Below are 72,089 nucleotides of genomic sequence, written 5' to 3' on the forward strand. Positions count from 1 at the left end.
AATTTTTGATTTGATAGGAAATAATTTGCAAAGTCAAGTCATGACATATCTATGGTTCGGAATTAGGATGAAACACTTACCTGTGCGAGATTGATACACTTTGAGTGATTTTCTTCTATTTTTGTCGAACCCAGTGTTTCCTCTAAATGGTCATTTAGAAACGAAATGCTAACATCCAAAATCTCATTTATGGTTATGAGAAAATTTCATCAGCATACTCTCCTTCCCCAGTAGACGCATTGTTTTTCACTCAAAAAGGCATATGCTGCTCTAATCAGTTGGAATATTTGTCTCTTTGCTAAAGCATGTTTGCGTTTTAGTGGAGAAAACACTGAGACTTTTTCAAGTCTCACAAGTTATCCAGAACTACGTAGGTCTGAGTTCCTCATTGGAGGATACGTAGGAGCAAGAGCCTCGCTTTTGTCGACCACACCGCCTTTTGTCGCCATGACTCAAGAGCTGGTAGCCCGCGGAGACACCTTACGGTTATCCGCACCTCGTCATTCAGTGACCCCAAGTGTGATTCACGAGCAGAGACCAATATGGTCATCTGCGCCCTTTTCGGAGATGTCAGCATTTTCCGATGGAGACTTTCCAAGTCTCACAAGTTATCCAGAACTACGTAGGTCTGAGTTCCTCATTGGAGGATACGTAGGAGCAAGAGCTTTGCTTTTGTCGGCCGCCCCATAATCTTTGTCATACTGACCCTGAGGTCATGTGACGCGCACCCTTTTGTCATCCAGAGGCGGCGGGCCCGATGACAAGCAGAGACCAAGTTTGGTCATTCTGCACCCATGATACGCGGAGATACCTTATGGTTATTCGCACCCTTTTGTCATCCAGAGGCGGCGGGCCCGATGACAAGCAGAGACCAAGTTTGGTCATTCTGCACCCATGATACGCGGAGATACCTTACGGTTATCCGCACCCTTTTGTCATCCAGAGGCGGCGGGCCCGATGACAAGCAGAGACCAAGTTTGGTCATTCTGCACCCATGATACGCGGAGATACCTTATGGTTATTCGCACCCTTTTGTCATCCAGAGGCGGCGGGCCCGATGACAAGCAGAGACCAAGTTTGGTCATTCTGCACCCATGATACGCGGAGATACCTTATGGTTATTCGCACCCTTTTGTCATCCAGAGGCGGCGGGCCCGATGACAAGCAGAGACCAAGTTTGGTCATTCTGCACCCATGATACGCGGAGATACCTTACGGTTATCCGCACCCTTTTGTCATCCAGAGGCGGCGGGCCCGATGACAAGCAGAGACCAAGTTTGGTCATTCTGCACCCATGATACGCGGAGATACCTTATGGTTATTCGCACCCTTTTGTCATCCAGAGGCGGCGGGCCTGATGACAAGCAGAGACCAAGTTTGGTCATTCTGCACCCATGATACGCGGAGATACCTTATGGTTATTCGCACCCATTCTTTTGCTATCTGTAAGACAGAACGCTTGATAGCATGCAGGGGCTGACACAGTCTTCTGCACCTTTTGTTCCTCCGGGAACAACAAAGTCATTTACATGCGGAAATTTCATGGTCGCCCGCGACTCTCGTCAACCGAGAGGAGCGAAATTAGTGTCATACACTGATTTTCGGGGACCTTTGCTTGATGACATGTGACCATTCTTTGGTCCTTGTGAGGTGCTTGGCACCCATCATTAGGCAATTTGTGAAATCCTAGGAACGACAAGTCACGGTCACCCGCGACTCTCGTCAACCGAGAGGAGCGAAATTAGTGTCATACACTGATTTTCGGGGACCTTTGCTTGATGACATGCGACCATTCTTTGGTCCTTGTGAGGTGCTTGGCACCCATCATTAGGCAATTTGTGAAATTCTGGGAACAACAAGTCATTTGCATGTGGAGATTTTATGGTCACCCGCGACTCTCGTCAAATCGAGAGGGACGAAATTAGTGTCTTATCTTTACTTTTCTTTTATCTCCAATAAAAGACAAGTAAAGAGGGGCAACTGTCATACCCTAATTTCGTCCGGGGACCTTTGCTTGATGACATGCGACCATTCTTTGGTCCTTGTGAGGTGCTTGGCACCCATCATTAGGCAATTTATGAAATTCCAGGACATGCCGAAAAACCAAAAAAATGTTGATTCACAATCCGTAAGTTTCCGTGACACATCGGAAATCAAATGGAAGCATCGTTGCATAATTAAGTGAGGTTCCGTAACATTCCGTAAGTCAAAAAGGGGATGATTATGTAATCCGCAAGGTTCCGTAACATTACGGAAAGAAAACAAGTATCGTTACGAAATTCGTAAGTTTCCGTAACTTTACGAAAAAAGAATTACCAAAAAACAGCAGAGGGGGGTGTACTTAGTAAAAATGGGGGTGCAAATAGCACCCAGGCCCATTTGGGCCCTCCAGAAGATTCCTCCAGAAGGCGGTTGCTTCTGGAGGAAGCAACCCTGCTCGCCTGGGCGAGCTGAGCTCGCCTGGGCGAGCTGGGCGGCAACCACCTCCCCTATTTTGCTATAAATAGGGGAGGAAATGAAGAAGGAAGGGGTCCAGCCCCTTAGGCACTTCTCTCTCTTTCGAATTTGCTTGGAAAAATTGTTTCCGTGAAGAAAATCTAAGCCGAGGCGCTTCCGAAACGTTCCGTAACGTTTTCCGTGAGGAATCTCGCAAAGGTTTGAACCGTTCTTCGACGTTCTTCATTCGTTCTTCATCGTTCTTCGATCTTCAACGGGTAAGTACCTCGAACCAAGCTTTTCGATTCATTCTATGCACCCGTAGTGGTCCACATTGTGTTTCGTGCATTTTTATTCTCATTTTGTTTACTTTTTATACCCCCTGTTGACGTGCTTAAGCCATTTTACTTAAGTCATTTCTCGCTTAACTTAAAAATAAAATAAATTTCCACCGAACGTTTGAATTATATTATCCGTTAACTTCGGTTAAAATCAATTCCGACCGTTCGGCCGTGCCGTAACCACGTTGGAAATCAAAAAGAGGTAAAAAATAATATAATAATCAAAAAATATCTTTTTAGTAAAATAAAGCGGAAAATCAATCGGACGTTTTCTCTTTGGGATTTCTCATTCTTAATTGAATTGATTAATAACTAAAGTGAAATTAAGGCTAAAATCAACTCGCCTAGTCAAGCTCGTCCACAAAAATAGGCTTTTGAAGTTTGTCATTTCAATTTCTCACTAAGTAAAATGGATCATTTTTAAGGTCCAACGCCTTAAAATGATCACCACTTAAGTAAAAAAGAATCATTTGATAAGAAAGAACTACGTAGGTCTGAGTTCCTCATTGAGGATACGTAGGAGCAAAAGCCCCGCTTTTGTCGACCACCCCAAGAGATCGTTAATGGTCCAATGCCTTAACGTTTCTCTCCTTTCAAAAACAAGAGATCGTTAATGGTCCAATGCCTTAACGTTTCTCTCCTTTCAAAAACAAGAGATCGTTAATGGTCCAATGCCTTAACGTTTCTCCCCTTTCAAAATCAAAAAACCGTTTAATGGTCCAACACCTTAAAAGACCTTTTGTTCAATAAAAACATATTTTGCAAAAAAGACAAAAACAACTTAACCAAACACTTTGTTCCGAAAGAACTACGTAGGTCTGATTTTCTCATCCCAAATTGAGGAATACGTAGGAGCAAAGGGAAACACCCTTGTCGACCACAAAAAAGAAAAATATAAAAAGGGTATAAAGGATATAAAGAGCATAAAAGGGAACATAAAAATCAAAGTCATGTTTGCACATTCGATTAAAGGCTGCCGTCCCTTGGGACGGGCGTGTGGGGTGCTAATACCTTCCCCGTGCGTAAATACAGCTCCCGAACCTTTCACTAAAAAGTTCGTAGATCGCGTCTTTTCCGGTTTTTCCGACGTTTTCCTCAAATAAACGTTGGTGGCGACTCCGCGCGTATTCCTTTCGTGGAACACGCATCCCGCGAGTCTCGCGTCGCCCTCCCGCCGAAGGGTAGGTTGCGACACACATACTAACACAATACTAACAATTAAACATAAAACACGAAAGGATTAAACACACAACACTAGCTAGCTATTATGAACCTTTGGACACTGCTCCCCGGCAACGGCGCCAAATTTGATCGAGGCCGTACCCGAATCAAATAAACATGAAAATGCAGTAACTAGGAAGTGATCCTAGGTCGTTTCCCAACGAGCAGTGACAAGCCAAATGTTCATAATATACTTGCAGTAACAGTAACGATGGGGGGGGGGGGGTTTGGTTGTTTGGTAATTAAAGAGCAGAACAAATAAAATGGAATACGAAACTACTAATATTAAAAACAGGTTGTTTCCTCTGATTCAGAAGCCACTCTCTTATCCTGGGTTATGGAGAATTCGTCCCTAACAGTCAACCACTTAATCCAACCCTATTTCAATTTACTAAGCGAGAATCAACTTAGGGTTTTCAATACGTGATTAGGCACCACATACACCAGTTAGCCCTTCGTCCATTAAGCATGAACGCAAGTTAGGCTCAGAGGCAATTAATCGAACACGAAGCGTGCACTGATTAATACGAAATTTGGGATAACTGGTAAAGGGAAAACTGCCAGAAAACCACATTACAAACGAAACCTCAAAGAGAGTTCGGCTTCGTCCTCAAAAGGAAACAACACCAGAAAATCTAGCCTTCCATGGATTTAAACAGAAAACGCAAATGAAACATGAAGCAGAAACGTAAATGAACAGAAACGTAAATGAAAGTAGAAGAAGAAGCAAGAATGAACTCGTAATTAGAAACAGAAAACGGAAATTTGCATTAAGAACGAAAACTGTAACAAGGGAACAAAAAAACGTGAAAACCTAAAACCAAAGCTCTGAATAATGAAAATAGCATAGCAGAATAGAATCCCCCTGCACGAATCCCAAGGCAGCTATTTAAAAAGAGTCACTCAAAGTCACTGGGCCCTATTACAATACTCTGGCCCAAAACGAAATAAACACTGAACAACATAAAATAAAATTGCGAAATTTCCTAATTAGAAATTAACTAAGGTAAGCGCTGCTTTATTTGCCCTCTTCAAGTCCACAACCAAAATCCGGATTAAGCCCAATGTTTCATTAATTCCTGAAATTAGATTAAAAACATCAAATTAGCTAAATGAGCCCAAATAATAAAACTGCCTAATTAATTGACAATTAAGACCAATCAATAATTAAAATGGTGCAAAAAGGGTTTAGAAAATAGAAGAAAATGATGGCACATCAAATGTCGTCAGCTTCTTCTTCTCTGATGATGTTAGAAGTCATTTGTGTGGACAAAGGACTAACATAAGTATCCATGTATGAATCATCATCTTCTACATTAACACCAATTGTTTTCCCGTGTAGAACCACGGACCACCTTTCATCACAAGGGTCTTTCACATAAAATACTTGCTTAGCTTGTTCTGCCATGATGAAAGGGTCATTCTGGTAAGCTAGTTTCTTTAGGTCTACCAACGTAAATCCTACATCATCAGTCCGTACACCGGTGTTGCTGTCAACCCACTTACATTTGAAAACACAAACAATAAATTTGACATAGTTAAGCTCCCATATTTCATCAATGAACCCAAAGTAAGGGATGGAAGCTACACAGGGATTGTCATCATGTACACTTGCAAAGTGTTAAGATTCAGCCATTAGGGTGACCCGCTGTTTTGCATTGTACTTTTGTCGTCTTGTCCTTTTGTGTAAAAGGAAAACTTGTTTATGTCGTATCCTTGCCAAGTTATAAAATTTCTTTTAGGCCCATCAGCTAGCTTTCTTAATGTTTCAGAAGCATTTTCATCAGCAAAGATTGTATCTTTAAACCAATTAGAGAAAGTCTTGTTATGTTTTTTCAAGACCCAGTTCTTTGACATTTTTGGATTACTTTGTTTGACTAAACCTTCATGCTGAAGTATGTATGGAAAAACTTCATTACTGTTGTTCAACATATACAAGTGATCTTGTAACAAATCTTCTACACTTGGAGTGATAACATGCAGTCCTCTTGAACCCTTACCGCCCACTCTGTCGTTTCAATGTACTCTGAAAGCCCAACAGGTTTAGCCATTTCAATGTACTTTGAACAAAATTCAATGGCTTCTTTTGCGATGTACCTTTCAACAATAGATGCTTCTGGACGATGTAGATTCTTGGTATACCCTTTTAAGATCTTCATGTAGCGCTCAACCGGGTACATCCAGCGCAGATAAACAGGACCACGACATTTGATTTCTCTGACCAGGTGATCAATTAAGTGGACCATGATGTCAAAGAAAGCAGGAGGAAAATACATCTCCAACTGGCATAATATAATTGCAGCCTCATTTTCCAGGTCATCAAAGTTGACAGGGTCAAGGACTTTGCTACATATGGCATTGAAGTAAAAGCACAGACGAGTTATGGCTAACCTGACTTTGTTAGGAAAAATGTCTCGTATGGCCACAGCTAACAATTGTTGCATCAACACGTGACAATCATGAGACTTTAACCCCACCAGCTTAAGCTCCTTCAACTGCACAAGGCTCTTAATATTTGAAGAGTATCCTTGTGGGACATTAACCCGACGCAGACACTGGCAAAAATTGATCTTCTCCTTTCTGGACAAAGTATGACAAGCTGGAGGCAAGTATATTTTTTTACCATCAGACCTTGGATGCAACTGGGATCGTATGCCCATGTCAGCTAGATCTTGACAGGTATTTAGACCATATTTCGTCTTGCCTTGAATTTTAAGGAGTGTCCCAATGACACTTTCACATACATTTTTCTCTACATGCATAACATCAATACAATGTCTAACAATTAGATCAGACCAGTAAGGAAGATCAAAGAAAATGGACCTCTTCTTCCATATGCAACTCTTACTTTTATCCTTCTTTCGGGTCTTTCCAAATATAGTATTCAGGTGTTCAATCCGCTGGAAGACCTGCTCACCAGTTAACGGTATTCGCGCAGTTTCGTGCTCTTGACTTCCATTAAAAGCTCTTTTCAATCGTCTGTAAGGGTGATGAGATTTTAGAAAATGGCGATGCCTAGTGTACACTGTTTTTCTACCATGTTTCAGTTGTATGTAGCTTGTGTCTTCTTCATAGATGGGGCACGCATGATGACCCTTAACATTGTAACCGCTGAGATTCCCATATGTTGGAAAGTCATTAATGGTACAAAAAAGCATTGCACGCATTTGAAAAGTCTCCTTGCGAAACCCATCAAACACTAAAACCCCTTCGTCCCACAACTTTCTCAGGTCTTCAATCAACGGACTTAGATAAACATCAATGTCATTTCCTGGTTTTCTTGGGCCCGATATCATCATAGACAACATCATGTATTTTTGCTTCATGCACAACCAAGGAGGCAAATTGTAAATTACTAGTAGAATTGGCCATGAACTATGTTGAGTGCTTAAATTTCCATATGGATTCATTCCATCACTGGCTAGTCCAAGCCTAAGATTTCTTGCCTCTTTGCCGAAATCCGGATACAAACTATCAATCTTCTTCCACTGGGAGTAATCAGCCAGATGACGGACCATTCCATCAGAGTTTCTCCCATTTGCATGCCAGGTAAGATCTTTTGCGTCGTCCTCATTAGCAAATAGATGCTTAAACCTTGGAATGATGGGAAGATACCACAACACCTTCCCTAGAGGGCCCTTCTTTGAGTTTTCATCAAAACTGCAGTCCTCATCATCCTTCACCTTGTACCGTGACGCCCCACACCTAGGGCATTTGGACATTTCTTCAAATTCATGTCTGTACAGTATGCAATCATTAGGGCAAGCATGAATCTTCTGATACTTCATACCCATCGGACACAGTGTTTTCTTGGCCTAATAGTAGCTTTTAGGCAACGTGTTATCCTCTGGAAGTAGATCGTGCACTACTTGAAGCAGTGAAGTAAAGCTTTTGTCACTCCACCCATATTTGGCCTTGACATTAACCAGACTTAACACCGCCAACAACAACGTCAAGGAATTGTTGCACCCCGGATACAAAGGCTTCTTTGAGTCACTCTGCAATCCTTCATACACAGGGGCATGTGCTTGCTGGAAAGACTCTTGTCCAAGGTCACGAATCATATCCTCCAAGCGATCTCCCATTTCTACATCAAACGGTTTGGATTGGTGCCCACTCTGCATGTCTGTCATTTCACCATGCCATATCCACGTCGTATAATTCCTCTTAATTCCATCACACAACAGATGCTCTCGTATGTCATCCAGTATTTGTCGTCTTCCATTCAAATAATTGATGCAAGGACAATAATATTTTTCATCTTCATCTGGTCGACCTCTTTTTGAAGCAAATTGTAAGAACTGCTTGACGCCTTCCTCATATTCTGGGCTGATGCGACTTTCATTCATCCAACTTTAATCCATCTAAGTAATAACTCGGTCATACTCTCAAAGTTATTTGATGCATGAAAATCTCACTTTTTTATTATAGGTGTGGCCTTATCCCATTCGGGAAGACCGTCTTTTATGGTAGCTTCATACATTAGGGTTAATTCTATTTTGTTAAATTTGACAAAATTTTGGCAGCATTTCGCATTGGTCCCCAAGTACACGACATGAAATCAGTGAAATTAATTTCCCGATAATCAAGTATGGGAATTTTGATCAACATTCGATAAAGTTATTGAAAATGTTTGTCCAAATAAAACCGTCCAAGCGTTAGGTAAAATGAGTAATTCAAGAAAAAAAAAGGTAAGGCCACTCAATATTGATTAATCACACGTTGGTTCATTGAACCATTAACGCGCATGTATTTCCAGCAAAGTGGGAGTAGCAATTAATAAGAATAAAGAATCAAAGACAGCCTATACAAAAACAACATCCAAAACAATGAATGCCAAACAGCTTGCTAGCAACTATTTACTGTAGGTTCTTGGTTTTTGGCCATGCGCAACTATTAATGTATAGAGGTCAATAGTATACTCTAGCATTAACAATGGTGGAAAAGAGAATAAACGAATCTAGTATATATGGTGTTTGTAATTTATCACAAGCTTTGAATAAATTAGCAAACATGAGAAGTTACCGGAATGAGGCATAGCATCACGCAAAATATACAAATGATAGAGACTGTTACCATTGATTATGAATGGAACTTTACCCCACCCCAACGCATAATCCGATCTCAGCTTGCAACACATAATTCCTTAATTATCTTCTTCACGAGTATATGCAACTCAATTTGCTAAGTTCAGGCCATGCTATGGATCAAGCCTCCAAGATCGAATAAAGTGAAGCACTCATACTTTTCTCCTTAATCTTTCGTCATTCCCACGATTTAAATTTTATCATGTCCTTTATCGAACCAGCACAACAAGTCTCTAGGCGAAAGGATATTATATTCTGATGACTCCACAATGCCCAGATGACTGCTATCCAGATAACCCACCAGTTAAAAATGGTTTCCTTTTCCCCTGGACCTACCTGGTGTTGCCAAAAGTGTGGTCTACAATCCCCAGGTGGTACTCTGACCTCTTCACCTATCCAAGCGAAGTTCTCCTCCAGATCTCCATGGCCATGTTGCAAGAAACATAATATGAGATGTCATTTCTTGTTGAGAATTACAAAAAACATAGTTAATGTTCATCCTTAGTGTAATAATCCTTCTTCTCACAAGGTTGTCTTTCGTCTGAAGTCTATTATGGGCATGCTTCTAGCATAGACCTTTGACCTTTGATGGAACTCTAATTTTCCAAATCTTTTCAAAGAAGTTGGAGTCCTCAATGAAGACCTCGCCTAACAAGTCGTAAATCTCTCTCACTACATAACCTTTACACTAGATTCTCCCTACAATCAACCATCCCGATGCCCCCCTGGTTGGTTTTTTCGCACCAATCACATCCCACAACTCATTAACTATTTCTATCTCCCATGAAGACCAAACTCTTCTCCGCACTAAGTTCCAACTCCATTCATCTTCCACCAATTAACCCATTAACTAACTGAGCATAGTTTTTGCTCTGGTTAGAAAGAAGTCTCCCAAATTCATTTGCAAGGGAGTGCTGACTCGCCCATATGTCATGCCAGAAACATACCCTGTCCCATCCCCCAACGATCTCGTCACATTATTTGAGAACCATTCCTTATTTTGACACCCCAACTCACATGCCCTCATCACCTCACTCCACCACTGAGATCATCCCCTACCCTCGCTCACAGATATAGAACCTTCCAACTCTAATGGTCCGTATTTTTCCACCACAACCTTCCTCCAAAGACATTCTTCCCCAGTTAGAAGCCACCAAGCCCATTTTCCTAACATAGTTGTATTGAACCTTTCCAAATCTTTTACTCCTAACCCCTCTTTACCTTTTGCCATACACATTTTGTCCCAAGCTACCCAACTCATTTTTTTTTTCTCTTCTTAACTAGCCCCCATAAAAGTCCTTTTGAATTTCATTCAAAACCCACTACTAAAAAACTTATTTTTTATGACACATTCTAAGACGGTTATTGAGAACCGTCTTAGAAAGTGACACGGTAATAATTTTGTAATTAGAGAGAATGAAAATTAAGATGGTTTTATCTAAAATCGTCTTAGTTTTCATTCCCTCTACTTACAAAATTGTCATTGCCTAACCTTTTAAAATCCCTAACTCACCCTGTTGGCCTTCTTTTCCACAAACCCTACCGTCTTTGCATCTTGTTATCCATCTTCTCTCTTTCTCCTTCGCTTCTTCTTCCTCTATACCCTTCTCCTTGGCCTCCTCTTCCTCTCCCGCACCCGCATTCTGCACCACTGGTTCTTCAATTTTCGATGCCGCAACGACGTCGTTTGGGGCTTCTTTATCTTCCACAATGACGATGCCGTTTGGGGCAGCAATGTCCTCCGCCGTGTTGCTGTTTGGTGCAACGCTCTCAGTGTACAGTGAAAGAAGGGAAAATGCCAAGAGTGTACCAGTGGTGTGTTCTCCGTCCATGGTTTTCTGCATGACTCTGTTTAAGTAATTATTGCATTACGCCTCTTTAAGCCCTGGCTGCTAATTTTTCCCTAGAAGGACAGGTTGTAGAAGAAGTGCTCACTTCTCTCACCATGTGTTTATTTGTATCTAGGCACTTTCTTTTACTTAACACTAATTATTATTTTTTGGGTTTTAATTTAGGAAGCTTCACGCTCTCACCAAGTGGGGCGGAACAATGTGCTTTCTGATTCAAACTTTTTCGGATATTGATTATGCAGTAACGTAATATTTTTGTTTTCATGAATTATAATTTCACAAAATTATATTTGAAATTCAGATTTTTGGGACTGAGTAGTTCTTCACAAATGAATCTCCTTATGCTCTGTAAGAGTGACCGTGTTTGTTTGTGTATGCTTCATTTTATTAGAATATACTATTACTTTATTGGTTAGTAAGCTCATATCACAAACTCACAATGATTATTTATACTTTACTAGTAAATCTTGAATGGGTATGTTTGGACCATTTTCATTTATTCTTTTACTTGAGATTTATTTTAATTTGGGAACCCATTAGTAAAAAAATAACGTTAGATTCTGATTTTAATGAATATTCAAATCTTCCTAATTAGAAATCTTGATGGTAGTTGATAGATTCATATGTCTTTGATAAAACACATGAGTCTGCATGAAAGGTTCGTTAAGAAAATGGTTGAAGTTTAGAGATTAATTGAGATAACTCAAAGTTCATGATGATATTTTACAAAGGATCCAAAGTTTGATTGAATTGAATACACTTTTCCCTTTAGAATACTATTGATTTCATTGCACATTGTTAGCTGTTTCTTGAAATGTTTTGAGCTTATAATTGTTATTATTATTTTAATAAATTTCCTTTCCTTCATTGTCAATAAAGAAAGTCATCATGTCATATACATATTGGTTTGAGTTAGGTTCGTGAATTCCTTACTCCTCATTTCTTTTGTTTGACGAGACAAACAACAAATATTTTTGTATTGTGTATGCAGGCTGTGCTACCGTAATCATTAATCACATTCACCAGCTTTGAAATGATACACCATTTTTTATTTCAGTTTCTCCTTTTGACCCACAACCACATATTTGGTTTCTATATTTTTTATCCTTTAACTACATATTATAAGTTTATAACTGTTTTTATTTTTTTCATTTTCTATTCAATATTTATTCTGTCTTTTTCTTTCAATGAAAATTGCAAGCATAGAGAGTCTTTCTTTCACTTGCAAAGTGCCTTTCTTTACATTTCATGCTTCTAGGATCCCGGAATCTTGAATGCATCAATCAACTCATCTGTTAGAGTTAAACTTCTGCATCATATATATAGGAAGTGTTGGACATTTTAGTGTAATTGATCTCTTTATTATGTTAAAATAAGAGTGCACGCTTGTTTTAATGTAATAATGAGATGTTCGGTTTAGGCAAATTTTGGAAGTTACATGGAAGTTACTAAAACTTCCATCAACGGTTGGAAGTTACATGGAAGTTACTAAAACTTCCATCAACGACAATTTTTAAAAAGAAATAACTTCCATCAACCGCCAAAAACCACCTTTTCTTTGATCATAAATAATCATTCTAGTTCAAAAAGCATAACGGGTGACAAAACATACAAGACCAAAACAAAACTCTTGAATTATAATCTTCTGATTTTATCCGATTGAACAATTTTGGTTGAACCCCGAAATTTGATTCAATCTGAAAGTGTTATACACGACTTCAAATTTATCCAGTATCATCTCGATTTTCAAATTAACCAACAAAAGATTGAATCAAATCTTTCGAGATGACGAACGATAGTTCGAAGATGACAAACAAGTTTGCGAAGTTGGACAAGTTTGAAGGGCAGGATTTCAGAAGATGGCAGAAGAAGATGCACTTTCTCTTGACAACATTGAATGTGGTGTATGTGCTGAGTACACCGATGTCGGTGTATATGGAAGACGAAACTCTGGATCAAACAAGGAAGCGTTTGAAATGGGAGAACGACGATTACATTTGTCGTGGACACATTCTGAACGGTATGTCTGACTCTCTCTTTGATATTTATCAAAATGTTGAGTCTGCTAAGGAATTATGGGACTCTCTTGAATCCAAGTATATGGCAGAAGATGCCTCAAGTAACAAATTCTTAGTTAGTAATTTCTTTAATTACAAAATGATTGATTTGAGGCCTGTTATGGAACAATATAATGAACTGCTGCAGATTTTGGGTCAGTTTACTCAACATGATTTGAAAATGGATGAATCCATTGCAGTTTCATCTATAATTGATAAACTGCCTTCTTCTTGGAAAGACTTCAAGCATACCTTGAAACATAAGAAGGAAGAGTTGACTCTGGTTCAACTCGGTAGTCATTTCATGATTGAGGAGTCGCTGAGGGCTCAGGAAATTGACAAAGTCAATGATAAAAACGTAGCAGGTTCCTCTTCCGTTAATATGGTAGAGGAAAGTGGAACAGTTAAGCAAAATTACAATGCTAAAGGTAACAAACGAAAATTTCAAGGAAATAAGAACAAAGGTCCAAACAAACAGACAAAATTGTCATGTTGGAAGTGTGGGAAACCTAGTCATTTAAAGAGGGATTGTCGGGTGTTCAAAGGAAAGAACAAGGCTGGTCCAAGTGGGTCTAATGATCCTGAAAAGCAACAAGGTCAGATTGTAGTGAATAATTTTAATTCGAATACGAATTCAAATTATGTATCACTAGTATCTGATGCATTCTATGTGCAGGATGATGACGTTGCTTGGTGGTTTGATTCCGGAGCAACAAGCCATGTGTGCAAAGATCGTAGTTGGTTCAAGGAATTTAGACCAATCGATGATGGCTCTATTGTGAAGATGGGCAATGTTGCAACTGAACCAATCCTAGGATTAGGTTGTGTGAATTTAGTTTTTACTTCCGGAAAAAGTTTGTATTTGGATAATGTCTTATTTGTACCTGGTATTTGTAAGAACTTATTGTCTGGTATGGTTTTAAATAATTGTGGTTTCAAGCAAGTACTTGAAAGTGACAAGTACATCTTGTCAAGACATGGTTCGTTTGTTGGATTTGGTTATCGTTGTAATGGAATGTTTAAATTAAACATTGATGTTCCTTTTGTTCATGAATCTGTTTGTATGGCCTCGTGTAGTTCTATAACTAATATGACAAAATCAGAAATTTGGCATGCTAGATTAGGACATGTTCATTACTAAAGATTAAAAGATATGTCAAAAACAAGTATGATTCCTCCTTTTGATATGAACATTGAAAAATGCAAAACTTGCATGTTGACCAAGATCACTAGGAAACCTTTTAAGGATGTTAAAAGTGAGACTAAAGTCTTAGACCTTATTCATAGTGATTTGTGTGATTTGCATGCTACTCCATCATTAGGTCATAAAAAATATCTTGTTACTTTTATTGATGATGCATCAAGGTATTGTTATGTATATTTATTAAATACAAAAGATGAAGCTCTTGATAAATTTAAAATTTATAAGAAAGAGGTAGAACTTCATCAAAATGGGCTAATCAAAACTCTTCGTACGGATAGGGGAGGTGAGTATTATGATCCGGTTTATTTTCAATCTACTGGAATAATACATCAAACTACAGCTCCCTATACACCACAACAGAATGGTGTAGTCGAAAGGAAGAATAGAACCTTGAAAGAAATGGTGAATTCCATGTTATCCTATTCGGGTTTAAGTGAAGGATTTTGGGGAGAGGCTATGTTGACAGCCTGTTACTTGTTGAACGGAATTCCTAACAAAAGGAATAAGGTTACCCCATATGAACTTTGGCACAAAAAGACACCAAATTTGAGTTATCTCAAAATTTGGGGATGTAGGGCTGTAGTCAGGCTTACAAAACCTAAAAGGAAAACCATAGGTGAAAGAGGTATAGATTGCATATTTATTGGATATGCTGAACATTCTAAAGCATATAGATTCTATGTGCTAGAATCTAATGATTATGTTGCTGTGAACTCGGTTATAGAGTCACGGGATGCTATCTTTGATGAACAAAGGTTTACATCTATACCTAGGCCAAAGGACATGAATTCCATGTCGAAAGTCTCAGTTAATATTGAGGATATACCTTCAACTAGTACTGAAACTAGAAAGAGTACGAGAGTAAGAAAGGCTAAGTCATTTGGTGATGACTTTCAACTCTATTTGGTTGAAGGGTCAAGGAATGATATTAAATTTCAATATCAATATTGCCTTAATGTTGAGGAAGACCCAAAGACTTTTAGTGAAGCAATGGCTTCAAGGGATGCTGTATTCTAGAAAGAAGCAATCCAAAGTGAGATGGATTCCATCATGCAAAATAATACTTGGAAATTGGTTGACTTACCTCCTGGATGTAAGCCATTAGGATGTAAGATGATCTTTAGGAGAAAGATGAAAGTGGATGGTACTGTTGACAAGTACAAAGCCAGATTGGTTATCCAAGGCTTTAGGAAAAAGGAGGGTATTGATTTTTTCGATACATATGCTCCTGTTGCTAGGATATCCACTATTAGACTGTTGTTAGCACTTGCTACTATCCATAATCTGATGATTTACCAAATGGATGTGAAAACTGCATTCTTAAATGGTGAATTGGATGAAGAGATATACATGAAACAACCTGAAGGGTTTGTTATGCCAGGAAATGAAAATAAGGTGTGTAAACTGATGAAATCTCTTTATGGCTTGAAACAAGCGCCTAAGCAACGACATCAAAAATTTGATGAGGTTGTGTTGTCTAGTGGTTTTGTTATAAACCAAGCAGATAAATGTCTATACAGCAAGTTTGATACTCATGGCAAAGGAGTTATCATTTGTATGTATGTAGACGACATGTTGATCTTTGGTACCGACCAAGATCAAGTTGATGAAACTAAGGCATTTTTGTCTTCTAAGTTTGATATGAAAGATATGGGGGAGGCGGATGTGATCTTAGGAATAAAGATCAAACGTGGAAACAATGGTATTTCCATCTCTCAATCACATTATATTGAGAAGATATTGGAGAAACTTAATTTTAAAGATTGTTCTCCGATAAGTACTCCCATTGATCCTAACCTGAAGCTATTACCTAATAAAGGTGTAGCAGTGTCTCAACTTGAATACTCAAGGGCGATAGGATCACTCATGTATGCAATGATTAGTACTAGGCCTGATATAGCTTATGTTGTTGCTAAACTCAGTAGGTTTACAAGTAATCCTAGTTCTCATCATTGGCAAGCTATGAATAGAGTATTCAAGTACTTAAAGGGAACCATTGACTATGGTTTGACATATACTGGATTTCCATCGGTTATTGAAGGTTACTCTTATGCAAGTTGGATAACCAATATGGAGGATTATTCATCCACAAGTGGTTGGGTATTCCTCCTTGGAGGAGGTGCTATCTCTTGGGCATCCAAGAAACAGACCTGCATTACAAATTCAACAATGGAATCTGAATTTGTAGCTTTAGCAGCAGCTGGTAAAGAAGCTGAGTGGCTAAGAAATCTGATCTATGAGATTCCATTGTGGCCCAAACCTATACCTCCCATGTCTATCAGGTGTGATAGTCAGACAACTTTGGCTAAGGCATATAGTCAAGTGTATAATGGGAAGTCTAGACACTTAGGTGTTAGACACAACATGGTTCGGGAGTTAATCATGCATGGTGTGATATCAGTGGAGTTTGTGAGAACTCAGCATAATTTGGCCGATCATTTAACCAAAGGGTTAAGTAGAGATCTCGTGAAAAGGTCGGCTATGGGATTAGGATTAAAGTCCATCTGAAATCTCTTATGTTAAGATACCCAATTCCCATCTAATATGACATTAGGTGCTGAATTCAATGTGGAAAGCTTAACATGTAGAGATTGGAACACATCATCGAAAGTATCCCAAAAGGTATGTGTTCAGTTCTGTAAGTTAAGGAGGTTGGAGTATAACTCCTCAATGGTTCTTTTGAAAAATTGCATTTGCAGGTGCAAGAAAGAAAAGAACTACCCATATAAGCATGAAGTTTAACCGCTTCAAGAAGTTGAGACTTGGCTTTGATATGCTTATGAAGGATAGGGACACAGGCTAGTAAACTAGTGTCGAGCAAGAGTAATGTTATAAACTATTGTGCAAATTATCTTCATGTATTCATTATGAATAGAAAGGGTTCAATCCTTAGTGACACCCTGATATTCGAATATTTGAAACGTGTAATTTGCTAAGATGAAATTCAATCGTCACGATATTTCATCTATGCAGTAGTTTGTGGTATGTTATGACTTTGGTGATTCGATCGGTAATTACACTAAAATGGGAGAGGTTTGTTGGACATTTTAGTGTAATTGATCTCTTTATTATGTTAAAATAAGAGTGCACGCTTGTTTTAATGTAATAACGAGATGTTCGGTTTAGGCAAATTTTGGAAGTTACATGGAAGTTACTAAAACTTCCATCAACGGTTGGAAGTTACATGGAAGTTACTAAAACTTCCATCAACGACAATTTTTAAAAAGAAATAACTTCCATCAACCGCCAAAAACCACCTTTTCTTTGATCATAAATAATCATTCTGGTTCAGAAAGCATAACGGGTGACAAAACATACAAGACCAAAACAAAACTCTTGAATTATAATCTTCTGATTTTATCCGATTGAACAATTTTGGTTGAACCCCGAAATTTAATTCAATCTGAAAGTGCTATACACGACTTCAAATTTATCCAGTATCATCTCGATTTTCAAATTAACCAACAGGAAGCATGTCAAGTATTACACTGTTTGAAACTTTTTTTTATATGCTTCTCTGCGTATATTTCAGTTTCTGTTTCTGTAAAGTGTATGCAATGCTCAGCTGAAAACATAGTTGGACTTGGAGTCTTTGTTATTTTTGTCATGTTTCGTATGCTCAGTTGAAAACATAATTGGACTTGGAGTCTTTATTATTTTTGTCATGTTTCATTTTTTTTCCTTTTCTTTTTGAGGGCTTAATGAGATTAAAATTGATTTAATTATTTGGTCTCTATAACCGCATAATCTTTACCTTTTATCTCTGTACCTAGAAATTACTAGTTTTTAATCCCTACACATACATTTTAACACATTCAATTTCCTGTACCTACACTTTTTAGTTCCCACTGGCCACTGTTACATTTTAGTTCATTTTAGTACCCACAATTTTTGGACGATAGGGACTAAATTGGATTAAAAAAATGGTATGTTTAGGAACTAAAATGAGTCAGTTTTGGAAAAAATGTATGTTCAGAGACTAAAAATGTAAAGATTGTGCTAATATTGCGATTAAATGAATAATTAAACCATTAAAAATTATAAGAGAGGTCATAGTTTTAATTAACGATTTCAAAACTGTTTGGAACTCATGCATGGTTTATTGGTGATGCAGTGCCGGTGATCATTGTCCATACATCATTTAAGTCATGTCCATACAGGCGAAAAATGTGGGATTCTATCGAGTCCTTTCACTTGTAAGTGGCCGGTGTTTCTTTGGATGAATTGCTGCCATGTTTTTGTGATCATTAAAGTTGCTTCTTTTTTTCGTTTGACATTGCAGGCAAAACCTGAGGCTGGAAAATTAATGATTGGTATAGTGGCTCTATTGATTGCAGCCACATCAAGTATATTGCTTGTATGCTTCTTTTACTACCTCCTTCTTCCTGTACCTCTCATACACACAGTTACTAAAATTTCTATCAGCATGTATCTAGTTATTTGCTGTCACCATTGTTGGATGTAAGATAATTGATGCAGCAAAAATTTGGTGGGAAGATAATTGACATTGTCTCAAGGGAAATGCAAACTCCAGAGGAGAAAGATGAAGCTTTGAATGCTGTTAAGAACACCATACTAGAAATCTTTCTAATCGTTGTCTTTGGGTATGATCCTTGCTTGAGTACCTTCCAAATTAATCAGACATAGTTTTATCTAGGAGTAGTTATGAACTTAAGACCTCAGATCCATCACATTAATTTTAGGAGTGAGATCTATGTTTCTTTTTTTTTTTTATGGAATCTAGTAACATGACTAGAAAAACTATTATTTTTTTACTGTAGAAAAAAAGTTATCAGTATTTCATAGATGTTCAATTAGTCACATTTGTCGTTTGGCTTCTAGCGTAAGCAGTGGTATTTTTTGCGGCAGCACTTGAAGAGAAAGAAGTTGCAGATATTGCAAGTGAGAAAATCAATAGTGTTTTTTGTACTAATTTTTTCTTATTATAATATAGTTTTAAGTTAGTTAGTTGACACAATGATTCCACTATGTAGAAAACCCAAACGTAGTGATGCAATCCTACCCCCCAAAGGCATTGGATAGAAAACTCCAAGAAGATTGAGTCAGAGATGCAAGAGAAGGCCATAGGGTTCTCATGAGCCTTAGGATAGATTTTGGGCCCATGAGCTAAGTGTGAGCCCACTTATCTTTGTACATATTAGATTAAGGTTTCATTATTTTTTGGGCCTTGTATTTAGGGCTCAATAATGTAGGTAGGGTACCCTAGAAATATAAGGTTTTTCAGCCCTTGTATTTTAGGGCACCTAGACTAGTTTTTGTATTAGGGGTAGTTTTGTAATTTCACATGCATTAAGTGAATATTTGATGTGTGTGTTGGGAAATAAATTTAATTGAATTGGGAGAAGGCCAATCCAATTAAATTTTAGAGGGAGAGGTGAGCATTTGCTTGCTACACCCCATTACCACATCACATAATCACACTTTGTGCATGTCCTTCGTACTTTACATGCCACATGACACCTAAGAACACTTAGTGGGAAATCTTAGACTTGATCTTGGATTAGTGGGCTGAACCATAGCTAAAATTCACTAATCATAATTTGTGAAATTTTGGCTCCACAAGTCAGCTCCACAAATTCAATTTCAAATTCAAGTGAAATTTGAATAGAAATTCAAATTTCCCTCCAATTTTGTGTGACACTTAGGCTATAAATAGAGGCCATGTGTGTTCATTTTTTGAACTTTGATCATTTGAGAATTACACTTCAAAGTTCAGACCTCATTTGAGGCACAAAATTTCGTGCTCCTTCTCTCCCTCCACTCATCTTCTCCTACCTTCAAGCTCTTATCCATGACTTCCTATGGCGGTAAGCTGCTTCTTGACTCATCTTCTCCTTGAAGTGGCGTCTCCGATCATCTTTTTTCCATCTCCATTTCGTTGCCATTGATCTTCAAGAAGCAAATAACTCCATTGATGAAGAAGATCCAAGGCCTACAAGCTCCACATGGAGCTACATCATGTGGTATCAAGAGCATCTTCGTCTAGGTGATGTTCTTTTGCTTCCTCTATCTTTTTTTCGGTCAATTCACTTTAACTCCTTGTTCTTCATCTTATTCTCCATGTATATCCTTCATCGTCTTGTGGTTTGGTATTGTTCAGAGTATATTCAAAAAAATAAACTGATTAAATCTTAGATCTACACTTGTTCTTGCATTTCTATGGTTCAAATTTTATAGATCTACTCTTGAATCATGTTTTTGTGTTGATTTTAGGTTCTATCATTTTTCAGTCATAATATTCTTGTGTTGAAACTTTAGATCTAAATTTTCTTCCAAAATATTGATTAGAAAAAAAAACACAAAAATCTAATTGTAAATCACTTAATCCATGTTGTCTTAGAGTCATATTTAGTCATAATAATTGTCACATTATGTTCTAAGTTTGTGTTGAATTTTATTTTGTTGATTGAATTCTAGATACATTTGTTCATGTATTCTTGTCATTCTTAGCCTATATTTTGAATTTTGAGTCTAATTCATGCCTGTTATTTAATTCATAACGTGTTCTAAATCAATTCCTTAAAGTAGTTTTGTTGTTGAACTTTGTTTTGTTTTCTAAGTTTCCTATATGATGCCTATGAAGAAATTGAGTTGTGGTGCTGAGTTGTGGCTGGATTTGTTAATCAAAATAAGTCTTAAGCTCTCTTGAATTCTGTTATTCAAGACAATTGAGCCGAAGCAAACATAAATTGTAATTATCCAAGCTTTAAGCAACATAAACACTACTCTTGATTTCTAGGTTGAAATTGCTGGTGCTGGCAGCTTGAATATACGAACTTGTAAAAATTACTCGAAATTGGTCACTGCAAATTTTGAGCTGAACGTATTATTAAATTTTCTAGACATATAGACCAAAATTAGAAAAAAAGAACCAATTCAATTGGATAAAAGGAAAAAATAAGAAAAATCACACAAGTTGGCAGAAAAATCAGTGTCCAGAAAAAAAAGTGAAAGGGAAGTGTGCTTGTTGTTTTGGCTTGAAATTTGATTTGTAATTGGTGCCTATTTTATACCAATCTTAGTTCTGAAATTTCAATTAAAAATTAATGTGAAAACATGTGCCAAAATTAGAGGTTTCTTGAGTTTTTTTTTACTCTACTCTAGAGCCATTCTAGGTTTCTCTTTGAGTCCTAGCTTGCTTTTGTGTGCTTTTCATTCCTTTAATTGTTTAATAATCCTTGAAAATTTTTCTTGTTAAAACTCTATTGGTTTAGCTTTCATTTCATTTTTTGGTCTTTGGTTATTGCTTGTCTCTTTGTTTCCTTGTTTGTGAGTTGCCATATAGGGAATTGGAAAGAAGGATTGGTGCCATCCCTAGAAGAATTTGAGTCAAGAAGCAAGGGGTCAACCACCTTAAGAGCTATTGGACTAAGAAGCACTCCAAATTGAGTGAATCACCAAAGAGAGAACAACAACCAAAATTGAGGACCATTTTGTAATTTTATAATTGGCAATTTACTTACCTTTATTGCTTTCAAGTTTTGTAACAAAAAGGCCTTTCATTGGAAGTGTGTTGGGAGCCTCCAATAGGTTTCCAAACTTCCATTGCTGTGTAATAATTTTAGGCAATTTTTCCTTAGGATAGTGAGTGTTTTGTTGGGAACCTTAAATGTGGTCATCTAAACACTCCTAGGATCCAACTAGTTTACATTTCTTGCACTTTAATTTCTTGTTTACTTTCATAGCTTATTTTCTTTACTAGTCACACCTAGTTTATCTTGTCATTACATAATACTTTCTTCTTGCTTATCACGCTTATCTTGAGTTATTTTGAACCCTAAATTTTACCTTTTGCAAACCCTCAACAAGCACTACTACAAAAGTGCCTTTTCACATCGCCATATCTACATCGGTTATAAAAAAACCGATGTAGTAAATGACACGATGACATTTTTGAAAATAAAGCAAACTTTTTTAATCCAACTACAATGGTTTTTATAAAACCGCCTTCGATGTGAATGTTACGAAGACGGTTTTATAAAAACCGTCTTTGTTAGTCGACCTAACTACTACGATTTTTAAAAACTGTATTTGATCAAAGTTATAAAATTTTTAATTATTTTATTTATTTAAGTTTTCCCTCTAAATTAATAAAATATATTATACAAAATGTAGCCAACAACAATGCAAGTTCACAACCCTAACGTGAAGGTCATCGTCGCTCCCAAGGCCTCCACGATCCCTGTCGTGCCAGAGTCAAGACATAGCATCGTGAACAGGGAGAAAGCTTATGTTTCAGTTTTTTTATCATTGTTATGCACTGCATTGTGTTATCATATCCCTTTCCTTTTTCTCTTCTCCTTGGCTCCTAATCGAGGTCCCTAGGCCAACGCCATTGTAGGTCCTAGTTTGTTTATATAGATGAATGTTAGCAGTTAGTATGTTATATTAGATGGTTTCATGGGAGAAAGAGTGAGATTCAATAGGGTTTTCTGTTCATTGATAAGGTTCAGAGGGAAAGAAGTATATATAAATATAGATATATAACAACAGACATGCTATGTGCTGTTCTGTCTTGAGCTTGACGGGTTAAGTGAAATTTGGTGCTTAATTATGCAAAGAAACCAACTTTGGATGGCCAAGGTGAGAAATCTAGTGATGCTGAGACACCCAACAAGAGCAAAGTCCAAAATCAAAATGGTGGAAAATATTCTGCCTCAAGTTTGGAATCTAAAAGCTTCAACAAGCTTCTGGTACTTGGTTTATAAGGAACAATTTAGGTTCCCTTGTGGGTTTTTTATTTTATTTATTTTTCTTGCATTGTTGTTGAATGTCTGATTGAGTTCATTAATTTAACTACTGGTTTGAGGATAGGAAGGGGTGGTTTTTGTGCTTTCAGGGTTTGTGAATCCGGAGAGGGGCATGTTGAGGCCATGAGCTATGGAAATGGGAGCAGAATATAAGCCTGATTGGAACTCTGATTGCACTCTCTTAATGATCAATATTGGTCCTCAAATCTCTAAGGTTATGGTTATTTTCATGATTTATTCTCACTTTTTAAAGTTGTTTCCTCTCTATAGCAAGTCATTCAGCTTTTACAATGCAGACTTTTGGTGGTAAGGTTTATATGTAAGACATTGAACTTGATAAATGCATGTTATTATTCAAAATAATCATAAAAAATTTCTGTAACTGGTGAGTTTATCTAAGGCTTTTGAAGCATGATGAAGTTGTAACATTATAGCCTTTATAATTGGCCAATAAGAACCATGGCATGGGGGCAGGGACAAGCACGCTTTTTATAAGAGATTCTCTCAAGGGGATCTTTATTCCTTTCTTCTGTCGTGATTGTTTGTTTTTGACTCTACATGATGATGTATTGCTTCACACTTTTATGTTAGGAGGGAAGGGGGAGTTGAGGGTTGGTCTCGATTCTTGAGAATGCACTAGTCTCTATTTGTCTGTACACTGTTGACTGTGGATTATTGAGAAGCTATCTAAATTGAAAATGTATTTGGCTAAGGGTAGTTTGACTAGCATTATAATTGTGCATAGGTTCTCTTTGGTTATGCTATCTATTTGAGTTTGTGAGATTCAACCGTTGCATTTGACTTGATCAGAAGTTTCTTAAAGAGGTAATCCAAGGCCTCCTGTGTTTTGGGATTACATGGATCATATTCTAAATGTACTATTATAAGGAGCCTTGAAACAAATCTGGTAGCTAAATGCTAATTTTACAAAATATTAATTTGGATATCTGATATCTTCATATTTTTATGTAATTTATTTTTCATAATAGGGAACTTTACAGCAATAACATTAGTGGACCAATTCCAAATGACTTGGGGAATCTTACTAACTTGGTGAGCTTGGATCTGTATCTAAACCGTTTCAGTGGACCTATCCCAGAGTCATTGGGCAAGTTGTCAAAATTGTGTTGTCTGTGAGTATACTTATTGATAGTGGAAATTCATAAGAAATTATTTTTATTCTGAATTTAATTATTTACCATCAGTATACTTTGTTTGCATTATGATTTATGAACAACTCCCATTAGTGTATATGAAAAAATGAATATGCCAAAGTGCCTTCTTGAGTTAAAATATTGAAACTGAGATGATAAAACAAAACAAATTCTTATGGGTTATAATAAAGAATTTAATTTTCATACATTATCAGTGTAACGATTTCTGCAGTGTCAATCAATTAGAAATTAGAAATTATCCTAGATATGACTTTTAAAGTAATTATTATAAAACTAAAAAAATTTTACCATACATGGCAAGCTATGATTAGATGACAATGTCAGTACATACCAATTAAATTCGATAATAAATCTAAAAATTAGATGAATTGCATCCAACTATGGTTTTGGTATGCATTTGCTGCAAATTATGTGTATTCTCTGTGGAGTTCTTTGAAACTTTAAATTTTTAAATCTATTATATGACAGTGAAAACATAAAACCAATCAAAATAAAATTGTTCTTTGTATGCAACATTCCAAACTGAAAACTAACCATTGATAAAACCAAAGGTGTCATCCTTTGTTCTAAATGCATATTGAAATACTAGGTTAGATTAGTTACTCATAAAAGGAACTTTCATTCTATTCCTATCTACCCAAAATTACTCCTTCACCCTCCCTTGCTCCAAAACATTTGATCTTCATTAATTAAAGCCTGTGCATTTGACTCGCCTTTTTATGCATACATTTTTTTTAGCTTTTCATGCATGTTTCTTTGAAATTTTTTTAAAAATACTATAAGAGTGAACCTGAAATGAAAAAGAGAGCTATTTTCACTTTGGTATGAATTGCTAATACTTTTTTGTCATGGTCATAGGGTAGAACTGTAAAAGCTCAGTATGGTGGTTTGTGCCTGTTGATGTGTGTATTCTTGTTTTTTTTGTATTACTATTGAATATAATTTCTAATGCCATTTTCCTAGTATGTTTGTCTAAGGATAGCCGGCTTAACGACACTAGCCTGACTGGTCTTATTCCCATGCCACTAAGTAATATTACAACTCTCCAAATGCTGTGAGCCAATTTACCTCAACACGTGGTTTATTTCTATTACACAATATTTTTATGCAAAGCTAATGTTTTGTTCTGAATATTTACTTTTAAATGTAGGGATTTGTCTAACAACCAACTATCAGGTGTGGTTCCCGATAGTGGCTCCTTCTCATTATTCACTCCTATCAGGTTTTTTGCTCAGATTTGAGATATTCTTGCATGCAGTGGTTCTGACTTGCAAACAATTTCTGAATGGAATGCCCTTGCAGTTTTAACAACAACTTGGACCTATGTGGCCCAGTCACTGGGCATCCTTGTCCCGGGTCTCCTCCATTTTCTCCTCCTCCCCCTTTTGTCCCACCATCCCCAATCTCAACTCCAGGTAACCTGGGCCATATTCCATCATACTTATTTTTGTACTTTTTATTGATTGAAATATAATTATAGCTCTTAATATGGTGTTTTTTATTTTTCTTTTTTCATTCAATGTTTTTGGACTCTTACTATCTCATGCTAGTGAGTTTGTTATATCAATTTACATAGACTTGTTCATTATCCATCATTACTGTGTATTGTATTGTTAATTTTTTAAGACTAAATTCATTAATGAATCCACTTGAGATAAAAACTCATTGGTCAGATATACATTTTAATAGGTCCAATCTCTATTTTTGCTACAACAACTTTACATTTATTTTGTATGTTCTTGGAAACCTCAAGATAAAAGAAGCACTATTGTTTCAACTTTCATTTGTTTGATTGCAGAAGGAAATAGTGCCACTAGTGCAATAGCTGGAGGAGTAGCTGCAGGTGTTGCTCTGTTATTTGCTGCTCCTGCAATTGTGTTTGCTTGGTGGCGTCGAAGGAAACCACAGGAGTTTTTCTTTGATGTGCCCAGTGAGCTACCCCATCCAATTCAATTGAATACTGTATTGGTTGAATAAATTAATTGGATGGAATTTGACTTACTTACATCTAATTACAAATGAAGAGGATCCTGAAGTACACCTTGGGCAGCTTAAGAGGTTCTCATTACGATAACTGCAAGTTTCAACAGATACTTTCAACAATAAGAACATTCTTGGAAGGGTAGGATTTGGTAAGGTTTACAAAGGATGTTTGACTGATGGTTCACTGGTTGGTGTGAAAAGATTGAAAGAGGAGCGCATGCCTGGTGGGGAGCTTCAGTTTCAGACTGAAGTAGAGATGATTAGCATGGTTGTGCACCGAAATCTCCTCCATTTACGTGGGTTCTGTATGACTCCTACTGAAAGGCTACTTATCCTTACATGTTGTTGAATGTTTTACTGTATGTCTTTATGGCCCCATTCCCATACCATTTATCTCCATCCAATTTCATATCTAATTTATCCTTCTTGTAAACCCTATTGGTGAGTGCAGAGAAGAAACCATCTGTACCCAAAAAATCATCGAAGCACATTGAAAGAGAACAGCCTTCAACATCAACTGCCTCTATAAAATCAAAGGTAAAAAGATGACAAGATGTTTTATAAGTGACAATTTAGGTTTCTAAATAACCTTTGTTTTATCTGCAAACAATTTGTTATAGAGTGTAGACTTTTATGTTTGCTGCATATTCCAGGGAAAAGACACTGATGTTGCTAGGAAATGCTTTGAGCCTTCGGAAGTGAAAAAGTGGGCCATTGATGATTTGAATAAAATAATTCAGTGGCTGCAAAGTCAAGAAGAAAAGGTTATGATCTTCCATTCCTGTATAAAAAGACTGTTTCTGTTCATTTTGGAGGTTACAATTTTCTTATTTGCATTTAGAACTTGCATAGAATCAGACGAAAGTGCAACAAAAGAGGTTTGCATTGGAATCAAATTCACTTGTTAGAAAAGCGTAGTATATCTGTTGTTCCCAATTAATTGTGCTTAGGGTTGATAGTTGTACTCTATATGAATCTAGACATCATGTAAATCATTTCAGCTAGATCCACGTGAGTTGACAAAAATAGCTACAGAGGGGATTCTAACATGTTTGCAAGATGCAATATGTTATTTAGAGGAAAAACAAGTAATGTACACATAGAAAATTGTTTATCACTCCTATTTGTTAGCAAGCAACTTTTCTGATATTTTGTTTCGATAGGGGGTGCTGGTATAGGTGAAAATTCCCCCTTCATAGAGACTAATTTTGTATGCAATCCTCTGTTTAAACTCTCCATTAGAATAAGCAGAGTATGTTGATAGATAAAGAGCAAAGTTATGTTATTATTTAAAATTCAATTGTATTTTAAGGGTGCACTTTTCACAAACATGTAAGACAAGGATTACCAGTATAATTTTTAAATTTTATTTTAAATACAATTGGTTATTATTGGAGTATTAATCACAATTTGTCTATCTTAGGAGGTATGAAGTCAGCTAATTGGGAAGCATAACAAACCACATACATTTTTTTTCTTGCATGAACACCAGTAGTACTTAGTAATTTCATTTCCTTATCCTTTTCATTCCAACATTTTTCTAAGTGCAACTAAGTTTTCTCTGCAACCTTTGTACACTTTATTTTATGATCCCAGATATAATGTATAATTCCTAACATTCCTAACACGTAGATTTGGCTAATGTATTGATTGAGTCAACACACTTAAAGTCACTAATAGTCTGTCGAGTTTACTTAGATTTTATAGAGTTTGCCCAGAGTCTATTAAAAAAAGAATTTACTCGAGAGTCAACTCGTAGAGGACAAGTGGACTCATAAACTCGTAAGATTTAATGAGTAAATTTGAGAGTTTGATAACCACGTTTGAGACAATTAAATCCGATACAGCACACGAAAAGTTATGAGTGAGTGACCCATTATAGACCGACCCGAACCGCGACAGGTGTTGTAAATTAGTAATGTGGGTGAGTGTGGAAGTTAACTGCACGCAGGCACAATGTTCTTGTGTAGTAAATATTATTTTTAGAAGAAACCAAATAAAAAAAGAAAAAAGGAAATATAGGAGCAATAGCACGTAGTGGTTCGGTTCCTTGCTTCTTGTTGACAATAGGGTTGAACTTGCACTTCACGCACATGCCATCCACAACACAACTGAACCCTTTCTCTTTCTTCTTCGTTTCCGCCAAAACACATACTCTCATTCTTAGTCTCTGCCACCGCTAAAATGGGTGCTTTTCTTCCTCCAAAAGAGGCCAACCTCTTCAAGCTTATTGTTGTAAGCTTCCTCTCTCTCTCTCTCTCTCTCTCTCTCAAATTTTATGCTCGGTCCAATTTCAATCACTTTCTCTTGCTTCCGTGATTGCTTCTTCTCCATCTCAAAACCCTAGATTCTCTTCTTATTCCTTTATTTCTTTGCTGACAATCCAGTCTAGACTTTATAGAAATTAAATGTAAAAAAATCAGAGCATTCAGGATTGACTATAGTGATTTGTGAGGAGGTTCACCGTTGTGTTGTATTTCAACTCTTCTGCAAGTTAGAGCGGGATTAGAATTTCCCGAACTTTTGCGTGTTTTGAATTTATTTGCATTCTCTCTATGTTCTTTTTTTTTCCTTTCTCCTCGCGGCTATGGGAAGTAGGAATGAAGTTTGAACTGCTCTCACATGGACTATGGATGAGATTGATTTTACTTGTTTGCATTGCTGCAGAAATCCTATGAAACCAAACAATACAAAAAGGGCCTCAAAGCAGCCAATACCATTTTGAAAAAATTTCCTGACCATGGAGGTATAACTTTTTAGTACTTGTTTGGCCATGCCTTTTCTTTCTTGTCGGGATATTTTATTTTCTCTTAAATGAGTAACATAAAAAATGATATTTTTTTTTTTACTTACAGCAGTTGTTTTTCTCTTTCCATTTTTAATTATTTTTGTTTCTTTGTGTTTTTTCTTCTTCTTATTTATGTGTCTGTTCCCCCTTCTGGTTGATAGAAACTTTATCAATGAAGGGTTTGACATTAAATTGCATGGATCATGGTGTAGCTCCATGTAGAGCTTGTAGGCCTTGGATCTTCTTCATCAATGGAGCCCTTTACTTCTTTAAGATCATGGCAGTGGAATGAAGAAGGAAGAAAGATGATTAGAGACGCCACTTCAAGGAGAAGATGAGTCAAGAAGAAGCTCACCACCATAGGAAGCCATGGATAAGAGCTTGAAGGTAGGAAAAGATGAGTAGAGGGAGAAGGAGAGAAGGAGTACGAATTTTTGTGCCTCTAAAGAGGTATAGACTTTGAAGTTTAATTCTCAAATGATCAAAGTTGAAAAATGCACACACATTGCCTCTATTTATAGCCTAGGTGTCAATCAAAATTGGAGGGAAATTTGAATTTCTATTCAAATTTCACTTGAATTTGAAATTGAATTTATGGACCCAAATTTTGGAGCCAAAATTTCACTAATTACTATTAGTGAATTTTAGCTATGGTTCAGCCCACTAATTCAAGATCAAGTCCAAGATTCTCCACTAAGTGTGCTTAGGTGTCATGAGGCATGTAAAGCATGAAGTACATGCACAAAGTGTGACAATATGATGTGACAATGGGGTGTAGCAAGAAAATGCTCACCTCCCCCTCTAAAATTTAATTGGATTGGGCTTCTCCCAATTCAATTAAATTTATTTCCAACCACACACATCAAATATTCACTTAATGCGTGTGAAATTACAAAACTACCTTTAATACAAAAACTAGTCTAGGCACCCTAAAATAAAAGGGCTGAAAAATCCTACATTTCTCGGGTACCTTACCTATATTATGGAGCCCTAAATACAAGTCCAAAAAATAATGAAACCTTAATCAAATATGTACAAAGATAAGCGGGCTCATACTTAGCCCATGGGCCCAAAATCTACCCTAAGGCTCACGAGAACCCTAGGGCCTTCTCTTGCATCTCTGACCCAATCTTCTTGGAGTCTTCTATCCAATGTCGTTGCGGTGTAGGATTGCATCATTCCCTCCCCCTTGAAAAAGATTTGACCTCAAATCCCGAGGTTCTTGAAACTCTGGGCTTTTTTCTTCAACACCTGTAAAAAGAAAAAAAAACATTAGTATTAGTGGTGTTTGGTATGTTGAAGTAAGATAAGATCTGAAAACTAATTTCTTGGGCATCTTCCCATGAAGGAACATGGTTCCTCACCAACTCAAAGAGTGGTGCTACAAGTATAGAAAAATATGGGACAAACCTTTTGTAAAAGTTTGTTAAGTCATGGAAGCCCTAAATGTTTCATATACTTGGTGGAGTAGGTCACTCAGGAATGACCTTTATTCTCTTAGGGTTCAAGGAAACCCCTTGATCACTTTTTAAAAAATTAAGAAAAGTAATGCAATAAAACATACCTTTTTCTATATTTTCATGCTGATTATTCCTACCAAAAAGTATGACAAACCTAAGGTGTCCCATATGAGTACCTAATTTTGTATTGAAACTAAAAATAAGAACAAACCTATCTAATGAGTCCCTATGTACACAAATCATGAAGATGTTGGGTGCACGAGTGATTTTACAAAAGAGGGTTGCACCACTCAAAACATTCATCATACCACCTATTTTAGGGATTTAGTGCCTAATAATACCTATTTTGGGCACCAACAAAGCACAAGGATTTAAGCTCTTGCAAACCAAACCCTCATCCAACAACTCCTTTACTTGAGGAATAAACTCAAGCCTAAGAGATGTGGCAATGCTAACAAGTGTCTTTTTACAAAGGAGAAAATGTGGAGGTTGTCTAAGAGTGGAAATTTATTTAAATTTTTTCTTTATTTTAAAATGCCTTTCCTTCTTAGCTAATCTCTTGGAGGAGACACTTACCTCCTTACACTCCTCCTTAACCATTAAAGATTGTCCCTTTTCTTGGGGGTAGATCTCTTCACTAGATTCTTCCCCTTTTGCTTCTTCTCTTTCACTAGAGAAAGGTGAAGTAGTAGCCTCATCTTGGCTACTATAAATGTCTTGGCCCCTCATAATCATGGTTTTCTTGGTGGGGCATTAAGAAGTAATGCGTCCTCTTCCAAGACATTTAAAGCACTTCATGGAGCTAGTCTTCTCTTGCATACTAGCCTTAAGGGGTTGCTTTTCTATTGTCTTCCCCTTATCATCTTTGGGCTTAGAAGGTGTCACCCCTAAGATGCCTTGACCTTGGTCTTTCTTTGGATAAGAGTGAGAGCCATAAGATTTTGAAGTAGACTTCCTTTTAAGTTGTTGCTCTACCCTTATTTCCAAATATAAGTTAGCCTCTACATTGTCCTTCCCATGGAAGTATGAGAGGTTAATGTTAGCCTCTTGAGGCTTTCTTTCCTTTTCTCTCCCATGGGAGTGAGGTCTAAGATGTGACCTATGCCTTCCTTCATGATAGTCACGAAGTTCTTCACGTAGGCTCTTGCAAGAGTTTATGACTACTATAGGAGGCATGTTTTTCTTTTCTTAACTCTTTTAGTATTTTCCTTCTTTCTTCTTCCCTTATTTGTTCCCTCTCATCTTGATTTATTTTTACCCTCTCTTTTCCTTTTTCTTTTCTTTCTAGTTTTTCTTTCCATAACTTGAGGGAACTTAACTCATCTAAGATTCTAGATAGAGGGTCCTTATGTGGAAGAAAAGCTACCATGATGATTCACCAAGATGTTTTAATGATGCCAAAGCTCAAAGAGTTGTTTCAAGATTAAAGAATCAAGCATTCAAGATTCCACTCAAAGATTCAAGAATCAAATGAAGAAATCAAGAAGCATCAAGCCAAGTCAAAGTAGGTAGTAAGAAGTATTTTTCAAAAAACATCAAATAACACACTCTTTGTTTGAAAAAGGATTTTCTGAAGAAAGGAAAATTCTGCAAAAACAAAAACTGTGCTATCCGTCTATTTTTCTCTTCTTCTTTCCTTCTCCCTCTTGCCAAAAGAATTTAAAGAACTAACCGTTTGAGAATTCTTTTGATTCCCTAAACAAAGAATTCAAAGAACTAACCGTCTGAGAATTCTTTGCCCACACACTGAATTCAAAGAACTAACCGTCTGAAAATTCTTGGCCCACACACTGAATTCAAAGAACTAACCGTCTGAGAATTCTGTGTAAGAAGCGGGTAGCTTCTTGGTTGTAATAGTGAACACATGGGAGGGTACATCCTTTGTGGTTCGCTTCAAGTAGAGGGTACATTTACTTGGTTGTTCAAAGAGAACAAGGGAGGGTACATCCTTTGTGGCTCTTAGCATGTAAAGGATTTTACAAGGTTATTGGAAATCTCAAGAACTGTGGGTTGCTTGGGGACTGGATGTAGGCACGGGTCGTTGCCGAACCAGTATAAAACTTGTGTTTGCTTTCTTCTTCCCTACGCTCTTTACTTTTCCGCTGTGCATTTTTTATTTCAGTTTTATTTTGTCTAAGTTATTGTTTCTGTTCTTTACTTTCTCATAACCTAGTAGTAAAGCATAATTGAATCTAGTATCATTAAGAAGGATAAATTTTAATTAGTCAAGACACATTCATAATTAATTCAACCCCCCCTTCTTAATTATTCTGAGGCCACTTGTTCCAACACCTTATGACTAGTACCCTCACCATTAACACTAGATGAATGATGACTCATGTTGGTTCCTAAGTTCTGCTTCTTTCTTGTTGGGGGTTTGTAAAAAAGGTAAAAGCTAAGGTTCCAAAAGAACTCAAGATAAGCGTGATAAGAAAGAAGAAAGCACTATGAAATAACAAGATAAACTAGGTGTGGCTAGTAAAGAAAATAAATTATGAAAGTAAACAAGAAATTAAAGTGAAAGAAATGTAAACTAGGTGGATCCTAATGTGGAAGCAAAGCTTTCCAAGTTTATTTTGGTGATGCCAAAGACTCTAGTAAAGAATCAAGAATCAAGCAAGTTTCAAGAATAAAAGAGTCGTTCAATCAAGAATCAAGTTTCAAGATATGCAAGAACTTAAAGAAAAATATCAAGATAAGTATAAAAAAAAATTTTCTAAAGAAAAGATTGAATAGCACAATTTGTCCAAAAGAATTTTTCAAAGAAAAATATTTTATCAGAGTTTTTACTCTCTGGTAATCGATTACCAGAAGCCCAAACAGTTTAATAACTATTTTACAAAGTAGTAATCGATTACCATGGGTGTAACATCCCATTTTTTTCATAAATAAATTTAAAAAGTTTTTTAGTAAAAATAATAAAAATAAATAAATAGAGTAAATAATAGGTCGTAAATGTCCCTAGCTATAAATAACAACATGCTAGGTTTTTCAGACTGACTCCTCAGCCTCCTCTGCCTCTCATTTTCGTTTTTCCCCTTCACCTCTCAAAACCCTTTCTTTTTCCCGCACCCCACAAAATCTGTCTCAGAAAAACAATGATCTCAGACTCATTCACCGTTGGATCGTCATGAAATTTGAGTACCACGTTCACAACCAAATTTCGAGCATTCTGACCGTTTGGAATTGCAAAATTATGTTTGCAATTAGAGGAAAACCCTTCGCATTGTAGCTTTTTATTTTCCCGCAGAAACCCAAAATTGTCTCGGTAAAACTACGATCCCAGTTTTGTTAACCGTTGGATTTTCATGAAATTTAGATATGTTGTTCGAAATGAAATTTCTCACACTCTCACCGTTGGGATTTCCGAGATAATATTTGTGGTGGGAGAAAAAGGAATCTCATGAAGACAGTACAAGCGGAGGCTTCAATCTCTTCTCTGTCTCTCTGATGTTCGAGAATTCTATCGGAGCAGTCGGAGAAAAAACTTGAGGAATCTCAGGAAACCGCTATAGATGCCGTTATCGTTGTCGGAAGACACGTGAGTCCGCTCAGAGGTAAGGGATGAGTTATTCACAGTTGGGGATTAGTGAGAACATGTGTAGGGATCCTTAGAGATATAAATTAGAATGAGTTTTTGGGTGTTTTCACAATTTTCATTTTATCCTTATAATTATTACAGTGAATTATATATGTTTGATGAATCAGTTGATGTCCCAATGAGAAATTGCTATGAAATTGATGTGTTTTTGTGTTGAGTGTGAACCCCTTAGAAAAATTAAGCTCTTTTTATTAACGTAAATTATATTTTAAATAATATTATTCAATGACTTATTTAATATAAATTATTATCTTGTTCTAATTTTTCTACGACGATGATCAACATGTTATGTGTATATAATTATTGTAATACTAGAATAATAAATTAAAGAAAATTGTAAGGTTAATGTCTAGTGGTAATTTCTTTTGATGTAATATTAAATTAATTGTTATAGAAATCCTTTGATTAAAAACAATGTAGTTTAATTTACTATATACATATGCATATATATGTTTTGTGTCATGCAAATATTATTATTGTGTGATGTGTATGAGTTATAAGGTGTAATAAGTTATTATAATGGTATTATAATGTTATAGTGAAGATTGAGTAGGGCAAAGTTGAATGTGTCAATTTGCGAGATACATGTAAAAATGAGATGATTGATGTGATATTATGAGATGTTAAATTGTGGGCATGATATTTGATTGTGAATAAGTGTGTGTGTTTGACACTTGATGTGACAATAATTATATTGTGAGTTATGAATTATACAATAACCCGACCAGTGTTATCTTGAGAAAAGCGTTGATGCGCAGTGTTTAAGAGAAAATGTAGGTTTCCTATTCAGGAACCAGTGTTAAATTGTAGCGCAATGTGTTAAACGTGTTTGAAACACGAATGTGAGGTCAGTGGTATTGTATAATTCATGAGCAGTGCTTATAAATGAAATATGTGATGAATTGTGGAATAATATGTTGCCTTGAGATTATAATATTGTTATTGAGATTGAGTAAAAGTGTAAAGTAGAACAGGTGTTGAATTATGAGATACGTGAAAACATGTGATGGTAGATTGTGACATTATGAGATGTGAAATTGTGAATGAGTTTTGATTGTAAATAAGTGTGTGATTAACTCTTGATGTGACATTATTTGTGTTGTAAGCTGTGAATTGTACAATAACCCGACCAGTGTTATCTTGAGAAAAGTGTAAATGCATAGTGTTAAAGAGAAAGTGTAGGTTTCCTATTTAGGAACCAGTGTTAAAGAGAAAGTGTAGGTTTCCTATTCAGGAACCAGTGTTAAATTGTAGCGCAATATGTTGTACGTGTTTAAAACACGAGTGTGAGGTCGTGAGTATTGTATAATTCACGAGCAATGTCTGTGTGCTAAAATGATTTTAGGGGTTGGACTTGAATCAGGAGGGAGAGGCCCTGACGGACTCTTCGGAGTGTAGGCCTTGGGGGTCACCGGGTTTGAGTGTTCCTTTAAGCCTATGCTGATCCCATATGGTTGGAGCATTCTCGCAAAACATCGTGACCCTGACTGGTCTCCCTATGATCTTACTTAGTGAGAGTGACCTGGCAAACCCATTGTGTGGTGTGTCTTGTTATGTACTCCTAAGTGCCCCAGGGTGGTTTTTCACTGACATGGTACCACATTGCATATAGGCTTGAGTCTTAGCATAACTATCTCATGCGCTTGCTAATTGTTTATTATGAAATTGATGTGTTATTATGTCTTGATCAGAGCATGTGATTTATGTGTAATGTGATTGATGATTGAAAAGTGTGATTGATGGATGAAAAATGAACTTTGAATGACAAAGTGGTGGAATTACGTGAATTACGTGTAAGTAAATTTTATTTAGTTTATATGATATGTATATCTAGTTGTCTTGTTTCTCTATTAGTTAGGAATGTGATAACTCACTCCCCGTGTGTTGTTTGTGTTTGGATCCTGTGATGATCATGAACTTTGTGTTCGGGGGAGTAGACGACTAGGTGAATTGATTTAAGGAACCTTGTGCTGAAAGACGTCGAGACACAACGCTCTGATTGGATGTGGCATTGGGGTATAGGGTTTTATATTAATTGTATGAAGTCTTAGACGGTCTTGCTTAAACCGAGATAACTTTATTATTTATTTGGACAAGTTTCAATATGATGTAGAAGAAAGTGAATGTGAGCCTTTTATCCCTTTGGAAGACTTGCATTTACAAATGTAAAAAAAGAAAATACTATTAATTAATATTTGGATTTTTATTCCTTTGTCAGTATATATGTGAGGGGTAGAGGGTGTCACAATGGGCATGTAATTGATTACCAATGTTTTTTAAACGTTGGATTTCAAATTTTAAGAGTCACAACTTATGATAAAACATTTTCAAACTTGTGTAATCGATTACACAACATTTGTAATTGATTATCAATGTTTCTAAATGTTTTGATTTTTAAATTTAAACATGAAGAGTCACATCTGTTGATGTGTAATCGATTACAATATGATGGTAATCGATTACTAGTGACTTATTTTGAAAATTAAATTACCAAAAGTCACAATTTTTAAAGTGACTAGTTTCTAAAGATTTTTTAAAGAGTCACAACTTTTAAAGTGACTAGTTTTCAAAAAGAGTGACAACTTTTAAAGTGACTAGTTTTAAAGAAATTGCCAAGAGTCACAAACTATAACTTGAGTCATCAAATGACTATAAATATGTCACCATGGCACGAATTTTAAAAGAGAGATTCCTTTCATTCATTTATGAATTAAAAACAGATTCCTTTCATTCAAAGCATTCTTCTAAGAGTTTTTTGTTCAATACTTTCTTTATTCAAGAAAAGTTCATTGGCCAAAAACTAGTGCTATTCTTCTTATTCATTCCTTCTCCCTCTTGCCAAAAGAATTCAAAGAACTAACCGTCTGAGAATTCTTTTGATTCATTCCTTCTCCCTCTTGCCAAAAGAATTAAAAGAACTAACCATCTGAGAATTCTTTTGATTCCACAAACAAAGAATTCAAAGAACTAACCGTCTGAGAATTCTTTGGCCAAACACTAAATTCAAAGAACTAACCGTCGGAGAATTTTGTGTAAGAAGCGGGTAGCTTCTTGGTTGTAATAGTGAACACAAGGGAGGGTACATCCTTTGTGGTTTGCTTCAAGGGTACATCTACTTGGTTGTTCAAAGAGAACAAGGGAGGGTACATCCCTTGTGGATCTTTGCTTGTAAAGGATTTTACAAAGTTATTGAAAATCTCAAGAATCGTGGGTTGCTTGGAGATTGGATGCAGGCACGGGTTGTGGCCGAACCAATATAAATCTTGTGCTTGCTTTCTTCTTCCCTACACGTTTTACTTTTCCGCTGTGCACTTTTTATTTCCGCTTTAATTTTGTCTAAGTTATTGTTTCTATTCTTTACTTTCTCATAACTTAGTAGTAAAGCCTAATTGAATCTAGTAATATTAAGAAGGATAAATTTTAATTAGTCAAGACACATTAATAATTAATTCAACCCCCCTTCTTAATTATTCCGAGGCCACTCGTTCCAACACCTAAGAGTGTTTGGATGACCTCATTTAAGGTTCCCAACAAAACACTCACTATCCTAAGGAAAAATTGCCTAAAATTATTACACACAAATGGAAGTAAGGTGACCTATTGGATGCTCCCAACTTACTTCCAATGAAAGGCCTTTTTGTTACAAAATTTGAAAGCAATGAAGGTAAGTAAATTCTCAATTAAAAAAATTACAAAAAGGTCTTCAATTTTGGTGGTTGTTCTCTCTTTGGTGATTCACTCAATTTGGAGTGCTTCTTAATTCCATAGCTCTTAAGGTGGTTGGCCCCTTGCTTCTTGACTCAAATTCTTCAAGGGATGACACTAATCCTCCTTTCCAATTCCCTATATGACAACTCACAAACAAGGAAACAAAGAGACAAGCAATAACCAAAGACCAAAAAAATGAAATGAAAGCTAAACCAATAGAGTTTTAACAAGACAAAATTTCAAGGATTATTCAACAGGTAAAGCAATGAAAAGCACACAAAAGCAAGCTAGGACTCAAAGAGAAACCAAGAATGGCTCTAGAGTAGAGTAGAAAAACTAAAAAAAAAATTACTCAAGAAACCTCTAATTTTGGCACTTGTTTTCAGAATAATTTTCAATTGAAATTTCAGAACTAGGATTGGTATAAAATAGGCACCGATTATAGAACAAATTTTGAGCCAAAACAACAAGCACACTTCCCTTTCACTTTTTTTTTCCTGGACACTGATTTTTCAGCCAACTTGTATGATTTTTCTTATTTTTTCCTTTAATCCAAATCGCTTGGTTTTGTTTTCATAATTTTTTTTCCAGATGTCCAGAAAATTTATTAAAAATTCTAGCTCAAACTTCGTAGTGACCAATTCCCAGTAATTTATACAAGTTCGTATGTTCAAGCTGCCTGCACCAGCGATTTCAACCTAGAAATCAAGAGTAGTGTTTATGTTGCTTAAGACTTGGATGGTTACAATTTGTGTTTGCTTATGATCAATTATCTTGAATAACAAAATTCAAGAGAGCTTAAGACTTATTTTGATTCACAAATCCAGCCTTAACTCAGCACCACAACTCAACTTCATCATAGGCATCATGTAGGAAACTTAGAAAACAAAAAAAAGTTCAACAACAAGATTACTTCTAGGAATTGATTTAGAACATGTTATGAACTAAATAAAATGCATGAATTAGAATCAAAATTCAAAAGATAGGCTAATAATGACAAGAATACATGAACAAATGTATCTAGAATTCAATCAACAAAATAAAAATTCAACACAAACATAGAATATAATGTGACAATTATTATGACTAAACATGACTCTAAGACAATATGGATTAAGTGATTTACACTTAGATTTTTGTGTTTTTTTTTTACTAATCAACATTTTGGAAGAAAATTTAGATCCAAAGGTTCAGCACAAGAATATTATGACTGAAAAATGATAGAACCTAAATTCAACACAAAAACATGATTCAAGAGTAGATCTATAAAATTTGAACCATAGAAATGCAAGAACAAGTGTAGATCTAAGATTTAATCGGTTTATTTTTTTGAATCTACTCTAAACAGCACCAAACCACAAGAAATGGAGAATAAGATGAATAACAATGATTTAAAGTGAATTGATCGAACAAAAAGATAGAGGAAACAAAAGAACATCACCTAGATAAAGATGCTCTTGATACCACATGATGTAGCTCCATGTGGAGCTTGTAGGCCTTGAGTCCTTTGCTTCTTGAATATCAATGATAGCATAATGAAGTAGGAAGATAGATGATTGGAGATGCCACTTCAAGGAAAAAATGAGTCAAGAAGAAGCTCACCACCATAGGAAGCCATGGATAAGAGCTTGAAGGTAGGAGAAGATGAGTGGAGGGAGGAGAGAAGGAGCACAAAATTTTATGCCTCAAAAGAGGTCTGAACTTTGAAGTTTAATTCTCAAATGATCAAAGTTGAAAAAATGCACACACATGGCCTCTATTTATAGCCTAAGTGTCACACAAAATTGGAGGGAAATTTGAATTTCTATTCAAATTTCACTTGAATTTGAAATTGAATTTGTGGAGCCAAATTTTGGAGCCAAAATTTCACTAATTATGATTAGTGAATTTTAGCAATGGTTCAGCCTACTAATCCAAGATCAGGTCCAAGATTCTCCACTAAGTGTGCTTAGGTGTCATGAGGCATGTAAGGCATGAAGGACATGTACAAAGTGTGACTATAAGATGTGGCAATAGGGTGTAGCAAGCAAATGCTCACCTCCCCCTATAAAATATAATTGGATTGGGCTTCTCCCAATTCAATTAAATTTATTTCCAACCACGCATCAAATATTCACTTAATGCACATGAAATTACAAAACTACCCCTAATACAAAAACTAGTATAGGTGCGCTAAAATACAAGGGCTGAAAAATCCTACATTTTTAGGGTACCTTACCTATATTATGGAGCCCTAAATACAAGTCCAAAAAAAATAATGAAACCTTAATCTAATATGTACAAAGATAAGCGGTCTCATACTTAGCCCATGGGCCCAAAATCTATCCTAAGGCTCATGAGAACCCTAGGGCCTTCTCTTGCATCTCTGGCCTAATCTTCTTGGAGTCTTCTTTCCAATGCCCTTATGGGGTAGGATTGCATCAGATCATTAGTCTGAGGCATACGAACTGGTTCGCCAAGGATTGAAGGTGGGTTGCCTTTGATTTTGCACCATTTATCAATAGTCTAGTTAATGTTTGTCAGATGATCCAAGCTTAATTTTTAATTTCTGGTGCAGAATGACCTTAAAAGTCATGTTTGCTGGTATGTGTATGGTCTCTTGTATCGGTCAAACAGAGAATATAGGGAAGCAATTAAGTGTTATCGGAATGCACATAAAATAGATCCTGACAATATTGAAATCTCGCGGGACCTATTACTTTTACAGGTAGCATATTAAGTCCATTTGCTTCTACTTGATTTGTTTCGGCATATGTAAACTTATAAAGTTTCCCTATCTCTCTTTTCTACTATGACTTTTACTTTGATGTTAGTTTTCCTATTCTGGCATTATCAATGACATTTTTTACATAAACATGTACCTTGTTGTTATTGCTTTGTTTGTTGGTGTGGAGGAAAGTTTATTGTGAGCTTTGTCCTTAACTTACCATCATTGCCAAAAATGGTACTTTTATGATACTATAATTTTCTTTCTAAGTTCATTTATGAATTATGACTCTTGATGAAGCTCAAAGGTAGATAGGTACTTACGTTAGAAATTACTGCCATTCTGTTACCTATTCAAATCAAATTCAATATAAATCTTTCTAGAATTATTTTTTTAATTAATCCTAGGCACGATTAACAATAAAGGTGAAAGGAAAATCTCTCTCCAGCCTTTTACCGTTTGGAATCTTCCATTACATAGCCAAAGGTCACATCACTGGAGAGTTAGAAGGATGCAGTTGAAGATAAAAATATGAGAAAACTGATTTACAGCGAATTTTCCTTATTGCACAATTCACACTTAGTTGAATGTTTCATATTGAATCTAAGCTTCTCAATGAACTAAAGCTATTTGGAAAGTCGATAGTAATTAAGTTATTTATAGTTCCAAGTTCCAACAGATAAAACTATTCTGCAAAGATATTTTACTGTATCACTTTCAAATTACATAGTCACAGTCAGTGAATTCCTTTAATGTTTTGATCCATGTTAATGTGCTTTTACTTCTCACTGTCAAGCTCAAATGCAAGACTTAACTGGCTTTGTGGAGACACGACAACAACTTTTGATGCTCAAGTCAAATCATCGCATGAACTGGATTGGCTTTGCTGTTGCTCATCATTAGAACACTAAGTATGACTTTTTGTTTTTATAAAATTAAATGATTTATCCTAATGATAGCTACTTGAGCTGCCTTTTTTACTAAATAATATATAATATGAGACCTAAGGATTATCTTCTTAGATGTTGTTTTCACTATTTCATGTATGAAATATTGAAAACTAGAAACAAAGTAAAAACAAGGTGGCATTTTTGTAATTATATCTAAAAATAGAAAATGTTTTCCCTAGCTAAAAAGGCCCTTAAATTGTTAATGTTCCTATTGTTTAATTTGTTGATGCTTTTGAGATAATGTAATTGATTGCTATATTTACCCATGCCTTTAATTACTTTGTTGTGCTGATCACTTTTTATTTCAGGATCTATAGAAATATGACATGAGAGAAAAGTAACTTTTGTTTATTGAAAGTGAATGCAAATTCTGATTACAGAGGAGAGTCAAAAGACTCTTATTTATGCATGATAGGTTTGAGATACAAGCTTCTAACTGAATCATTACATAATTCAACTGTCATAAGTAACTGGCAGCTGGCATAGCTAACCTGAGAGCTTACTCAACATGTTTGTACTTGGTTACACAAAATGTAGCCTAAATTACTGACTAACTACATACACCATCAACATCTTAGGACAAAGAAAATTATTGGTAAAGGTCATGAATTTGGCGATCTCTATGTTCTTGATGCAGAAAGTATTCCTAAATGTCCTAAAAATAATTATAAAAATTATGGAAAAATATAATTAAAATGAAACACTTCAAAACACAAGGTATATTTCCTTGACATGGTGATTTTTTGCATCGAATGTATTCATCCAGATCTACTTGCTAGAAGAATGCAGATTTTTTTTCAGAAAACTCTTGAGGAGTTGCAAAAGAAAGAGTTAAAATATTCCATGTTACGAAATGAAACAATTTTCAAGTATTGATGAATGTGAAATTGAAAAACATTTTCAATTCTCTTTTTCTATCTGTTGTTTTAGGAGAATTTATTATATTGTTTACTTCTCTTTAGTAGTACGCATTGCTTCCTTTTATTTTATTTTTTTACCTCTTGATCTCCCGATTTCGAGTCTTTGAAGATAATATCATTGCATGTCATTCTAACAATATACATGTCTGTCTTATAGTCATTATACCTACAGAGATGTACGGACTACAATATAATGGCTAAGCGTAAGAAGAGGTAAAATCTATTATATATAATCTTCCTTCTCCTGTTTACCCTCTTTCTTTAACAGATTTATGTTTATTATATGCTATATGCCTATGTGGATGTATATGTTATGCTCAGTTGAATAACTGTATTTAAGTTGCTACTTTGTAATTTGGCATTCTATTTTTGGTCCACAAGTGTGGCATTTCTAATCTAGTTTCTTTCAACCTTTAACAAAATGACCTATTAATACTATTGTTGGGGTTTGTTGTGTGCATTGTACATGTGACGCTGACTAAATTAATGTAACCATCTCAAAATATTGATTCCATTCATGGGGGAAGATTGAATTAATATTGATATAGTGAGGGACTAGGCAGCTTAAGGGCACACCTAATGTAAAAGACATGCAAATAAGTTCTTGCAGACATACCTCATCCATCCTCATCAAGATAACTGGCAATCAAGTTTACTTTGAGATGATGCTTCAAGATAGATGGGGTTTCTATTATGTAGACCTTGTGATACATTTTAATTTTACCTTAATTCAAATGGCATCTTTTTCTTCAAATAAGGTTGAATTTGGTAATTTCTAGGGATTTGAAGTCATTGTTTTCATTTTTCCATTGCCTTATTTTCTCTGATTGTAGTTCAGTATAAATATCAATTTTGAGATGGTATGATGTAGTATGTTTGTATATATCAGTGAAATTACTTAATGAAGCACATTCTAAGACGGTTCTTATGGAAAAACCGTCTTAGAAGAGACACATTCTAAGACGGTTCTTATGGAAAAACCGTCTTAGAAAAGGCACATTCTAAGACGGTTCTTATGTATGAACCATTTTAGAAGAGACATATTTATTATGACGGTTTATTCTATAACCGTCGTGATACATGAGTCACTTTTAACGTCGTTGGCTTTAAAGACAATTCCACAATCGTTGTTAAATGTACATTAGAACTGCTGTTTAAAGCCAATTTTCTAGTAGTGAAGAAAGAATCACAACTTAGGAACCAACATGAGTCATCATTCATCTAATATTAATGGTGAGGGTACTAGTCATAAGGACCCTCTATCTAGAATCTTAGATGAGTTGAGTTTCCTCAAGTTATGGAAAGAAAAACTAGAAAGAAAAGAAAAAAAAAGGAAAAGAGAGGATAAAAATAAATCAAGATGTGGGGGAACAAATAAGGAAAGAAAAAAGAAGAAAAATACTAAAAGAATTAATAAAAGAAAAACATGCCTCCTATAGTAGTCATGACCCTTGAAATAGCCTAAGTGAAGAACTTCGTTACTATTATGAAGGAAGACATAGATCACAACTTAGACCTCACTCCTATATGAGAGAAAAGGAAAGAAAGCCTCAAGAGGCTAACATTAACCTCCTATACTTCCATGGGAAGAACAATGTAGAGGATTACTTAGATTGAGAAATAAGGGTAGGACAACAACTTAAAAGGAAGTCTACTTCAAAATCTCATTGCCCTTACTCTTATCCAAAGAAAGACCAAGGTCAAGGCATCTTAGGGGCGACACCATCTAAGCCCAAAGATGATAAGGGGAAGACAATAGAAAAGCAACCCCCTAAGGCTATTATGCAAGAGAAGACTAACTCTATAAAGTGCTTTAAATGTTTTGGAAGAGGACACATTACTTGTCAATGCCCTTCCAAGAAAACAATGATTATGAGGGGCCAAGAAATTTATAGTAGCCAAGATGAGGCTACTACTTCACCTTCCTCTAGTGAAAGTGAAGAAGAAAAAGGGGAAGAATCTAGTGAGTAAATCGACCCCCAAGAAGAAGGACAACCTTTAATGGTTAAGGAGGAGTGTATGGAGGTAAGTGTCTCCTCTAAGAGGTTAGCTAAGAAGGAAAGTCATTTTGTAAACATTAAAGAAACTTCCCCTCTTAGACAACCTCCACATCTTCTCCTTTTTAAAAAGACACTTGTTAGCATTGTCACACCTCTTGGGCTTGTGATTATTGATGTGCCATTATTTTCTCCTATTTCTTAACCCTTTTTGCACCATTTTAAGTACTGATTAGTCTTAATTGTCAAATTAATTAGGCAGTTTTATTATTTGGGCTCATTCAGCTAATTTGATGTTTTTAATCTAATTTCAGGAATTAATGAAGCATTGGGCTTGAATCCAGAATTGGGCTTGGGCTTGAATCCAGAATTGGGCTTGGACTTGAAGAGGGCAGACTATTTTATTCTACAGAATTAGATCTTATCTTATCTTATCTAGATATTATTTAGATTTGATCTCATCTAGATATTATTTCATCTAGATCTTATCTTATCTAGATTTGATTTTATTTTATGGGCTTGGATTTAAAACAGATTTGTAAGCTTTGGGGCTGGAAAAACTATATAACAGCGTCAAGGTTCTAGTTGAGGCCTTCCCTTCTCTTCTCTCTCTCCTGTTTTCGTTTTTAGTTTTAGGCTTCTCTTCTTTTAGACACTTTTTCGTTTTGCAATTCCAGTTTTTACTTTTTGTTTCAGCAATAAAATTTCGTTCTTCAATCCATAATTTCGTTCTCTATTGATTAATGGAAGGCTAAGTCTCCAGCGTTGTTTTCTCTTGAGGATCAAACACAGTTCTCTTTGAAGTTCTATTATTACTATTAAATTCTGTTCAGTTTTTCCTCTTCACTAATTACTCTTAATTTGTTGCTATTAATTCATGAATGCTTAGTTCTTGATTAATTGTCTCTGCGCTTAATTTACGTTCATGCTTAATGATCGTTTATGATTAATTGGTGTATGTGTTGCTTAATCACATAATGAATGCCTTATGTTAAATTTCGCTTAGTAATTTAATTTAGGGTTGGATTAAGTGGTTGAACTGATAAAGGATAAACTCTCGTAACCTAGGATAAGAGACTTGCTTGTGAATCAAGGGGAAGCAATGTGTTTTAATTCTGATATTTTCTAATTCACATCTATTCGTTGTTTAATTTACAAAAGCAAACAACCCCCCCCCCCATTCGTTACTATTTTCCTACTATCTGTCATGAACATTTGATGTATCATTGCTCGTTGGGAAACAACCTAGGATCACTTCCTAGTTACTACATTTTAATGTTTATTTGATTCGGGTACGGCTTCGATCAAATTTGGCGCCGTTGCCAGGGAGCAGTGTCCAAAGGTTCATAATAGCTAGTGATTCGTGTTTTATGTTTAGTTGTTTTATGCTTTTGTGTGTTGTGTTAGTGTCTTGTTCATGTTGCATTAAGTGTGGTTTAATGTGTTGATATTTTGTTTAGTGTGGTGTTTTGTTTTAGTTTTTCTGTTCAGCGTTTCCCATGTTTTAGTTTTTGTGTTTGCTGTGAATAGTGCTTTGCGACAGATTTAGCGACCACTTTTGTTGAACTGGAAAACAGGGTAGTAGTGGAAATCCCTTAGCGACGGATTTTAGAGACCACCCTTGCTGAATTAATTGGAATTTTTTGTTTTGGTAGCTATAGTTGTTATTTTTGGCTGAATTTTTTTGTTGTCACTTCTTTTGATCCATATTTTGTGGGAAAAATAGCTAGAGCCCTTAGTTTGGTCAGATTTGAAAGTTCCAAAAAAGTAGCAAATTTGATTTTTTTTTAAAACTTCAAACGACCATAACTTTTGCTCTGGTTATCAGAATCGCTATTTTATATATGTATTTGGGGTAGAAAAAAATTTCCAACGCCATGGAAGCCCGCCATAGGCTGGCTGAGGTCTCCTTCTTCTAAAAATTGCGATTCTGTCAAAAGTTTTTTATTTTCAAAGTATTATTCTCTTATTTTTCTTAACTTATCATTTTTAGCTTCTATAGTTAGACTTTGAATTTTCGTTTGAAATTTTTTGTGCTATCTTCTCATCATTTTATAAGGTTGTTCACAAAATTTCAATTCATTTGGATATCATTTGAAGGTAGCTATAGTTCAAACCTACACTGTTACTTGCATAAGAAGACAACTAGTTGTGCATGCTGAATATAGTGTATGACTAGAGGCAATCCATCTGACTTACAACCCTTTGATCCTGAGATAGATAGGACATTTCATAGATTAGTTAGACATCATTTAGTACCTTTTGAGCATCCTAAACATTCTGTTATTGGTGATTTTGAGCATTATAGTTTTGAACATTCTGAGAACATGGCACAACCTCCACCCTGTAAGAGGACTCTAAGGGAAATGGCTACACCTGATTTTACCTATGAAAGCTTGTGCATCCAATACCCTGATGAGGATGTCCCATATGTTCTTGCAGGTGAAGACCCACACAAACATCTGAAAGAATTCCATATTGTCTGCTCCACCATGAAACCCCCAGATGTCCAGGAGGATCACATATTTATGAAGGCCTTTCCTCATCTTTTATAGGGAGTGGCAAAGGACTGGCTTTATTACCTTGCTCCACGGTCCATCACGAGCTAGGATGACCTCAAGAGAGTATTCTTAGAAAAAATTTTCCCTGCTTTCAGGACCACGACCATCAAAAAAGATATTTCAGGCATTAGACAACTCAGTGGAGAGAGCTTATATGAATACTGGGAGAGATTTAAGAAACTATGTGCTAGTTGCCATCACCACCAGATTTATGAGCAGCTTTTCCTCCAATATTTTTATGATGGACTTAGCAACATGGAGAGAAGTATGATAGATGCTGCCAGTGGTGGAGCCCTTGGAGACATGAGCCCTGCTGAAGCCAGAAATTTAATTGAGAAGATGACTTCAAACTCCCAGCAATTTAGTGCCAGAAGTGATGTTATTGTCATTAGAGGAGTGCATGAAGTAGCCATGAATTCATCTTCATCAGCCGAGACTAAGAAGCTTGAAGGTAAACTAGATGCCTTGGTTAACCTGGTAACCCAACTGGCCATGAATCAAAAATCTGCACCTATCGCCAGACTCTGTGGTTTATGCTCCTCTGCCGACCACCACACAGATCTTTGCCCTTCTGTGCAACAATCTGAAGCAATTGAACAACCAGAAGCTTATGCTGCAAACATCTACAATAGACCTCCTCAACCTCAGCAGCAAAATCAGCCACAATAGAACAACTATGACCTCTCCAGCAACATGTACAATCCCGACTGGAGGAATCATCCCAACCTTAGATGGTCAAATCCTTCACAACAATAGCAGCAACAACAACAACCTTATTTTCAAAATGTTGTTGGCCCAAGAAGACCATACGTTCCTCCACCAATCCAGCAACAACAACAACAACAGCCCCAGAAACAACAAACAGTTGAGGCCCTTTCGCAACCTTCCCTTGAAGAACTTGTGAGGCAAATGACTATGCAAAACATGCAGTTTCAACAAGAGACCAGAGCCTCCATTCAGAGCTTAACTAATCAGATGGGACAGTTGGCTATACAGTTAAATCAATAACAGTCCCATAATTCTGATAGATTACCTTCTCAATCTGTCCAGAATCCCAAAAATGTGAGAGCCATTACATTAAGGTCAGGAAAGCAGTGTCAAGGACCTCAACCAGTAGCATCTTCCTCATCTGCAAATGAACCTGCCCAACCTCACTCTGCTCCAGAAAAAGATGATGACAAAAATTTAAAGAGTAAGTTACCTAAAAATTTCTATGCAGGTGAATCTAAAGAGAAGCAACATATCCCTCTTCCATTCCCTCCAAGAGCAATTTCCAACAAAAAAATGGAAGAGGCAGAGAAGGAGATCTTGGAAACATTTAGAAAAGTAGAGGTAAACATACCTCTGCTGGATGCAATAAAGAAAATTCCAAGATATGCTAAATTCTTGAAGGAGTTGTGCACTAATAAGCGGAAGCTTAAAGGAAGTGAAAGAATTAGTATGGGCAGAAATGTCTTTGCATTGATTGGTAAATCTGTTCCCCAAATCCCTGAAAAATGTAAAGATCCAAGTAGATTCAGTATACCTTGTATTATAGGGAACAATAATTTTGACAATGCCATGCTAGATTTAGGAGCTTCTGTTAGTGTTATGCCTCTGTCTATTTTTAATTCTCTATCTCTAGGTCCTTTGCAGTCAACTGATGTGGTAATTCATTTAGCTAATAGAAGTGTTGCCTATCCTACTGGTTTCATAGAGGATTGGTGTATGTGTTGCTTAATCACATAATGAATGCCTTATGTTAAATTTCGCTTAGTCATTTAATTTAGGGTTGGATTAAGTGGTTGAACTGATAAAGGATAAACTCATGCAACCTAGGATAAGAGACTTGCTTGTGAATCAAGGGGAAGCAATGTGTTTTAATTCTGATATTTTCTAATTCACATCCATTTGCTGTTTAATTTACAAAAGCAAACAACCCCCCCCCCCCCCATTCGTTACTATTTTCCTACTATCTGTCATGAACATTTGGTGTATCATTGCTCGTTGGGAAATGACCTAGGATCACTTCCTAGTTACTACATTTTAATGTTTATTTGATTCGGGTACGGCCTCGATCAATTATTCCTCAAGTAAAGGAGTTGTTGGATGAGGGTTTGGTTCTTAAAAACTTAAATCCTTATGCTTTGTTGGTGCCCAAAATAGGTATTATGAGGCATCAAATCCCTATGATAGGTGGTATGATGAATGTGTTGAGTGGTGCAACCCTCTTTTGTAAAATCACTCATGCATCCAACATCTTCATGATTCACATACGTAGGGACTCATTAGGTAGGTTTGTTCTTATTTTTTGTTTCAATACAAACCTAGGTGGTCATATGGGACACCTTAGGTTTGTCATACTTTTTGGTAGGAGTAATCAACATGAAAATATAAAAAGGTACGTTTTATTGCATTGCTTTCCTTAATTTTTTAAATGGTTATCAAGCGGTTCCCACGAACCCTAAAAGAATAAAGGTCATTCTTGAGTGGTCCACTCCACCAAGTATAAGGAAAATTTGGGACTTCCATGACTTAACAAACTTTTACAAAAGGTTTGTACCATATGTTTCTATATTTGTAGCACTACTCATTGAGTTGGTGAAGAACCGTGTTCCCTCATGGGAAGATGCCCATGAAATGGGTTTGTAGACCTTACCTTACTCCAACATACCAAACACCACTAATATATATGTTTTTATTCTTTTTACAGGTGTTGAAGGAAGAAGCCCAAAGTTTCAAGAACCTCTGGATTTGAGGTCAAATCCTTTTCAAGGGGGAGGGAATGATGCAATCCTACCTCGTAAGGGCATTGGATAGAAAACTCCAAGAAGATTGGGCCAGAGATGCAAGAGAAGACCCTAGGGTTCTCATGAGCCTTAAGGGTAGATTTCGGGCTCATAGGCTAATTATGAGCCCACTTATCTTTGTACATATTAGATTAAGGTTTCATTATTTTTGGGCCTTGTATTTAGGGCTCCTTAATGTAGGTAGGGTACCCTAGAAATGTAGGATTTTCCAGCCCTTGTATTTTAGTGCACCAGACTAGTTTTTGTATTAGGGGTAGTTTTGTAATTTCACATGCATTAAGTGAATATTTGATGTGTGTTGGGAAATAAATTTAATTGATCTTCAAGAAGTAAAGGACTCCATTGATGAAAAATATCCAAGGCCTACAAGCTCCACATGGAGCTACATCACATAGTATCAGTGTTCTTGAGCAAAGAGCATAAACTGCACACTACTCGTTCATGGGAGTTTCTTGGACTACAAATAAATCGTTGGAACACAACATGGAAAAAGGGAAGATTTGGTGAAAATACAATCATTGGTAACATTGATACAGGTAAACTTTATAATGACTTTACTATACACGTAACATTGATATAGGTTTTTTTGTGTGATTATTATATGACCTTTGTATTTGTGTAGTTTTCTTTTTGCCTTCCTTTCACCATTTTTTTTCTTAGTCCTTGAAAACTATATGGTTCTGAACAACACTTGCTGTGTCTAATTTTCAATCCTTTGTTCATCAAATCTTATTAGCTTGCAACAGGGCAGATTTTGCACCTGTGGCAATCACCATGATAGATCTTGTTGGCAAGAGTGTTGCCATTGAGTCTCTAGTATTACTTGTTACTATTTTTTGCTCACTTGTTTTAAGTTGATACAAGTAGTTTGTATGTAACTATTTTATAAGCACACATACAAATATAGATAAAACACACATTTGACATATGTATGTATGGATACATTTAGTCCTATGGATAAATCATTAAATTGCCTTGTTTATTTCACTTGAATGAATTGTTGATATGTATAGGGTCAACACTCAACAACCAAAAGTTATACGACTAATTTAAAAAACAAACCTACAACTTCACTAATATGATGACTTTCCATAATTTTGTTAAGCTTTCCATGTTGGGTGTTGGTTAGGTTGGAGGAACTAAGGTCAGAGTTGGGGGAATGGCTAAAGGTTCTGGAATGATCCACCCAAATATGGCTACCATGCTTGGGGTATGTCTTACTTGATGATTCTTTCTTATTTGGAATATGTAGATTTAACAGTCCATTCCTTGAACTGTATTTAATTACTCTAGCAATATGAAATTTCATTGCCATGTCATGATGTCTTTGTTAAAATTTTGATGGTAACTTAACAGATGGACCACATTTGCTTAATTTTAAAAGTAAGGGTACTTGATTGGCTTAAAAAATATTAGGGGAACTATGATTACATGTGTCCCATACTAAGGGAACCAAAATGCAAATGTCAAAATAAAAACTCTTTCTAAACATATCCCTTTGGTCATTATTAGAGTAAACTTATAAGTCTTGTAAAGTAAAATAAAAATTAAAGAGACAAATAAGATAGGAGAAATTAAAAGAATAGAAGCCATAAAGCTGACAAAAAAGAGAGTACGAGAGAGGAAATTATAAGTTACAAGAAAAAGTAACCACCACAATATATATATATATATATATATATATATATATATATATATATATTATAAAGTCCTAGGTTTTTTTGTTGAGCACAATTAAGTAGAAAGATTAAGGAAACCAATGTACTTAAAACCTTCTCGGTTTGATCGTCAATAGAACAAGTGACCTGCTCCTCTTCTGTAGCCTCAACTTGATCGTTTCTAATCGTTGCTTCATCATGTTCAAATAGCCACAATGAGAATTAAGTTCAACATATAGGATAAACATTATTTTACAGGAATAGCCATCAACATGAAGCAAGTGGAGAACATTTTGCATGTTGACAAGTGAAATGATCAAAATTTGTCAAAAAAAATAATAATAATAATAAGTGGTGAATATTGAATAAGCAAAAGTACCTAATCTTGTGTTATTCACATTCAACTGCTTGCTTTTGGAGTGAAAACAAAATGAATTATATTCTCTATCATTGTTTCACACATGGTGAAGGTCGATCTTTAATTTATTATTTATCATAGTTAATAAATTAAAATATTAGCCTTTAAAAAAAGTTACTAAATTAAAACCACAAAAAAGAAGCAATTGACCAGTTTGGGCTCTATTGATTGTCAAATCTGGCTCTTGCATGTGGTTTGTTTGTTGCTACTTAATTTTCATTTGTTGTTTGCTGCTTACGCCTGTCATGTGATAACATGTTACTTAATACAATTTTTAATTAGTCTATGTGATTCATATTTTGAAAGTGCAGCGTGATTTCAAAGGATATTTTATAGATCAATAATGCATCTCTATTAGTGCAGTAGTAGTACTACTTTCACATAAAAACAAAAAACAAAATCTCTATTAGTGCATGTAGCCACTCTAGTGTTTCAACATTTAAGGTGCCTAGGCATATATTTATTACACACTAGCTAGGTGCAGTTTTTGCATGTCTTTAACCCTTAATTGAAAGCCTGCAGTAACAATATTATTCCTTTGTGTGCAGGGAGAATATAAGAGGTAAAGTGAAGGTTGAGTTTCACATTTCATATTTAATACACTGATCATATAGTTGGCTTGGAGCAGAGGAATCAATGCATACACACAGTGTAAAGCAAAAGGTTTGACACCTCTTATTTTTATCTCTACACCTAGCTTTCTACCTCTTATTTCTATCAAAGTTAATAAGTTCTAGATTTTTCAATTTAAAGAAGCCTTATATTTTGGCACCTCTTAATTTTTCTATTTAAATATTATGATTGAATTCTCATTAAGTCACCATTTTTTTAAATATGATTGTTATTTAATGAAATTAGGAAATTAAAATTAATCTTATTCATTAAAACATGAGCTTGAATTGTTGCTTGAAATTATGCGGGGCTGTATTTCTTGTGGTGCATCAAGGGAAAATGTTGTAGTGTTGTGATAAATGTCTATTCGTGAGTCTTAAAATGATATATTTTTCTAAGACGACTCTCTAGGGAACCGTCGTAGAAAGTGCAAACTTTCTACGACGACGGTTAATAATCGACGTAAAATGCGCAAAATAACCAATTTAGAAAGTGTTTTTTGTAGTAGTGACCAAAAATACCTTTTTGGGAATCCTAAAGAAATATAGAAAATACAAAGGAATAGAAGATAAACAGATTTTATAAGACTCACTCTTCCTCCAAATGAAAGATGCTTCCTTCTCCACAAGGTCAACTTCTTCCTCATTTTGTCTATCACTGGTCGTCAAGTAGTTAGTCTAGAAGCATCGGCCCCAAACTGGTAGGCCTCATGAATCACTTCATTGACAATGACCACTCCAGGATTTGTCTTGAACACCACACATGATTTAACTTAACGATTTTCCTCTTGAATCACTTCATTGGTAATGACCACTCCATCTAACATGTTCCTATCTCCCAGAAACGTGAATTGCCTGTCATCCACCAACACCCCTATAATACATCTCAATCTCTTTGCTAGAAGTTCATCAATAATTTTATAAATGCACCTAATAAGAGTATGTATTCACTTAATTCTTGTGGGTTCTCCTTTTTTGGAATTAGAGCTAGAAATGACGTGTTCCCACTCGTAGGAATGGAACCATGAGAATGAAATTCAGAGATAGATAAGATGACATCTTCTTTGATCACATACCAACAAGCTTTGATGAAAGTAAAATTGAATTCATCTAATCTCATGCTTTTATCACCATGACAATCCCACACTACTACTTTTATCACTTAAAAAAAATCCGCCATTGTGGCATTATCAAGATTACCTATCTCCTTGAACATTACCCCATCTAGCCTCATCCTCATTTGGCTTTTTCTCTTCAAACTTGTGACTAAATAACTTTTTTACTCCCTTTTTAACTAGATGAAAGTAAAATTGAATTCATCTAATCTCATGCTTTTATCACCATGACAATCCCACACTACTACTTTTATCACTTAAAAAAAACATCCGCCATTGTGGCATTATCAAGATTACCTATCTCCTTGAACATTACCCCATCTAGCCTCATCCTCATTTGGCTTTTTCTCTTCAAACTTGTGACTAAATAACTTTTTTACTCCCTTTTTAACTACCATTGGGTCCTCATACCAAACACCCCTACCTCCAAACCCTTGATGCAACCATATATTTTCCTCTAGTTCACTGTTGCATAGAAGAACCTAGTGTTCGCATCTCCCTCCTTGAGCCACCTCAATCTAGATTTTTGGTGTAGAATTAATTCATGCATCCTAGCCTTCCTCCATAACTCCTTAATCATATCTTCTCTTGCACACACCTCTTCTATAGATAGTCATCCCAACTCTTTCTTTAGATCTAGATCATTAATCTTCCCCACCACCTTTTTTTTCAACAAACTTGTAGTCCTCGTACCTCTCTATACTCCATCTTTTAATTTCTTTTTTCAGCATTTTTAGTTTTTCTTTGAGAACATAAGCTCCCAAACCCTGAACATCAAATGAGTTATACTTCTACTTAAAAACTTTAAGAAGTCGGATTCCTAAGCCAATGATTAAACACTTTTAACGGCCTAGGTCCCTAATTTTGAAGACTGTATTTGAGAATGACTAGACAATGGTCCGAGATAGACCTTTCAAGGACATACTGATTTCAATTTGGCCAAGTATTTATCAAATCTACGGATACCAATATCCCATCTAGTCTGTTCATAGCCTACCCTCTGGCTCTAAACCATGTGAATTTCCTCCCAATCAAAGGAATATCATTGAGCTCCAATTTCTCAATGAAGGCATTTAATTCATCAATCTCGCCTCTTCCTTGGCTGCAAAACCTACTTGATCCTCTCTTTTCATTTGACATTTGACTGCAATGAAGTCACTAGAGATGCACCGTATCCCTTCACCTATCCTTGTAATACCTAGGAATTTCCTTCCTAATTTATTTTTCTACACATGTAAAATTGCACTCTTAAGGACTAGACATTGGAAATTATGCATTGTGTAATTTAATTATATACTAGTGTGATTTAATTTATTCTATGTAGAATATTAATTATACAAGTTTCATGTTAGTTATATTTATTTAGTTAGTTGGCAAAATTTTAAAAACCGCCTGAACGGAAATTCCATCTGTAGTGAAATTGCATTGCGCACTGAGCGACAATGTAATATAACTCTTTGTGAAAGTATTCTCCATGTGAGGTTCACTCTGGGTACACATCTTCCTAGGGAGATTAGTGCAATAATCAAGGTGATGAAGATAAAATTTACTAATTTTGATAAAAAGCAAAAATAACCATTTTTGAAAAATCCTATCCCTTTCATTTTTGGTAGTTTTGCAGAAAAACTACCCAATTGAGGCATAGAGTGGCACATTGAACATGGCCAACCAAATGGTCATTCATCTGTCAAATGAGCTTGTCAAAACATAGGGTTTTCCGTAAATTTCACTTAAATCAGATTTTTCTATCAAAAGTTACGAATTAAACAAGTATAAGAACCTTTTGTAGAATGAAAATATGTCACAAAATTGGACTGAGTGATACGATAGTATGAATTGTTTTTATTAAAGTTTTGACCTCAAAAATAAGTTTATTAGGTGTGAAAATGTAGGGTAGCATATAAGATTTGTGAAAAACCGATTCCCACAACACCAAGAGCACTGGGAATAAGTTAGGACTAGAACTTTGTATAACCGAGCAACAGAGTGATTTTAGATAGTACACAACTTGATATCGAAAATCGCGCATCTGGATAAAGTTATCTTAAAATTATTTATTTTTGGAATTTTTTATTTAATTGTTACATGATTGCTGAGATAAATTGCAAATTCTAATGACTGATGCATGCTATAAAATTGTGATGATTTTCTGCTGATACATTTTCTGAAATGCCTATATGTTATTATTATTATTATTATTATTATTATTGTTGTTGAATGATAAGACAGGTAGACTGAGAACTCCGACAATTATATTTGTTGTATGCGAATTTGTATCTTGTTATATATATTTGTATATTGTCATTTTATTTGTATGCTTTGTGGTTTGGGTTCGGGGGGTGTCCAACCCTTGGTTTGTTTAGATGGCTATAATTATAGTTGTTATGATGTCCAATTGTTTGTGTGAAAAGTGGTTCTACCGCTTAAGGGGCCATAATTGGTTCCTTGAGAGTGGTATGTAGGCTTGAGCCTCGTCTATCATTGTTGTTTGTTTGTTTGTTTGTACATGGTATTAGGACTGTGCATGCGATGCGGTGGCTAGAGTGAAGAGGACTGGATAGAGAGTAAGGAACTAGTGGTTCTATTTCCTTTTGTGAGAAGGTGAGGTTACATTGAGTGATGTAGTCCAAGCCATGAACGCTTGGTTCGGATCATTCCGAATGCAAATTCAAGAACACCATTGATGACCTTCTAAGACCAAAAGAACAGAAAAACAAGAAAGATGGAGAACATGAAAAAGGTGAACAGAGTGACACCACGATATGCATAGAATCGATAAGCCGAAGGAGGATTCGCCATAAAGGAATAGCTTCCTTGATAAAAAATCAATTTGGTTTTCAGTCAAAATCCAAAGAAGAGGCTAAAGCTCTCTCTAAGCACAAGCTTAATTTCAATTACTGATGTGTCATTATTTTCTCCTATTTCTTAATCGTTTTTGTCACCATTTTAATTACTGATTAGCCTTAATTGTCAAATTAATTATGCAGTTTTATCATTTGGGCCTACTTGACTAATTTTGTGTTTTTAATTTAATTTCAGGAGAATTATAAGAAATTGGATTTGAATCCGGAATTGGGCTTGGACTTGAAGAGAACAGACAATTTTATTTTATCAAATCTTATCTTATCCAGATTTTATTCCATCTAGATTTTATTTCGTCCAGATTTTATTTCATCCAATCTTAGCTTATCTTGTCCAGATTTTATTTTATTTCGTTTATGAGCTTGGACTTAATTTAGATTTGTAAGCTTTGGGGCTGAGGACCTATATAACAGCACCAAAGTTTTAGTTTAAGGTTTTTTTTGAACAGGAGAATAATTCTAGGATTTTGGCAATTCTAGTTTTTATTACTGTTCATGCACACTGTTCACGTAGAATAAAATTTGTTTTCTGCAATTTCGTTTCTGCTTCAATCTACAATTTTGTTTTCTGCTGATTAATCGAAGGCTAAGTCTCCAACGTTGTTTTCTCTTGAGGATCAAACACAGCTCTCTTTGAGGTTTTGTTATTACTATTGAATACTGATCAGTTTTTCCTCTTCACCAATTACTATGTATTTGTTGCTATTAATCCATGCATGCTTAGTGCTTGATTAGTTGTCTCTGCGCTTAATTTACGTTCATGCTTAATGATCAGTTTTGTTCATGATTAATTGGTGTATGTGTTGCTTAATCACATAATGACAGCCTTATGTTAATTTTCGCTTAGTAATTTAATTTAGGGTTGGATTAAGTGGGTGAACTAGTTAGGGATAAATCCTCGTAACCTAGGATAAGAGACTTGCTTGTGAATCAAGGGGAAACAACATGTCTTAATTCTGTTATTTTCTAATTAAAATTTGCTTGCTATTTAAATTACAAAAACAAACACCCCCCAATTCGTTACTGTTTTATCACTATCTATTATGAATGTTGGTTGACCATTGCTCGTTGGGAGACGACCTAGGATCACTTCCTAGATACCGCATTTTTAATGTTTATTTGATTTGGGTACGGCCTCGATCAATTACACATAAGTTCTTACAAATGAGGAGCTCTTGAGTATTTATATGATGTAAGCTCCATTGGAGCTTGTAGACCTAAGATCTTCTTCATCAATGGATTCCTTTGCTTCTTGGAAGATGAATGGCAGCGAAATGGAGTGGGAAGAGGGAGAGGAGATGCCACTTCAAGGAGTAGATGAGTCTAGAAGAAGCTCACCACCATAGGAGGCCATGGATAAGAGCTTGGAGGAAGAAGGAGATGAATGAAGGGAGAGGAAGAGAAGAGCACGAAATTTTGCACTCTAAAAGAGCTTTGAAATCTGAAGTTTAATTTTCAAATGATCAAAGTTGCAAAAATGCACACAAATAGCCTTTATTTATAGCTTAAGTGTCACACAAAATTGGAGGGAAATTTGAATTTCTATTCAAATTTCACTGGAATTTGAAATTGAATTTGTGGAGCCAAATTTTGGAGCCAAAATTTCACTAATTATGATTTGTAAATTTCAGATATGGTTCAGCCCACTAATCCAAGATCAAGTCCAGGATTCTCCACTAAGTGTGTTTAGGTGTCATGAGGCATGTAAAGCATGAAGGACATGCACAAAGAATTGGCTTATTTTGAGTTTTTTTTGGCTTATTTCCATCTGAAACATCACGAAACCTTATGGATCACTCGGAAATTGGCTTTAAGCAGCTCAATGTGATTGGAAAAAATTTGCATGTCGACAAAAAATTGTCCTCGAACGAAATTAGGGTATGACAGTTGCCCCTCTTTACTTACCTTTTATTGGAGATAAAAGGGAAGTAAAGATAAGACACTAATTTCGTTCGAGCTGAATTTCCTCCTGACCGACGATTTGCTCAATCAGTGAAACTTGTCAAAAGAAAGAGCATAAAAGACATCAGGTGCATCAGCAAAAGCCTTGGTGCCTTGAAAGCGACAAAAATGGATAATCGTGATGGTCTCTGCATGCTATCGGACTCGCTCGTCTCAGGATAGTAGAGGAGACTTTTGTAGCTTTGTTCAATAGACATTGAGTCTCTCGACAAGGGAAGTAGACGACTATGTTTGTCTCTACATGCCATCGGACTTGATAGTCTCTGGATAGCAAAGGGAACTGCAACAATCTCAACAAACAATTAGAAGTGGATGACCATCATCGTCCCCGCATACCATTGGACCTGCTTGTCTTTGGATGATAAGGGGACTATAACGGTCTTGGTCGAAAGACATCGAGTCTTCGACCAAAGGGGGCAGATGACCATATTCGTCTCTACGCATTATCGGAATTGATTGTCTCTGGATAGCGAAAATGGAGACTAAAGTAGCCTCGGTTGATAGATTTTGAGTCTTTGACGAAAAGGGGTAGATGTCCATATTCGACTCTGTGCGCTATCAGACTTGATTGTCTTTGGATAGCAAAAATGGAGACTAAAGTAGTCTCGGTTGATAGACGTTGAGTCTTCGAGGAAAAGAGTAGATGACCATGTTGGTCTCTACGTGTCATTGGACTTGATTGTCTCTGGATGACGAAAAGGAGAGACTAAAGTAGTCTCGGTCGATAGACATTGCGTCTTCGACAAAATGAGTAGATGGCAACATCGGTCTCTGCGTGTTAATGGGCTTGCTTGCTTCTGGTTGATGAAGGGTAGAGACTAGAGTAGTCTCGGTCGATAGACATTGAGTCTCCAACAAAACGAGCAGACAACCACATCGGTCTCTGCGTGTTAACGGGCTCGCTTGCCTCTGGTTGACGAAAAGGAGAGACTAAAGTAGTCTCGGTCGATAGACATCGTGTCTTCGACAAAACAAGTAGACGGCCACATCGGCTGCCTGTGGCTGGTCGTCTCCGGGCTGCTGTGGTGCCTCGCCCTACGCCTGCTTGAGGGTGCAATACTTCTCGATGAAGGTCTGGTAATAGGCAGCTGAATGACCTTGCTGGGGGCGACGAGCACTCTGTAGAACTGGCAGAGGCCCATGATCAGAGCAAGGAATCCCAGGGCTCTGTTGGACTTATCCGGGTCCATAGGGTGTCTCGTGGGTGAAACACCTACAAACTAATAAATGATGTCAGAAATCAGCTGAGCCACGTGCACACTCACCTGCGTTAGAATGATATAAACCAACTGACACTTTGGCAGGGGAAGGCCAAAGTTGTGGTCGTTGGGCAGAATGTTGCTAAGTAGCAACGTCATCCATATCTGTGTAAGGGTGGTCATGCTGGTGTGCATGATCTGCACCCGTCTCCCTGCAGCAGTCCGAGCGAAATCTTACCCTGGCATGCATAACAGCTGGGCAATGGCCTTCTCATCAAAGCCAGAGACCTGTCTCCTCCTTTGGTTGTACTCACACTGCTGGCCCTTTGCCAAGATCAGTGGGTCCCCCAGGAACTGATTGAGGGCATCTACGTCGAAAGGAATCCACTGGCCCCTCACCCAGGAGCGCATATCATGGACCCCCTCCTCTGTAGGCCAGGCATTAGCGTAGAATTCCATGACTATCTCCGGATCGAATTTAGCCATGGGTGTCACAAGTGATGCCTAGCACCTACGAGCTATCTCCTCCTGAAAGTCAGGGAACTCATCGTCCCTCAGTTGGACCCGCCTTTCTTGGAGGAATGACCATCCCTTGATGGTCTCAAAAACATTACTAATGCTCGGCGCTCTGGAATCGGTGCCGATCAAAGTCCATCTTGGCTTGTGGGGCAGCGCTGGAGCCCTCTCCGGTGGTGTCCTTCCTGGACCTCTTCGCGGGAAGCTTTCTCGGGGCCATCTCCTGCGAAGACATATTTGTAAAGTTAGTTCACAAGGAAATGCCATTTTAAAGCAAAATCAAGCAAAAACGGCTTACAACTCCCTCCAACGAAATACAAATATCAATGTAAATTTAGAGCAAACTTATACATCGATGCACATGTTTTTCTGGGATGCACATATATTTACACACACTTCCTTGAGGAGATACATTTATGAACATAGACGCGTGCAAGATATTTTTCTACCTATACCAACATACAGGCGCATTCAAAGTATTTTTGCTACCTACATTCACATATATGCATATTCAAAGTATTTTTGCTAAATTTACATACATGCATACTCAAGGTATTTTGGCTACCTAAACTTCATGTATTTTTGCTACCTAAAGTTACATACATGCATATTCAAGGTATTTTTGCTACCAAAAATTAGATACATGCATATTCAAGGTATTTTTCTACCAAAAATTACATACACACATATTCAAGGTATTTCTGCTACCTAAATGTACATACACGCATATTCAAATATTTTTGCTACCTAAATTACGCATATGCATATTCAAGTATTTTTGCTACCTAAATTTACGTACATCTTGGGTGGCATTTTTTTGCTATTTCATTCACATTTTATTCATATATATACCACTTGAGAGTCCATCTCATGCTATACACATATTTGCTTTTATTTGAAAAACAATTTCATATTACACATTCATGGGAAAGGTAGAAAAAAAAATTTCACTACGCATTCACACTTTGCCAAACCATTTCATGCCACATGTTGCCATTTAGGGAGGCATTTTCGTGCCATTTTCAATACACATGCATATTGGCAAAACACATGGCTACCTATTCTATATACACATACACAACAAGTGTTCAACAAGTGCTTCACATCATTTAGGCGCAACGAAACCATCATGGTGCAGCCCCTACCAAATGCTGGCCTAAAGGGGGAGCTTCACCTAATATGCTCTCATTTTCGTGCTTTCTAGCACCCAAAACGCAAGCTTGGGTTCCTAGGCCTAAAGTATATTTGGGGAAATTATCCTAGTCTCTACGGGCTGTCCCTAAATTCATCAATGGCAGCCACTCAAGTCCAAGTCATTTCCATAAGCAAAAAACATAGAATTGTGTTAAAATGCCATTAAGGCATTTAACCGAACACTTGGTGGGCGCACCTTTAGGCATGAAAAAGTCGGAAATGAGGGCAATGTGTCATGCCCAAATGCTTCAGAATGCACCATAGGCCTAAGGCCATCCCCTTCAGCCCCTCAATCCCACGAATCAAGTACAAATTCAAGGATGAATTGGTTCTCGAATTCAAGCAAATACATACAATTTGGGAGCACCAAAATACATCAATGGAAAGCTAGAAAACTCAACAATGGAAGCTTGGGGGCTGTTGTTTTCGTAGTTCCCGTGAGCTTTTTGTTTTTGAAAATCAGGGGGAAGATGTTTGGGTGAAGAAAAATTCACCCTCCCCCCTTTTCAACCATTTTCGTGCAGAGGGTGCTCGCCCAGGCGAGCTAATTCAACTATGACTTTAAGAAAAATAGATGAATGAATAGAAAAAACAAGCAGAAATTTAAAAGGTACCAGGATGCCTCCTAGTAGCGCTTCTTTAACGTCTTTAGCTGGACGCCGGATGATGATCTGTTGATCACGAGCCTAGCACCTGCTCGTACCTGCCCCTAAGTCTTTGAAAGCAGGAAATGGCACTACGCAGTAAAATATGACTATGCTACCACTTACCTTTGCTTTGAATATGGCGTGGTATCGACCAAATCCCTGCTTATCCTCCGACTCACAGGATGACAAAAATGCATATGCATGCATGCTCATGATTAGGCAGCTCAAGTGCAATAATTTAAACGAATGTTTATTAGGTTTAATTTTACTTAAACACTTGTGGCACCCCTATAGATTGAGAGTATGCATTCTGAAGCAATAATAGACACAACACAAGGGTTTGAAATGCGAGCTATCAATCCGATGTTTATTAGATGTTGCGATCAAAGTTTACAAAGGACTGGAAAACTTCAAGGAGCCTCAGAGTACAATCATGTATTGATTCCCCTAGTTTCCCCAAGTGCTAAGCATAATATTGTTTGACGATATCGGCGTTCACGGGTGAAGGAAACTCTTCATCGTCCATGCTGGCAAGCACCAGTGCTCCTCCTAAGAATGCTTTCTTCACGACGAACGGTCCTTCATAGTTTGGAGCCCACTTTCCCCTATTGTCTTTTAGGGCCTGGGATACATTCTTCAAGACAAGATCCCCTTCGTTGAACTTGCGTGGGCGTACCTTCTTGTCAAAAGCATTCTTCACCTGTCTTTGATACACACGCTCATGGCTCATAGCTGCTAATCTCTTGCCTTCTATGAGATTGAGCTGATCGAAGCGTGCTTAGTCCCACTCCGACTCTTTCAACCCGGATTCTGCCGGAATCCTTAAAGAAGGAACCTCTACTTCAAACGGCAGTACGACCTCCATCCCGTACACCAATGAAAATGGAGTTGCCCCAGTTGATGTGCGCACTGAGGTTCGGTAACCATGCAACGCGAAAGGGAGCATCTCGTGCCAATCCTTGTATGACACAATCATCTTCTGAATGATGTTCTTATTGGCTGCCTCAACTGCCCCATTCATCTTGGGCCTGTAAGGCGTGGAATTATGGTGTTGGATCTTGAAATCCTCACACATTTCCTTCATTATCTTGTTATTCAGGTTGGTGGCATTGTCCGTGATAATTTTCCGGGGCAACCCATATCGGCAAATTATCTCCTTTTTGATGAATCTAACCACTATGCTTCTTGTCACGCTGGAGTATGAAGCAGCTTCAACCCATTTGGTGAAGTAGTTGATCGCAACCAAGATGAAGCGATGTCCATTCGAAGCCCTGGGCTCAATGGCTCCAATTACATCTATTCCCCACATAGAGAAGGGCCATGGCGCCGCTAAAATGTTCAAGGGCATGGGCGGAGCGTTGACATTGTCAGCGAATTCCTGGCACTTGTGGCATTTTCTCACATGGATGCAATAGTCGCTTTCCAAGGTGAGCCAGTAATAGTCGGCCCTTAATCAATGGCGACTAAAATGAAGCGATGCCCGTTTGAAGCCTTCGGTTCGATGGCCCCAATCACGTCTATGCCCTACATTGAGAATGGCCACAGTGCTGCCAATATGTTCAATGGTGCAGGTGGAGCATTAACATTATCAGCGAAGGTCTGGCATTTATGGCATTTCCTCACATGAATGCGACAATTGTTCTCCATGGTGAGCCAGTAATACCCCACCCTCAGAATCTTTTGGGCCATGGCATGTCCATTGGCATGTGTACCAAAGGACCCCTCATGCACCTCCACTAGCATTTGTTCGGCCTCTTTTGCATCCACACATCGAAGCAACACCATGTCATGGTTTCTTTTGTACAAGACATTCCCACTTAGGAGGAAACTGGCTACCAACCTCCGTAATGTCCTCTTGTCGTTATCAGAGGCCTTAAGTGAGTACTCCTTATCGTTAATGTATAGTTTGATATTGAAGTACCAAGGTTTACCATCCTCCTCCTCTTCTATCAAACAACAATGTGCAGGCTCAACACGACATCTAAATTCAATGTATGGCAAATCTCCATGAGGGCTCACTTTGAACATGGACAATAGAGTAGTAAGGGTGTTGACCATATGGTTTTCTTCTCTGAGAATGTGATGAAATGATATGTCATCAAAGAGTTCCATCAATTTCTTGATGTAAGTTTGGTAAGGCACCAATTTGTGGTCTCTGATCTCCCATTCACCTTTCAACTAATGAATTACCAATGCTGAGTCCTCGTATACCTTGAGTAACTTGACCCTAAAGTCGATCACTGCTCGGATCCCAAGGGTGCATGCCTCATACTCTGCTATATTGTTTGTGCAGTCAAAACACAACCTAGCCATGAAAGGTATATATTGCTTGTCCAGGGAAACCAATACTACCCCAATCCCATGGCCTAGTGCATTAGACGCCCTGTCAAACCACACAACCCATTTATCCCTGTCCTCTTCTTCAACCTCTTCTTCAAACAAGGCCATAATATCCTCATCAGGAAATTCTGGATGCATAGGCTGATAATCGCTTATGGGTTGTTGAGCTATATAATCTACCAAGGTGCTCCCCTTTATCGCCTTTTGAGTGGTGTAGACAATGTCGAATTCTGACAACAGAACCTGCCACCGAGCTATCCTCCTAGTGAGAGCGGCCTTTTCGAAGATGTACTTGATGGGATCCATTTTGGACACCAACCAAGTAGTGTAACTTAGCATATGCAGCCCCAAACGGTGAGTTGCACATGCCAAGGCACAACACGTCCTGTCTAGCAACAAGTAGTTCATCTTGCATGCAGTGAACTTCTTGCTCAAGTAGTAGATGGCCCGTTCCCTTTTTCCAAATTCATCATGCTATCCCAGCACACACCCCATCGACTCATATAATACTATTATATATAGGATAAGAGGTCTTCCGGGCACCGGTGGCACAAGCACAGAAGGATTCATCAAACATCGTTTAATCCTTTCAAATGCCACTTGACAATCATTGTCCCATTGAACAGGCTGATTTTTACGCAACAATTTGAAAAAAGGCTCACAAGTGGCAATTAGTTGTGATACGAATCTCGCTATTTAGTTCAACCTTCCCAAGAAACCTCGAACCTACTTCTCGGTACGTGGCTCAGGCATCTCGAGTATTGCTTTTACCTTGTCTGGATCCACCTCTATTCCCTTCTGGCTAACGATAAAGCCGGGCAATTTTCTGGATTTTACCCTGATCATACACTTTGCGGGATTCAGCTTTAACTTGTATGTACGCAGTCGCCCAAACAACTTCCATAAATTGACTAGGTGTTCCTCCTCCGTCCTTGATTTGGCGATCATGTCATTCACGTAGACCTCGATCTCTTTATGCATCATGTCATGGAATAGCACCACCATGGCCCACTGGTATCTTGCCCCAGCGTTCTTCAGCGCAAATGACATCACCTTGTAGCAGAAGGTTCCCCATAGAGTGATGAAGGTTGTCCTTTCCATATCCTCCGGTGCCATCTTTATCTAATTGTAACTCAAAAACCCATCCATGAAAGAGAATAGGGCAAAACTAGTCATGTTATCTATGAGAACATCGATGTGCAGTAAAGGAAAGTTATCCTTTGGACTGGCTCGGTTTAGATCCCGATAGTCCACGCACATTCGCACCTTCCCACCCTTTTTCGAGACCGGCATGATATTGGCGACCCATTCTGGGTACCGAAAAACAGCCAAGAAATCGGTGTCGAATTGCTTCTTCACTTCCTCCTTTATCTTTAGGGACATCTCAAATTTCATTCTCCTCAATTTTTGTTTTACCAAGGAGCACTCAGGATTCAGAGGTAGCTTGTGCTGCACGATTTTTGAGCTCAAACCAGACATATTGATCGAGGCCGTACCCGAATCAAATAAACATTAAAATGCAGTAACTAGGAAGTGATCCTAGGTCATTTCCCAACGAGTAATGACTGACCAAATGTTCATAATATGCTTCGTTATAATAGTAACAGTTGGGGGGGTGTTTGTTTGTGAATTTAAGAACAAGAAGATTGGAATATGAAATTAATAGTATTAAAAACGTGTTGTTTCCTCTGATTCAGAAGCCATTCTCTTATCCTAGGTTATGAGGATTTCACCCCTGGCAGTTAACCACTTAATCCAACCCTAATTTAATTTACTAAGCGAAAATCAATTTAGGTTTGTCAATATGTGATTAAGCAACACATACACCAATTAACCCCTTGTTCATTAAGCACGAACGTAATTTAAGCACAGAGGCAATTAATCGAACACGAAGCGTGCACAAATTAATAGAGCGCATGTGGGTTAATTAGTGAAGGGAAAACCGATAGGAGAGCAACATTAAAAACAGAACCTCAAAGAGAGTTACTCTTCATCCTCAGAGAGAAACAACACTAGAAATTTAGTCTTCTGTAAGTTCAACAAAAGCAGAAAACATAAATGAAGCTAAAGGCAGAAAACAAAAATGAAACTAAAGGCAAAAGAAGGAACAGAAACGAAATTGCAATTAAAAGCAGAAAAAATGGAAAAATGCATTCACGTGAACATTAATATCAAGCTCAAAACGTAAAACCCTAAAACTCTTGAATAATAGAATAGCAAAATCCTTTTACACGAATCCCAAGGTTGCTATTTATAAGGGTCACTCAAAGTCACTGGGCCTGATTACATTATTTTGGCCTAAAATGAAAATAAAAATACTAAATAAAAAACTGAATGCAATAAAATGAAATTAGACGAAATCTAATAAAATTGTTTTATCTCTTCAAGTTCAATCTGGCTCAGCCCAATTGCTTATAATTATCCTGAAATTGAATTAAAAACACCAAATTAGTCAAGTGGGCCCAATTGATAAGACTGAATAATAAATTTAACAATATGAGTAAATCAGTAATTAAATTGGTGACAAAAAGGGTTAAGAAATAGGAGAATATAATGACACATCACATATCCTGGTAAGACCAAGCAAAGATGTCTTGGTAGTCTCGCAATAGAGTCACTAACTTATCTTGGACATTCATGAACATACAAGTGCCGACCTTGACCTCTTTTTTTTCTTCACCAATGCCTAAATTCACTACCTCTGTCTCTTCTCGGTGCGGCTTTACCTCCCTTTCTTCTTGCTCCACCATTCTCCTTAAATCCGGGGGAAGTCCCCAATCCTCATTTTCTTCCTCCTCGGCTTGATTTACTAGTTGCTCAAAGTCAACATCCGGGTCCTCGGTATCACTACTTTCACAGGACTCATTCTTGGATCTGCGTCAAATCATTTAATCGCAACGAAAATAAATATGCAAAAAAATTAAATGGACGAAAGTGTAAGAGGGACCATATCAATAAAAAAGGGTTGTATATTTATAATTGTGGGAACATTTAAAGAAAAGGTATGCCCAATAAAAGAAGCAGACCCTAAAGCCTAGGCCTAGCAATAGGGTTCGAACTACTGGATTACATTGGATTTGACACCGAAATCTCTGGTCGCTCCATGATCCGCCAAAACTTTAATTTGAAACCCGGGGAGTACGACTGCACCCAACTTGGCTGCTCTTGGTTGGTTTCTTCGTGTAGCACAACAACCTGATTCTCATGCATCCACCCCGCGCTGACAAAGCTCTTGCTAATGTGGCAGATAGGGACCCTCTCCATCTATGATCCCCACTCTTGTAAATGGGCTAGGCTTCTTTCTTTCCTTTCTAAGGTGACCCTTCTCTTGCCGGTATGTGTAGGCTCGTAACCCAAACCAAACCTTCCATGGTTTTCAACGAACTTCACCAAGATTACCGGGCCATCACCATTCTGGCCTAATCCCATTCCAGGCTCATACCCATCCCTTAACATGAGTCGGGCCACCATCAAAGAGGCACTAGATAAATGTGGTTGCACCGGAGGAGCCTCCACATAAGCATTGTTCACAATTTCTAGTGCCTCCACATAGGGTGTAGAGGATGGACAACTCACTAGTATATCTTCTTCACCTGACACTATAACCAGTTGTCCTTCCACCACAAACTTCAGTCTCTAGTGCCACGTTGATGGGACCACCCCAACAGAATGGATCCAAGGCCGACCTTGTAGACAACTATAGGCGGGGTTTATATCCATTACTTGGAAAGTTATCTGGCACGTGTGTGGCCCAATTTGAATTGGGAGATCGATCTCTCCTTTCACATGATGCCGACTACCATCAAAAGCCCTTACCACCATGGAGCTTGGCCTCATATGCGATGCGTCTGATGGCAGCTTATCCAATGTAGTTTTGGGCATGACATTGAGGGAAGAGCCATTGTTAATGAGTACTTTGGCCATTATGTGATCCATGCATTTGACGGACAGGTGCAAAGCCTTGTTGTGTCCCCTGCCTTCAACTGGCATCTCCTTATCGGCAAAAGTCAGGTAATTGTTGACAGTGATGTTGTTGACTATTCCCCCGAAGCCCTCCACTGATATGTCTTACGTTACATGGGCTTCATTCAAAATTTTGACCAACAACGCCCGATGAGGTTCGGAGTTCATGAGCAACCCTAATATAGAGATGCTGGCTGGAGTCTTGTTCAATTTCTCAATCACTTTGAATTCACTTTATTGAATGATTCTTAGAAATATAGTTGCCTCCTCAGCTAATATCTATCTCTTGCTAAAGTCATCTCCTTCATCATTCGCGGTTGGGCCCGTCTTCTCCCTCTCGCCTATATCTGCCTTTGCCTCCCCCTTGTCTTTAGACCTCCACAGGTTTTCTTTCTAGGAAGTTCCTCCTTTGGTTGGTGTTTGTATTGGGGTTGGGATTTACACTTGGTCCGGGCTGTGTAGGGAATGGATTTTATGGGTGGTGTTGGGGAGGTCTTTGTGGTTGATTGGGCATGCTCGATCGGACAAGCGTCAGGCAGGGGGGAGATTCGATATTGGTCGAGTAATTGTATTGGTGCAGGGGATACTGGTACATGGGGTTGTGAGGGGTTTGTTTGGAATTTGGTCATGTGGGTGTTGTGGTTAAGGCATGGGCATCTCCTTCCTTTTTCTTCGCCCCACCTATTCTAGTCCTTCTATTACCAACACTTTTTGAAGTAGTGTAATCGAATTTGCCCCTTCTTAGGCCTACTTCGGTCCTTTCGCTTGCAAATACCAAATCTGCAAAACTTAAGGTCATGTACCCCACCATTTTCTCATAGTAGAACACAGGTAAAGTGTCTACTATCATTATGATCATTTCCCTCTCCATCATTGGGGGTGCTACCTGAGCTGCCAGATCCCTCCACCTTTGCGCATATTCTTTGAAGGATTCATGCTGCCTTTTGCACATGTTCTACAACTGCGTTCTATCTAGAGCCATGTCGAAGTTGTATTGGTATTGCCTGATGAAGGCAGCCATTACATCTTTCCAAGAATGGATCTGGGAAGATTCCAGATTAGTGTACCAAGTGATAGCTGCCCCAGCCAAACTCTCTTGAAAGAAATGCATCAAGAGTTTCTCATCCTTTGCGTACGCCCCCATCTTCTGGCAGTACATCTTCAGGTGGTTCTTGGGGCAAGTAGTCCCCCTGTATTTGTCAAAGTCTAGTACCTTGAATTTCGAAGGAATGATGATGTTGGGTACTAGGCACAATTCCGCCATGTCAGCAAAGGGGTAGTCTCCAACTCCCTTGATGGCCCTCGGCCTTTCTTCTATGTGATCAAATTTTTCCCTTTCCAACATGGCAGGAGGTAGTCTTCCCACCGAAAAATGTAAGGGTTGTAGTTGCGGTTGTGGACGATACTAAGGGCCTCCCAAGGTGTTCGGCTGGGGTATGCCACCAAATGCCTAAACCTCAGTGGCATATCTGAGGTAAGGGTCGAAGTCAGCCCGAGTGTGGTGTCGGGGTACTTCATGTGTCTCCCCCATGGGTTGAGCGACATGTGCATGCCCAGGCTGAGGTTGTTGGCTCTCAAGGGGTATAGGAGCAGAGTGGTCGATGTTCTCCTCGGGCACATGTACAACATTGGGTGGTGCCTAGTTGGGAGGCAGGCCATACGGTGAGAAAGAATGCTTGCTCTGGACTTGTGCAAAATGGGGGCCGCCTATACTTCCTATTGCTTCGCTTCCTTGACCAACCATATCCGGGACTGGACGACTTACTTGATTCACACCAGATGGGTGAGTCGAGTCTACCTCAGTGGCGGCACTTGTAGTGGTGACTGTAACCATGTTGACCTTCATGATTTTCCTTATGCTCATCATGGCCTCCATCATGGTGGTCATTTGGTCTTTCATGGCCTCCATTTTAGCCTTCATTTGTTCTTGAACTTCCTCTATCTCGCTCATGACTCTAGCCTTGGCACGTGTTCAGTAAGGGTACTGTAAAGTACGTTTTTTCTTTTTGGTTACTATGATTATTTTTTGAGGATGACAATGACTGCTAAAAATAGAATGTAATTAGTAATGCAACAACTGAATAAATGCATCACAATGATAAGTCACTGAAGTATTAAATTCACACAGGACATTCCATATAACATAGGGTCGAATCAAATCCCATTTTCATTAAAATAACATGGTTCATCACATCTTGTCAGAGTCAAAGCATAAATACAACACAGACGCCTCAGCAATTTCTAATTATGTGGGTCATTAGTTTGACCATGTGTTGGCAGTAATCGAAAAGACCGTGAACTTCCTCGGGAGCAGAGTATGTGTCAGCCACCGCCTTGGCTCTGGCTAACAACCTTGGAAGCTCTTGACTTTCATTCAGAGTGAGAGCAAATCTATTCATCCATTTCATGGCTTCCTTGTGCAATCTCTCTATCACCCCTTCTCTTGCTTCCCTTTCAATCTGCAAAGCCGATACCTTTGCCTGTTCATCTTCCAGCATCTGCCCGTGACTAGCAGCCAGGTTCACCTTCTCCTTATATTGATAAATGATTATTAACATATTCTCTTCTGTTTTGCTCAACTGTTCAGTCAAACTTCTACTCGACCTCTGACAAGCCTTTAACTTATCCTCTAACACCATGCTTTCCATCCTTGTTCATCCCTCTCGGCCTTTCTAAGTTTGAGCTCGTTACTACTGCCCCACAAAGCCCCTCGGAACTTGTTTCTGCTCCACTCTTCCTTTCGGGGCTTTCTCGTTTCCCACTCTAGCGCTTTAATCGTGGCTATGTTGATATCTTCTAGCTTATCACATTCTTTCCTGACCCTAGTGACTGCCACCTTCAGCTTCTCTTTCATCACTCTTGTCTTTTCGAGCTCCCCTTTCAAAGCTTGCACTTCTTCACTTTCTTCAGGAATTTTAGCCTCTTTCCCACTTAGACCTTTTAGCTTTGGGAACCAAGTTATCCCTTGCGTTCTAGACTTCAACCATTTGTGATAGCCGCTGATAATGCCATTGCTACTTCCCCTAAACTCCTTATCTTTTCTTTCCACCCTATTCCATGCTTTATGAATTCTCTGAAGTATCTTCACATTAGCTTCATTGAAACCTCGCGCGATGAAAGGTGCGATGGTTTCCTTCGACGACACACCTCTCATAGGGTAGCCTAACTTTCCTATGGCCAACACGGGATTATAATTAATATAATCTCTCATCCCTATCAAGGGGACATTTGGGAATCCCTCACCTGACCATAACACTCATGCCCCTCCTTCTTTCCACCATGGGAACCAACTAATGGACGCTCCCGTCATGCTTGCCAAGAGTTCTCCCCAATTTTCTTTACCCTTTTCGGAGCACATGCGATGACCTTGTAGGGGACAAACAGATCTACCTTCATGATAAAAAACATGGGATACCAACCATACATAAAGAGCAAGCGTACAACAGACAATTCTTGCATTGCTCTTCTCGCATCTCAAGTTGAATGTATCATATGCATCCACCAAAACAACAATGACTGGGCTTTCCTTGTTGTGGTGATAAGCAAGAAAGGTGTCAACTGCCGCTAGATCCACCAACCCGTCTACATTTAAGAATAATACAGTCCCTGATGCAATCCTACCCCGCAATGGCATTGGATAGAAGACTCCAAGTAGATTGGGCCAGAGATCCAAGGGAAGGTCCTAGGGTTCTCATGAGCCTTAGGGTATATTTTGAGCCCATGGGCTAAGTATGAGCCCGCTTATCTTTGTAAATATTAGAATAGGTTTTTTCCTTCGTTTAAGCCTTGTATTTTGGCCATTCTAGTAGTATAGGATTTTACCCTTGTATTTCGAGGCATTTTGAGTAGTCTTTGTAGTAGGGACTTTTTTTGTATTTTCATGTATTTTGTCATGGGGGTGAGCTTAGCTATTATAGGGGGTGTGTAGCTAAGTTCTAGCTTCTCATCTCAAGGAGGTGAGCTTAGCTATTAGAGAGGTGTGTGTAGCTAAGCTCTAGC

The 72,089-nt window shown here is 37.3% G+C and overlaps 1 protein-coding gene, 1 long non-coding RNA gene and 1 other non-coding gene across 6 annotated transcripts; 1 reads left to right on the forward strand and 2 right to left on the reverse strand.

Annotated features, from left to right (window-relative positions):
* The first annotated feature begins 25,392 nt into the window (after positions 1-25,392).
* LOC100812390 (uncharacterized) lies at positions 25,393-44,624 on the forward strand. Of its 4 annotated transcripts, none has more exons than XR_005891646.1 (8): positions 25,393-25,557; positions 25,941-26,484; positions 26,577-26,662; positions 26,779-26,889; positions 28,793-28,871; positions 41,186-41,300; positions 42,417-42,472; positions 44,571-44,624. It is a non-coding gene; the product is annotated as an uncharacterized lncRNA (long non-coding RNA). The 4 variants fall into 4 exon arrangements; XR_005891647.1 differs by having other exon boundaries at positions 25,941-26,430; XR_005891645.1 differs by having other exon boundaries at positions 25,941-26,072; positions 26,167-26,662.
* A 2,295-nt stretch (positions 44,625-46,919) lies between these two features.
* On the reverse strand, positions 46,920-47,026 carry LOC113001729 (small nucleolar RNA R71). Its single transcript, XR_003267217.1, has one exon. It is a non-coding gene; the product is annotated as a small nucleolar RNA R71 (small nucleolar RNA).
* Positions 47,027-63,965: 16,939 nt separating this feature from the next.
* On the reverse strand, positions 63,966-64,433 carry LOC102662261 (uncharacterized). Its single transcript, XM_006580689.1, has one exon. The coding sequence runs from the start codon at positions 64,431-64,433 to the stop codon at positions 63,966-63,968; it is 468 nt and encodes a 155-aa protein (XP_006580752.1).
* Between the last annotated feature and the right edge of the window lie 7,656 nt (positions 64,434-72,089).

The sequence above is a fragment of the Glycine max genome, chromosome 5 (assembly GCF_000004515.6).
Source record: "Glycine max cultivar Williams 82 chromosome 5, Glycine_max_v4.0, whole genome shotgun sequence".
NCBI classification, from domain to species: domain Eukaryota; kingdom Viridiplantae; phylum Streptophyta; class Magnoliopsida; order Fabales; family Fabaceae; genus Glycine; species Glycine max.

Bases quoted from the DNA above. Each gene is read 5' to 3' on its own strand.
- LOC102662261 (XM_006580689.1), bottom strand. From the start codon at position 64,433: ATGGATCCCATCAAGTACATCTTCGAAAAGGCCGCTCTCACTAGGAGG.